General features: G+C 34.9%; 1 long non-coding RNA gene across 8 annotated transcripts; it reads left to right on the top strand.

Moving 5' to 3' along the window:
- The first annotated feature begins 45,609 nt into the window (after positions 1 to 45,609).
- LOC115512247 lies at positions 45,610 to 63,687 on the top strand. 8 transcript variants are annotated; one of them, XR_003968342.1, is made up of 11 exons: positions 45,610 to 45,620; positions 46,355 to 46,501; positions 47,740 to 47,822; positions 50,594 to 50,742; positions 50,932 to 51,152; positions 51,899 to 52,123; positions 52,868 to 52,930; positions 55,805 to 55,857; positions 61,273 to 61,667; positions 61,771 to 61,843; positions 62,781 to 63,687. It is a non-coding gene; the product is annotated as an uncharacterized LOC115512247 (long non-coding RNA). The 8 variants fall into 8 exon arrangements; XR_003968339.1 differs by lacking the exon at positions 61,771 to 61,843; XR_003968340.1 differs by having other exon boundaries at positions 61,771 to 63,409.
- The last annotated feature ends 8,402 nt before the right edge of the window (positions 63,688 to 72,089 follow it).

The raw sequence follows: 72,089 nt of genomic DNA, 5'->3' as shown, positions 1-72,089 counted from the left end.
TGGCCTTTTTGCTAAAGCAGTAGTCTTAGGTGTTTGGCCAGCATTAGCACCAGTGGTAGTAAGAATTAGAAGATAAGCAGACTCTGTCTCCATATCAAGCTCAGAAAAGGGGATTTCAGCCATATTGTCCAAAGACATTTAGGTTAAAATAATTTTGATTATTGTTCTCAGTCACCTCCACAAGGTGTTAGGTAGGGCCTTCCAGGATGGCCAACAAAGGACAGGTCTGAAGTCAATGCAAGGTGATAGATTTAGATTTCAGTAGAGGTTACCATCGGAACATGCTACTTATGGTGAAGTGGCTCAGGATATTAGTGGAGTCTTCTCAGTGGAATGCACACTTGGCAAATAGGTGAATTTGGGCTCAAGGGGTGACTTATCACAGAATCAGATTAGTCTCTTAAGACATGAAACCCTTTCAATAGATTTTGATACAATAACTTGAATGCATCCTCTTCCTATTGGGGCTTGGAATAACTAACTTAATAGGCCTTAGACATAAAGGTCACAAGCTTGTTGGTCAGTTCTTTCAGTTTACAACTTCAGTCACTTCACTTCCCGGAATAAAATTAATCCCCAGCAAGGTGGTTCACATGATTACATATTTCTCTTCCTTTTGATTCAATTCTGAAGCCAAATAGTTCTTTTCAGTTTTTTTACTCTTCCCTAATCTGGGCCTTGATATATGGCCACCCTGTTCCATGCTAAATCATGTCTCTATTGGTGCATTCTGGAACGAAGGTGAGTATATATCTTGACTCCTTCCCTTCCAGGAGAGCCGATGCTAGGATGCCAGTTCAGTCCACATTTCTTGCTACCACTAGTACTACATATCAAAGGGTGAAATACCTTTGACAAACGCTATGCGAAAACAGACAGACAAAACATATACTATATCCTTATTTCAGGAAAACAGAACCTGCCCAGTTTGACAAACTCACAGTGCTTCTTAAAAAAATAAAACAAAACAAAAACAAAACAAACAAACAAAACAACTTTGTAGGACCAAGATCTGTTTTAGCTGATTAAAACACAATACCATGCATGATAAAATGTGACAACTACAAACGATTATAGATCAAATAAAAGAGCCTCAAAATACATGAGTTAGAGTTAAATATAGACAATGTGACAAAAGTAGTAAAAGATCTTAACAGCCCTCTTTCACCACTTAGAGAACAGCACAAGACAGCCTGGTATTGGTATAAGAAAGACAAATGGATCAATGGAACAGGATAGAGAACCTAGAAAAAGACCCATATATATATAGTAAATTGATTTTTGACAAAAGTGTCAAGACAATTGAATGGGTAAATTTGAAAGTCTTTCTAACAAATAGTGTTGGAACAACTAGACACAGTCCTGGGGGAGTAGGGAAGGAAATGTTGTTAATGTTTATCTTATATCATACACAAGAAATTACCTTGAAAGGAATATAGACCTAAATGAAGAGAAAAGCTAAACTATAAAATTTCTAGAATAAAACATAGAAGAAAATCTTTTCCTTGGGATACGCAACGATTTCCTTGATAGGGCACCAAAAACATGAACCATGAAAGAAAACCGATATATTGGAGTTAATCAAAATTCAGATCTTTGGCTCTTTGAATGCCAATATTAAGAAAATTAAAAAGCAAGCTATGTACTTGAATATTTTCCAAACATTTTCCCAAATATATTCCCCAAACATATACTTGACAAAGGATTTGTTTCTAGAATATATAAAGAAATCTTACAACTCAACAATAGGAAATCAAATCTATAGAATGATCCAAAGATGTGAGTAGACGCTTCAAAAAAGAAGATATACAAATAGACAAGCATATGAAAAAAGCTTTAGTCATCAGGAAAATGTAATCAGGAAATCATTAGTCATCAGGAAAATGTAAATGAAATCATAAGAAAAATCACTACACACACATTGGAATGGCCAAAATTAAAAAAAAAAAAAAAAAAAAAACAACTAAAAATCCAAGTGCTGGTATAGATGTAGAGCAACCAGAGCTCTCATACACTGCTGGTGGGAAAACTGTGGAAAACTTTTTTTTTCCCTGCAGAATGTGAAACATATACTCAGGGGACAAGACAGTCATCTGTTTCCTAGGTATTCACCCAAGAGAAATGAATCCATATATCCACACAAAGGCTCACATTCAAATGGTGATGGCAGCTTTACTAGGAATAGCTAAAAGCTGTAAATAACGCAAATGTCCATTGACAGGTAAAACCCAGCATTAAAAGAGATCAAAATACTGATAATTGCAACAAAAGTGATAGGTCTAAATTCACTATGCTGAGTGACAGAGGTCAGATATAAAGATCACATACTATATGATTCCATATCTATGCAATTTCTAAAAATGAGAATGTATTTAGAATGACTAAAAGCTGACGTTGACTTTAGACATGGGCAGAGAAGGACGGATGAACTACAAAAGGACCTGATCTTTTTCTTGAAATATTGAGAATGTTCTGTATCTTGATTTTTCAGATGTTGTCAGAGGTGTATCCATTAAAACTCATCTAATTTTATACTTTCAACAGGTACAGATTATTGTACATAATTATGCCTCATATAGTTGCATATATGGGTAGCAATGTTAATTTGTGGGTGGCAATGTTAAGTGGGTCGATTTATGGGTAGCAATGTTAGGGTTTAAATTTGTAATTTTCTGGATCCAAAGCAATCTTGTTAACTAGCATCTATTTCTCTTTATATGTTTATGTAACTTCATGATTTAAGTTCAGAGTTTTGTTGATGTGACAAAACTACACTGGACACATTCATTCCTGCCATCTCCATCATAGCTAGTCATCGATGTGCTATGAAACTATGAGCTTTTACTTTATGAGAATGTGTCAGGTTGGCATTATTCCAAGCTGCTTAATCTATTTTGGTTTTCATCATTGTGTGTGTACCGATAAGCCGTTCAAAAATCCATGATGGAGTGGGAAAGGAAATAAACTTATTTTATCCTCACCTCTACTCTCTGTTCTCGTCATCCTAAGGCAGTTACATCTAATGCAAATAGGGTCTCCCTATGTCCTGTGTTCCTCGTCTGATAAAGCATTCTTTTACATTATACAGTTCTGCATTACAGTGTGGTTAAATACAATTAGTTTAATATCCTGCCAGAAATAATAGATCTTTGCACTTGCAGAAAATCTTTTATGTGGCTGTAGGTTGTATATATATTTTAAACTTGCCCTTTAAAGTAAAATGTTGTAGTTGGTTTTCTTTCAAATGTCTATTTGTTTTATGATTTAAAAATGCAGACAGTCATAATTTCATTTCGTCATTGGAAATAGTGTTTAATTATAAAGCAATTCTTCCTTGTCTTTCACAGAAAAATAATCAATAGAGTTTTTCATATGGTAAAGGAGAGAGTACAAACAAGGTGGTGACTATTACTGTGGCAACACAACATTTGTATTTACTCATTTATTGAGTTTTTCTACCAGATATTTTCAACAAAGAATATTAAAAAGCTGTGATCTTCTTTCTTGGTTTTATTTATATCACATTTACATATGTTTATTTTTTTTTAATTTTTTCTCAACGTTTATTTATTTTGGGGACAGAGAGAGACAGAGCATGAACGGGGGAGGGGCAGAGAGAGAGGGAGACACAGAATCTGAAACAGGCTCCAGGCTCTGAGCCATCAGCCCAGAGACCGACGCAGGGCTCGAACCCATGGACCGCGAGATCGTGACCTGGCTGAAGTCGGACGCTTAACCGACTGCACCACCCAGGCGCCCCTGCCTTTACATATGTTTAAGTTTAATTCTGTGTTTTTCCACAGAGAACTGAATTGCTCTTTTTACTGCTATTAAAAATTGTTTTGAGGGTTTCAAACCCATTTTTTTTTTGTTGTAATCCTTGCAACTTTTAAGAGCGGTGTATCTGGGAAGAGATATTTTTCTGATCACCTGATTTTGTAAGGGCATATAAACTTAGAATTCTGAAAAAATATTCCCTAATTTTGTGTTATTCTCGTCTTTCCTCATTGCTTGCCTTTATTTTTTAAAGTCCATTTTCATAGCTTTGGTTCTGATTTTCACTTTATTTGTTCTTGCCTTTGTTTTCTCCTTGACCAAGTTTGTGCCCAGCCTGGCTTCTCTAGCTCTGGGCTAGGAGGAGCCTTAGTGTGGTGAAAGGAACAGGTTAGGGTTAGGGTTAGAGTCCCAAAGACGTGAACTTGTAACCTAGTTCGGCTACTGCCTAGTTGTGACCACAGGTGAGCTGTTTAATTAATTATGCTGATGTTTATGTATCACACGAACTAACAGTAGCCAAATTACAGTGTGGTTTTGAGAATAGAATGGGGATTTACAGGTAAAACACCTGGAGAGTAAATACTGGTTCCCAGTGCTTTATGTTTTGTTCTTCCCAGCTACTCTGACTGCCAACCCTTCATCTTCATTTATCCATTTCAGTGATTCCAAAGGACACCATTCCTGATATTTAGCTGATTTCTAGATTTCAAATTACTCTCATTTCTTTCACTGCACTTAACTTGTCTAGCATTTCCCTGTGGTAATTATTTTATTATCTACAATGTGAAGTTGACCTCAGTAGGGGTCACAGTCCTGATCTTATCCTTTAGTTATTATTTTTCCATATGTAGTAATCAAGTATTTCATGTTGAACTTCCAACATTTAATTGATGTGTGAGGGTCATTATTCACTTTCTGTTTTATTTGTTCAAATGACAGAACAGGAGTTAGAAATTGATAGAATAATATTGATAAGATTGAGCAAATTCTTCAAAGGACATTATGTATATTCTATATGCTGCATTAATTCCTAAATTATTAAGGTTTTGAGTTTAATAATTATTATTATTCTATAAAAAATAATAATTTCAAGAAATGTAATAAAAAAGCCTAAAATTGAACACTTAGTTTGGGTTTATGGGGCAGTATTCTCTAAGAGTTAGCATAATTATCTAATGTTATTATTGTTAACTATATTCAAGAATTTTAATTTGTACTCTATTTCCTAGTTTCATTGTAAATATTTAATAGGCAAATGGGACTTTAGACACAAATTAAAACTAAAATTTCTGAAGTACTTATTTAGACATGCATCCCCAGACATAGCACAGTATTCCTTAATTCATTATTGTTGCAGACAATATCTTAAAAAACTTGTGAGAACTGATTTTCATGAAAAGCACTTAAGATAATTCATAGTAATATGTGTGTGTATATATATATATATATATATGTGTGTGTGTGTGTATATATATGTGTATATACATATGTGTATATATGTATGTATATATATGTGTATGTGTATATATATGCATATATATACATATATATATATTTAAATAATGATGAGGAAGCATCACAAATTTTGCCAATCACGGTGTACAGAGATAGACTTACTTGCCAGTTTTGTTTGAGGAGAAAAGAAAACATAAAAAAGGAAAGAAGGCCAGATGAATACTTTTGCTGCAATTAGTGGTGGTGCATGTAGTGAACTGCTAAGTATCCATGACTAATCGAGATAGACAAGGCTGTCCCTTGCTAATCACAAAAGATATTGGCCTGTCCATAGGAGAAAGGAGTGATTATATCAAAAAGAACAGTCAGCTGTTACCAGGGCAAACTCTGTCAGGAGTGTCTGTGAATGATAAGACAAAAGGACAGAGATGAAATTAAAAGCAGTATTAACTACCTTTAAATAAGAAGGCATTTTTATGTGCTCGTGTATTGCATTGAAAGATGCTTTGTTTTGTTTTCTTTTACAAGATGTATTTTTTAAAGAAACATACCACTTTATTATAAATTCATGAAATTCATTGTCATAAAAATTAATCATAGTAATTGTTTCCTACAATATTGTAAAGCACTTCAAACTTTATCATTATTTTATATTTTCTACATAATCTCTAAGTGCTAATTACAGCCAAATAGCAAATCAAGCACAGAACAAAGGATGAAGCCAAATGAAGCAGGTGGATTGAATTTTTGTCATAAGGTAATGAAATTCTGTTTGGTTTTGGTCTACCATTATTTATGTAAACACATGATTAAGTCTTAGTTGATAATTCATAAATGATTATTTTCTGCCAAATATAGGTTTAACTTTTAAGTTTTGCTGTTGTTGCTGAGACTTCTGTTTGGAAATTATCTCTGAATTCAGTGAATACTTTTTTTTTTTAGGAATCAGTAGTTGGAAATTAACTTTTTCGTGGGCTGTCACTGAATCTCTCATTGTAGTCTGCAAATTTCCTCATTTTTCAGTTCATTGTGTAAATCTAGCTAGTCAAGAAATAACACAAGAATTCATAAAATTTCAGTTATTTATAAAGAAATATATTTTCAAATTTCAGAGCTCTAGTAATATGTTTGGTGAAAAAAAATTATGTTGAAGGGAGTAAAAATTAACAGAATTTCAGGGAAATTTTTGTTTTTACTTCTTTCTATAGAATGCACACAGTTACAGAATAACTTCAGTAGACCCAAAAATACAAAGTGCAAATAATATTGTCAAAGCATGTACATACCATACCAGACATTGTTGTAAATAATTAACTGAACCCTCGCATCAACACTGTGGTGGGTTCTGTTTTTCTCTTTAAGTTTCTTTATTTAGAGAGGGTGGGGAGAGTGTGTGTGTGCAAGTGGGGAATGGGCAGAGAGAGAGGGGAGAGAGAGAATCCCAAGCAGGCTCTCCATTATAAGCACAGACCCTGACAGCCCAACGTGGGCTAGAGCCCATGAACCATGGGATCATGACCTGAGCCTAAGTCAGACATTTAACTGAATGAGCCACCCAGGCACACCGGTAGGTTCTGTTTTTATTCTTGTTTTACACAGGTGGGAACTGAGACAGAAGAGACTCAATACTTTCTTGAGTTCACATAGCTATTATGACAGAACAGGAATTTAAATCTATACAGTCTGGCTTCAAAGTCCACAAGTTTCATTACCAAAATACTTTTCCTGAAGCAATTACAAAGTTGTGTGACTAGAACTCAGTAGGGTGGATAAGCTTGATTTAGACTGTTATGAAATAAATAGAATGAATGGGTGTATTCTTTGATTTTTTTTTCTTTCAATGATTCCTGTAAGTCAGCTCCAAAGAAAGGACTCTAGAGACTAGGCATAGATTTTTGGTTGGCTGATACAACTTTAAGTCTTATTAAGACACAAGGGGATTGATATAAAGTGAAAGCCTCAACTAGCTCACACCAAAATTCCTTTGAATGTTTACTTTAACTGACTTACAGCATTTATTCAATTCTAAAACCTTATAAATTTTAGAACAATTTCTGGGTACAAAGGGGTTTAACCAAAATACTAGGAACTCATTGAATTTAAGACACAAGCAAAGTTTGTAGATGGGAAAACACAGTGCTGCTAATCAACCGATAGTGCATCATTATAGTTTGTCAGCAAGTTGCTGATGCTCAGGGGATTGCCCATGACTGTGACCAAAATCATTTTGGAGAGGGTAGGGCAATGATGAATAATATGAACTCTCCTGAGATTGGTTGTTGAAAACTTGATCTTATGAAAGTTTATTTTTCCATTTATTTTTTTCCATTTTCAATGGGTATTTTTCCCTCAACCTGAAGAAACTCCACCCTATACATCAAACTGTCCAGAACATGGGCTTTCTGGTACAGGTACTGGAGGCCTTGTTCTATAGGTGACCAATATCTTCTGGCAGGGTCTTCACTTTGCCTTTCATAAAATCTGAGCCAGGGACCACCCACAGTTTTCCTTAAGATGTTCTCTGATAGGCAACACTGCATTGATACCTGAAAGTCCACATGACCACATCCTTCAAGTGCGGTCTTGGTAACTGGTGTTTCCTCAACTGGTCGCTAATATCACAAGACTATCCAATATAATCTGCCCTCTCTCCCACAGAGTGAATTTGGCAGAACTGCAGTGAAAGGTGCCTTGATAGAGCCCCTATGCTCCTGGCTCCTAGAGTTGTTGCATGTAGTTCTTTTATTCCTTAAATAAACCTGAGACATATTTTAATTTCTCTGAAAAAAAAGCCAATGTCCTGGAATCCCCTACACATTTGTTAAAAGGTGCTATTATCTTTCAAAAATTTAATTCTTCCTATTCTCCCTATTAGAGTTATAGGTGCCCCAGGTGCCCAGTGAGACCCTCTCATTGCTCTTGGAGGCCACCTCTATGCATCAATAAGCATGCTCTACAGAGTCTTCACCAAAATTTGTTCTCTTAATTAGATGCACACTCAGGGTTTTTAGACTCTAGTTACATTTCACTTGACCTTCAGATGGTTTTACTTCTTACTAACCTACTTCTACAAGTTGGATTATCTTTTTTGTCTGAGAACTTTTACTGTGTTAATCCTAGGCTTTTTAGCATCCATGGAAGTAATTCCTATAACTACCAACATTTTACAGATGAGGAAACTGAAATATAGAAGAATTATATAACCTACCCTCAGCCACCAGTAGTAAACCAGGTTTTGCCTTTAGGCTATTTGGGCATATAGTCTGTGGAACCAGGTATCCTACTGTGAGAATGGAAGGTGGATTTATAATTGGGGTCAAGTAGTTGAGGTAGTTAACTACTGATGGTCTCAAGTATCCTCTATGATTCCCTTGCAGTAGAAGGTTCATTAGGATGGAGGGCTGTGAAAGAGATGTGAAGGAAGGGGCAAAGTTTTCATCAGACACTTCCCATTGATGTGATTTTTCCTATCAGAAAACCACAAACTGTATTATAAAATGACAAGCACCTGGGTGGCTCAGTCAGTCAAGCATCTGACTTCAGCTAAGGTCGTGATCTTGTGGTTCATGAGTGGAGCCCTGTGTCAGGCTCTGTGCTGACAGCTCAGAGCCTGGAGCCTGCTTCAGATTCTGTGTCTCCCTTTCTCTCTCTGCCTCTCCCCCACTAGCTCTCTGTGTCTCTCTGCCTCTGAAAAATGAATAAACATTAAAAAAATGGCAGGGATCAAGGGGGGTTGAGGATATTGAGGGAGAGTGGTTCAGGTGAGCATACATCTAGGGTGAGCAAAGAAGAGAAGCATTGAGATGATTATTGGAATGGAAATGAAAATTCTCACTTTGTGAGAATTTTTTCTGCATCTGAGAGATTTTTGTTCATGTTTAATTAGAAGGAGATATGTAAATCTTGGAGAATCCAACACTGTGGATAGTAGACTCTTGAGTTTTCTGATCCAGGATGTCTGAAAATAAAGGAAATGATAAAGGAGGTATAAGGCTGGTTGGAATCTTGAAGGAGGATGGGTTTGTGAGAGGAAAAGTAATTTGTGATATAGGCATCACATGATGTTACCTCCAGGTTTCAGCCACAATATAGGCACAGAACAGTTAGTTAGGCAATGGGGGTTCTTCCGATAAGTTGGTCATGGATCTACCACAGGGATCTCATGTTTTTCTGCCAGAAGGACATGTCAGGCCTTTTGCTTAAAGTGATCTTTAAGCAAATCTTCTCTGGATTTAGTTATAGGCTGTTATACATGTCTGATTAGTCTGTGGTTGTTTATAACTTGAAATAGATGGGGAAAATGTGCAGTGATTCCTATGACAAGATTTTAAACACAGGGAGAATTGTCAGTCAATCTTTTATAGGGCTTCCTTTTTATTGCTTGTAAATTCTTCTGCCAAAATCAAGGACTAAAAGAGTTCTTTTTTTTTTTTTCTTTCTCTGAAGACAGTATGCCTAATCCTGTATTACTTTGACAACGTTCTCACTAATGATTTCTTTATAGCTTAAAAGCTCTCTGAATATATTATAAGGAGTCACTGGGCATAAGCTGTATAAAATAGTTATGCAAAATAATTACCAAGTCCAGGATGTTCTTAGGTTCAGTTCATTTGTTTTACTAACAACAGACTTCTGCTTTGGGACCAGAGTTCTGATCTCCTACTTCTATCTCTCAAATATATCACAAACCCTCTAATTCACCCCGTCTCCATTAATGCCCCTTTGCTCAGGCCACCATCATCCCTTGCCTGGAATCCTGAAATAGCTTCCTAACTGGTCTTCATCTTGTTCTTCCTCTTAATATTTCTCTAAACTACAGCTAATGTCATCTTTTTTTTTTTTAATTTTTTTTTTTCAACGTTCATTCATTTTTTTGGGACAGAGAGAGACAGAGCATGAACGGGGGAGGGGCAGAGAGAGAGGGAGACACAGAATCGGAAACAGGCTCCAGGCTCCGAGCCATCAACCCAGAGCCTGACGTGGGGCTCGAACTCACGGACCGCGAGATCGTGACCTGGCTGAAGTCGGATGCTCAACCGACTGCGCCACCCAGGCGCCCCTAATGTCATCTTTCTAATGAAGAGGGGTAGTATCTCCATTTAAAGTCTTTCAGTTCTTCCCTATTTTGCTTAGTAATAAAGTCCAGGGTCTTTCTAGATCTCCTTCTTTATCTCTGTAGTCTTCTATCTCAATACAAGTGTTTCTTTATTAGAAAATGGTTCTGCCTCTCATCTCTTTCCTGTTTCCTGCCGCCTGGCTGATTCCTGATTCCTCTTTCAAGTTTCAGTTTGGATGTCACTTCCTATAGGAAGACTTTTTATTCTCTTTAGATTAATTTAGGTCTTCCTCCTTTGTGTTTTTAAGCACCATGTACTTATTTTTTTAATTTAAACTGTTTAAAAGATTTTGAAATCCCTTGCTTCTTTCAAAAGAATATGAGATGCTTGAGTCCAAGGTCCACATCTATCTCTGGTATTGAACCCAATGACTGGCACAGAGTAGGTGACCATATGTTTCTATAAATTGAAAGTGATTTGATATTACCCTAGAACAATCTTTCTTAGCTCTCTTGGGTAAAGAAGACATACAACATCAATTTTAAATGGTTTTCTAGACATAAAGGCTGGGTTTATTCTGAAATAACTTGGAGATTGTATGATATATTAAGCAGATTTCTGTGTCCCCCTCAGTCAGAAAACTTCCTGATCCAGGTGTCCAGAAGCATTCTGCCTATCTTAAATGTCTACAGTGGGTTTTTCACTCACTCAGAAATGTTTCTGAACCAATTTTTCAGAAATATTTAGCCTATCTTTAGACCATCTGTCTCTTGCTTTTATCTCCTCTTATCTTTGGTTTTCACCTTCTGACTCTTTATGCTTTGTCTTGCCGACACACCCACATCCATAAAGATTGAAACTTTTTCTCTAAATAGTGCTCTGTGTTTTGGAATCAAAAATTCCACATATAAATCCCCTTAGGTAACATATATATAAACAGAAGTAAATCAAAAGAGTTTATGCAAATACGTATATACTTGAGGAGAGACATGTAATCTCAGGATTGGGAGTTGTAAAGAAATTATGTGTGATTAGGCAGTAGGCATCACAGGCAGAAATAGCCAGAGGTCGGTAGCTGCCATTTCAGGATATCATAAAATTTTACAACTATCCCAAAACATAAATGCATTTTTTACCAATGGTAAGCCAGATTCAAAGCAAATGATTACAAAATTTCAAATTATCTGAATTGTATTTTTTATTTTAAACACTGATTTAACAAATGTTTAAAAAAATGAAATTATGGAGGTTCTGTACACACTGATTCACAGACAAATCTTATGCAAGCGTAGTTGTAAGTGAGACAAATAAGAAGTAAGGTTATGGTTTTATACAGGTAGTTTCTTTTCTTTTCTTTTTTCTTTCCTTTCATCTGTAGTATTTGTATCTTCTTTATTTCTCCCAAGACAGCCCTTGGGCAAGTGACATTTCAAGACGCCACCAGAAGACAGATAACAGCATCTGATTACTTTAGGGTTAATCGTTAGCAACATGGTTGTACTAGTGACATTGTTTATAGTGTTCAATTAAATGCCAATTTAATGACACTCCACATTTAAACAGCACTGCTGAGCTTTTATGTAGTTCCAGCCCAGAGGATTGACCAGCTGTCCACCCTTACTGACCCACACATGCCTTTCTTTGTATCTTTCAAGGATGTAGGTAATTGCTAGTCCTGAAAGAGATGCAAACAAACTATTTTCTGGCTGTATTCACAATGTCTTTCTTAACAGGAAATGAATTGGCACTCTTCGTACTGCCAAATATCCAACAGAAAACTGGGTTTAGGTATTTATGTGGAAGGAATTTTGTTTCATGAAGACTTGGCTGGATATTCCACTCTAGATTTGCAGCTTTTCATCATACCTTGCATTCTGAGAGGAGTGATGGCGGCATTACTCCCAACTAAGCAGCTGCAGGATTATCTCTTCCACCCAACCAATTCACTTGGGCTTTTGGAAATAGGTTTTCAGACCCGAAAAGTATTCCCATTCCAAGGGTGAGAGCAAATAAACTGAACTAGCGCTCATATTCAGCCAGGATGAGACTGTCAGCCCCTGATAATTTGCATCCAAAGAAACCAATTTGAACCGAAGTGCTGCTACTGAAAGGTGTCTTTTACTAATAGAATCCAATAAATGTGTGATTTTTCTCATTCATTCAAATATCCTCAGGTGAAAGAAAATAAAATTAAGGTCATTTTGCCCACAGCCTTACAAGCTGCTTGTTCAGATATATTTTGGAGATGACCTCCACTAGGAATGTATGTTGAAGTTATCTATCCCATCCCCCTCCCTGTCTCTTTAAACAAATATAGAATGCCATGCCTGTGGTGTTTTCCGATGATGTAGATATGCAAGAGATAGTCTCCTCAGAGGACCTCACAGTCTCGTGGGAAAGAAATAAATAAACGGAAGAGTATAATGTAGTGTGAATATGACTACAATGAAGTGGTATTGCACTGGGCGAAATAAGGGAGGGTGATATTCCTGTCAAAACAATATAGGAAAAAAAGAATTAAAGAAAACACATGCAGAAAAAAAAATGGGTTGAATCACAATCTGAGGTAATTTCAGCTGTTGGCTCATATAGCTGTATCATCAACTTCTAGAATATAAATTTGGAATGTACCAAACATACCTATGAGTAAAATCTGCGTGAAAGAATAGTATAAATTTGAGTAATGTGAGAATTAAACATCTCACATGAATTTCTTAATACAGCATACAGCAATATCTGAGAATTTGTAAACATTCCATATAATTAATCAGTAACTAATATTAATGGAAGATGAGCAAATGTTTTTTTATTAAGAATATATATTTTTATTAAGAATGTATATCTATATTTACATATCTATAGCTATAGCTATATATGGAGCAACAGACACAGAAAGAAAGAGATAGTCGTATATTATATATGTGATATTAATACTACAGGACAGTACTTAAGGAATCCTATTTTATGGCAAACCACATTTTGAGAAATATTGTTATAGCTAAATTATAAAAAGAGGCAAACTGTACTTCAACATACTGGTTTACCAAGGGTACGCCTTTGTTTTCTACCACTTCTAGCTATTCAAGTGAGAATTTAATTAAATGTTTCTTACTTGAATAAATAATCTGATAAAATGAGATCAGTGATGGCTAGTGCCTGAAGGGGACTGTCTTTGGTGATTGATAGCTCTGTGAATACAATGCTGAATATTATTTTATGTTGCATTCCGACCCTTAAGTAGTGTTTGATCTCAAGCAAAGCCATTCTGAATGAGAAGATTGAAATCAAAATTTGGGGAATGGAGCATAGTAATCTGGTCATTTTTGCTCTAGGATTTCAAGTCAATTACTAGAATTAATAATATTTCTTAATTTGTGAAACATTGTCATCGTAACTCCATGTAAAATTTCTTCCTTGTTTAATTTTTTTCCAATTCCTATATCCTATTCCTTCTTTGGTAACCGTGTAATGAGGTCGATTTAGATCTTTGAATATGCATGTATCTTTGAAGACCTCTCAGTGTTTTTGATACTACTAATGTGCTTTTGTTAAGTACATCTTATAAGTAATATTGTGTTGTAACAGTATCCTCTTTCTTACTTGTTTCACTCAACACTAGGTTTCAGATGTATTCATATGCAGTTCATTTATTCTAATTGATCCATAGCTCCCATTGTGTGTAGCCAAGAATGTCATTTTTGTAACTTAATTTCACTAAATGTTGTCATACTGTTCTTCATGAGGTCGGGGACTATTTGCACTCCAACCAAAAATGCATTGTGGATTTCATCAACATATTATTTACAAAGGAAGAATTTTTCATACAACACTTGTACAGATTTCTGTAGAAGTAAATCTCTGTAGTGTATGTTGTATATATTTAAGCAAAACAAATTGGTAGGTCTTATGTTGAGGAGATGTTCAATAAATATGTATTTTTTTAATACATAAATTAAGGGCAGTGGACTTCTGGCTCTGTCACTTGTGAGCTGTGTCATCTTGGGCAAATTCCTGAATTTTTAGTTCCCTCATCTGTAAAATAGATATAATAATACACATTATTAGATGGTTAAAAGATTATAAGCAGTAGTGATTGAGAAGATTTAGTAAAATATTCCAAAATAATAAACATTAATTATTTTTGTTATTATTTTTATTCTAATTGTTGTTATTTACTAGTGCCATAGAGATCATTATGTAACTATAAAATTAAGCAAGTTTTGAAAATGAAGGCAAACATACACAGTATATATCATCTCTCTGTTACAGTGTTCCCAGGAGAACACCTTTGGTGTTTAAATACCTAAACTTCATAGAGTGCATGCAATTCTCAATACATTTTTAAGCAGATGTTTACATAGGAAATTTTATATTCATATGTAGAAAAAAATACAACCATTTTGGGAAAACACGGTGAATGAAAGCATTTAGGTTACATTTCAAATACAATTAGGAAAACACAACAATCCCATACAGATATTTTGAAAAGAGGAGCATGCGTCAGTGAAAGACACGTGCATGTATTAGAGATATTTCTGGCTGCAAGAGCCAGCATCATACTCGTCGCAAACCATTCTCTGCCCATGTATTTGTCCTAAAGGTGTTTCCAGTTCAAACCCTTTCAAAGTTAACCCTTATTTTAAACTAGATTCACATGAGTCTCCCCAAAATCAAGAAAGTATCAGAGAAAGTAACTATTAAAAAAATAAATGAAAAAAAAAACACAGTATAGTAGAAAAGATATTACTATACACAAAGGCAACTCTTTGTTCTATCCATATCAATTATTTGGTAATCAGGAAACAATGTTTTAATCATTTTATTCCCAAGCATACTCATACGGGAGTTTTCCGTGTTTTATCTACATTTAGGAAATAAGTGTTTGTTTCATTTTGTTTTGTTTTGTTAACTAAAGCATCTGTAAGTAACACCTGCAGCCTATAATATTTGAGAGGGGTCTTCTTTAACTAAATACACAATTATTCTACATTCATTAATGTTATAAGCATGTATTGCTAAGCTCAGGTGTTCATTCAAACAAGGGACTCTCAAGGTTAAACTTCACTAGCTGTATAATACATCAACCTCTGGAATTTGGAACTACTGTGTAATGCATCATTATCCCTCCCTTTTCACATATCAGAACAACTGATTTTCAGGAATGTATAACTGACCAATATTAAATATAAATTCCTATTCTAAGACAAACTATGAAGAAAAAAACACAATTAAATGAGAAGAAAAAAGTCTAGTAATTGTAGTCTAAACATCCTTTTTAGTTCTTTGTTACTTGATGCAGTAAATCTTTACCAATTCTTTTTTTATTTGGACTCATTTGCTATTACTATGTGTATCAGCCCTTAGATTCTCAATTTAATTGAACTGACTGTACTTGTAAGCAACGATTACAGGCAGTTTTATTTTTATTTCCCATTGACCTTAAAATATACCATATGGAATTACTTGTTTCCCTGCCCCTGATGGAAACTTATGTAGATTCCATAACTTTTCTCATCTTTCTTATGTAATAAAAGTTCTCTAGTTTCTTCAAATCACAATTCAAAAATGAAAATGTCCAGTCCTATGTAAAATAAAAATTTCCAAAATATATAAAGAATTCATACAACTCAATATCAAAAAAAATCTAATTAAAAAATGGGCAGAGGAACTGAATAGACATTTATTCAAAGAAGACCTACAGATCACCACCAGACACATGAAAGGATGCTCAACATCATGAATTATCAGGGAAATACAAATCAAAACAAGATATCTCAAAATTAGATACCACCTCACACCTGTCAGAAAGGCTATTATCTAAAAGACAAGAAGTAACAAGTGTTGGTATGGATTTGGAGAAAAGGGAAACCTCATGCACTCTTGGTGGGAATGCAAAATGGTTCAGCCACTATGGAAGACAATGTGGAGTTTTCTCCAAAAGTATAAGTAAAAAGTAAAACTACCATACAATCCAGCAATTCCACTTTGGGGTATTGAACCAAAGAAAAAACACTAATTTGTAAACAATATATGCACCCTTGTGTTCATTGCAGCATTATTTACAATAGCCAAGATATGGAAGCCTAAAATATCCATTGATAGGAAAATGTATAAAGAATATGTGATGTATATTGGAATATTACTCAGCCATAAAAAGAATAATATGTTGCCATTTGTGACAACATAGATAAACCAACATGGATGGACCTATGTTAAGTAAAATAAGTCAGAGAAGGACAAATACCATATAATTTCATTTATCTATGGAATCTAAAAAACAAAACAAATGACCAAGCAAAACAAAACAGAAACAAACTTGGGGCACCAGGGTTGCTCAGTTGCCTAAGTGTCTGACTCTTGATTTTGGCTCAAGTCATGATCTCATGGTTCATGGGTTCAAGCCCTGTACCAGACTCCATGATGATGGTGTGGAGCTTGCTTGGGATTCTCTCTTTCTCTCTCTCTGTCTCTCTCTGTCGCTCTCTCTCATTGTCATAAAAAATAATAAACAAACAAACAAACAAAAAATAGACTCATAGATACAGAGAATAATTTGGTGGTTGCCAGAGGGGATAGGGATGGAAAGATGTATGAAATAGGGAAAGGGGATTATAGGATGATTAAAGGGTACAAGCTTACAGTTTTAAAATAAATCAGACTCAGAGATGCAATGTACAACATGGGGAATCTAGTTAATAATATTAATAACTTTGTATAGTGACAGATGATTGTTTACTTTATGGTGGTTATCACTTCATAAGGTATATAAATGTTGGATCACTATGTTGTACACCTGAAACTAATATAATATCGCATGTCAGCCATCCTTCAAGAATTTAAAAAAAAATTCAAACATGAGTCCCAGTTTATCTTCTCCTTTTTAACCTAGCCCTTCTACTCCTTTTTCCCATTTCACCATGTATATTTTCTGACCTCTTTCAAAACAGAACAGAAACAGACTTGGGGCGCATGGGACAGAAGAATAGATAGAGGCAGAAGAAAAGTTCTGAACTGACTGGTACTGGTCTGATGATCTGGTAATGACTCTTTTTCCTTCAGTCCCTGACATTTTTCCAGCTGCATTTCTTTGAACAAAGTAAATGAATCCCACTCCCACTTAGTCCTTTTTCATAATGCATCTTTCAGCTTTTTTTTTCTAGGTTTTTTTTTTTTCCTTCAGAGAAGTTGCATCAAACAGGACTTAAGTAATCCAATGCAGGCTCTACAATCTGGTCCATGGGAAGCAATCATATATTCTTCATCCCAGTAGACTCTGCCTCCTCACCGCTGCCCCTTTTGTGTTCTACTTCAAAGCAGGAACTCAGCCCACACTTTGCATTGTATATTTCTCAGGCAAAAGTAAGAAACCAGACTACTTTATCTCCAAACTGTGAGGGTACATTTAAGGTTCTCCTAATGACAAAGAATGAAAAACCCTCCATCCCTCCCACTTAAGGGGTAGTGGGGTGTAGGACTCATGAACAAATCGACCAATAACTACAAATATAGTTCTTTCCCTTGTTTTTACATTATCAATGTAGGTAAATGGTTTTAGAAGTTACCAGTTTTGTTTCCCACCATGTTTTTTTGAAGTATGTTTATCCTGAACTGGCAACTCACTTGAAATCTATTTTGATTATCTTAGTCCTATATAAAAAAAAAATACTTTCTTATGAAGATGAAAACCGCTTTTGCAAACCTAAATATTTTTGGCATAGCATCTTCTATGTATTTGCATGGTAATCAAATAAGATAGAGTATTTGCTGTGGTTCTTACTGTATTTATACCATGGTACTCTTAGTCATCTCTTTAAAAGAGTATTAAGCGTTTTAGGTTGTAATGTCCTTAGTTATTTTTCCTTAACAATGTTAATCACAGTTATATGATCTTATGAGACTAGGGTCTGTAGCATAGTATGATATATGCCATTGGCATTTAGTCCTAATCTGAAACAAAAGGACAAAAATGCCTCAGGGAAAGATCGTGGTCCTTTAACTGGTAAGGGATATACAAGATTTAAACATTTCACCCCGTTTTGTCTGGATTTTTCCCATTAGGAGAATAAAGTTGACCACTTGGACTTACTATAAAAAAACATAAGAATATCTTCATGGTTGCATCAAACATTTTGAATGACATGATTCTGGGATCTTAAGTGTGTGTGTGTGTACTCAAGACCCGTTTCTAGCGATACTACATCAGAAGGGTCAAGAAACTACAAGGAAATAAGTAAACAATCGACAACCCTAAAAAAAAATTAAAAGGACAGGGTAAGAAATGAAGACTGGGTGATAGGTAACACGAGAAGATACATTTTTGCTTCTCAAAATGTATTAGGATCTACTACTTCTATGACAGAAACTGTAAATAAAGTTGATTTGTAAATTATTTACTTATTCTCCTTTTGTAGGTAAACATTGAAATTTTAAATGGTTACATAAGTTTAAATTAGAAATGGTTTACAAAAATAAAAACACAAACACATTATTTCTCAGAAGGAAAAACACCTTTTTATATAGCAGGGATTCTTTTATTCCAGTGTATTCTATCCAATACGGTAAGCATAGAATAGATGTAGTTTCACTTTTTAAATACCAGCTATTTATTTTTATTGTGTTTAGAACAGCTGGCAGTTTTAGTAATAGTAGAATTATGATGGAAATTTCTGCTTTCAAATTAATCTCTTAGCAATAGTTTTTTTTTTTTTTTTTTTTTTTTTTTTAACATTCAGATTCAGGGCCTGGATGGATCAGGTAAAAATGCTGCAAGTTTAGAACTTACTCCCTGATATAAAGGTGATTTTAATTCTGATTCTAATGTAGAGCTTTAATACAGTTAGGGAGTTTATGGTGGCATTAGGTCCATGCTACCTGTACACTGCTAATGAATCCTACTATGCCTAAGTCATGTTTACAATGTGCTAAAATCTTTTTCTTTTAAAGATTTTCCAACTCTAGTTGTGCTGTGTGAGAAATGAAAATCTTTAACAAAATTAAAAAAAACCCAAAGTTTGGTGCCTGCATAAATGACTTTCACATTATGTTGCACTCTCAAACTTAACTCTTCAGTGAGCACACTTCTTGACTTTCATGTTGGTCTTTGGGTGCATATAACAGAATACAGAGATGCAAGTAATATACTGGCTGATTTATTTGAGGATTTACCTCAATTAATGCTGTGTAGAATTATAATAATCCAACTTGATGATGTTTGTACTGGCATTTGTATTAGTATAACTGGTAAATTCCACTCACTTCCTTTCCCAGATCACTACTTAGCATAGTGTTATAACATTCGCTGGTGTCATAACATTTACAGATTCAGGGCTATTTGAAATATAAGGATAAACGTAAAAGACTGAGACTCTAAAGTTCAACTATGAAATTTAGATTTAGAGAGAATATTAATTTGAAAATAGTTTAAGATACTTGCATTTACAGATAAGAAAATTGAGGTGGTGCAGATAGAACCAATAAGTGATTGATGTTAGGATAACTGAGTGAACTTCACCAGAACACAAACATCTCACCTGCCACTAATCCAGGGCTCTGTCAACAACACAGGATCCAAGCATAAAGAGATAAGACAGAAATATGCTTTCCAGCCTTAAATCAGCTGAAATTTACTTAAAACAAGCATAAACTCATAAGCTATACTGCCTTAGGCCTGCTACATTCATTCTTATTCATCAATAACACTTCACACATAGTAAATGCTTGATAAATATTTGTTGAAATGAATTAAATTTATTCAAGGATAAATATAGTGTAACACATCTCTCCAAGGCTTCACCACATTAATATCAATTCATGAATTTTACTAGCTCTGAGGCTCTACCTACTCAGTAGCAGTATCTGCCCTTTACCTAAAAAATCTGTTAATTCTCAATGACCCCAGAGCAAGTGGTCTCTCATGCGCTCAAAAAAATATCACCTTTTGTTGTTTTGCTCTGAGGCAAGGATCCCCATTTATATCTCTGCTGATTGCACCTGCTATTTGAATATTGTTCCATGAGGCAATGACATCCTGCAAGAGCGGTTGTCCTACCAAATGCCAAAGAGGTTCTATGATTAGGGATGGAGATGGGGAGAAAGACTTCTCCCCACATTTCAGTGATTCTTCTCTTTCTGGGGCTGGTGGCAGCACTGCTAGGTCATACAAGCTAGAAAGTGGAGGAGACAGATAATCTTTAAAATTAGTCTGGCTCCAATCTCTGAGCTACTAGCCCAAACAGTGTGGAGTCTGGCAATGACGTTCCATCCTCTACATCTTCCTCCACTCTCTGGGGAGCATGTGCAAAAATGTCTTTCTTCCATATTCAGCCAGACAAAATTGGCACATAAATTTCTTGAATAGGATGTTTGTAGGGAACTAGATTGGGAAAATACTGAGATTCTAGCTTGAGATTCTAGAAGTGTCCCAGCCATGCTCCAACTTCCAACCTGACTCATTGCAATAAAATTGCAAGATTTTTCCTTCCATGATATATATTTTATACTTTTCCTTTGTATTTTTATACTTGCTTATTGATCTTAAAACAAGACATATGGTCTTGGTTTAAAAAGCTACGCAGCACTATTCAAATGTTTTTTATTCTATATGGTACATTTCTTTTGTGACGATGCTGCATTATTAATAATTCTAAAATCTTGGTGATTTAAAATACTACTTCTTGCTTATGGGCTTGTGGGTCAGCTGTAGCACTGCTGGGCTCTGCTGGGCTCTGGTGGGGTGGGCTGGGCTTGGGTTCAGGCTATAAACTGTATTCAGGGATACTCCATGTTTCTTTTCATTCCAGGACTGGTGGCTCTACTGAGCATATTCTTTTTATGACAGATGACAAAAGTACCAGCAGCAAGAAATAACTCTCAAGTATTTTCAATGCTTCTGCCTGCATCAAATTCATTAACATCCCATTAACCAAGGGAAGTCACAAGACTCAGCCCAAAGTTAGCAGGGTAAGGATGGATATCCCTCCTACTCTACTGGGAAGTACTGCAGAGTTACAATAAGAAAGAAAGAAAGAAAGAAAGAAAGAAAGAAAGAAAGAAAGAAAGAAAGAAAGAAAGAAAGAGAAAGAAAGAAAAAGTTTGAATGTAATCCTATTACAGGGAGGGGGTGAAAAGATGGAACAACAATTCATTTTACTACAGCTGGGAATGACAATGACAATGGTGATAGTGATGATGATGATAGGATGAGCAAGTTCTTTTTCCTTAATTTTTAATATTAAGCTATATTCACTCTGAGATTTTATTCTTAATGTTAAAATTCTAATAAGTTAGACTTAAAGGATTGTTTTCCTTTTCTTTCCATGAACAATTAAAGAGCATTTGGGGGCATATTTTTCTTTTAAGTGAAGAGAGAAGTACATAGAGATGCTGTGCCACTGTCAAAGAGGACATGGGACTTTGAGATGAGCTTTGAAAGTGTGTCCTCTAATTAACATCTTGCCTAGCTCCCATGATCTTCTACGTGAGTATCAGAAAGAAAGGTTTGTGAGCTCAAATGTGTAATTTTAGACGAGACTCTAAAAAAACTTTTTTTTTAATATGGGACTGCAGTATTTTGTTGCTTACATAACAAGAACATATCACACTTTGGATGAAGATTTCTTCTCCCAGCTTTGCAGGTACTCCCGAAATCTGGCAGACTGAGAACAAAACAGAAACCTTAGACATGTGAACTAGAAGCATGAGAGGACATTATAAGCACAGGCATTAGCAGGAAATCCCGTTTTGAGGTGTCGTGACTTCATGAGACAGAGGAATAGGAAAATGCGAGTCCTCCCTCGTGTGTGAGAGAACTGGTTCTAGTACAGACACATAGTAGCTGAGAAGAAAATTCAGAGGAGGAATTCTACTGCGATTGCAGGCTCTTTTCATCTAAACCAGTGTTTGGGGAGGAATTGCAGCTTGTGTGGTTGTTGCTATTAAGTACCATTATTTTTCATGTATTAGTGTTTTACCTTCAATGTTGTAACAGAAGAGTAAACGCTGACAATTCTTTTATTCATGAAAGGAATATGGTTATCCGGCTAAATTCCTTTTGCTTAGGCTAAGATAAAACAAAATTGGTTCTATCTTAAGGAAACAAGGATGAATGATAGCTTATTGGATCAATGAAAAATTGTTGCCATTGGATAAGAATATGCCCAGTGGACAAAAATTGGTTTGGCACCTCCAAGTTTTTATGTTTCATGATATGCTACACAAGTGCTAGAATTTATTTATTGCTATCAAGTTAGAAGAAAATAAAAGTTACCCCATCAGTACCATAGAATTGTATTCCAATACTTTTCATCACCTGAGGGACATTCCACAGGCTGTGAAATTCTCAATAAAATTGTAAACCTCATTGAATTGTCTCATACTGAGTTGAATATCAATAAAACTACAATTTCATTGGCAAGCACTGGCCAGCAAAAATGGAATCACATTGATTTACATTATCATAGTTTAATATCTTTTAACAGACATTGTCCCTTAGGTTTACTTCTCAAATAACTTTCCTCTATCTTTAAACTTAACCTTTCTGTGGGACTTTATTTCTTAGGAATCTCATCTATTCCCATCAATGAATGCTGAAATTGTATTTCTAGACTTGCATTTCAGTTTCTTGATGATTTGCCTTGGATTCCTACAAGGAACTGAAATGTGACAGGTTAAAAAATGAATCCATTAACTTCTTCTCAATATTTCCCATAATGTGCTATTCCTATTGACGTTCTCATTTCTGTAAATAAGCCTAGTGTATTAATGCAATGAATGAATGCAAATTCTATGTTTACAATGCATCAATATTTTAAACCCACATTTCCATTTATAGTCCATTTCCTCTACTGCAGAGCCTGCTAATTCCTGAATTCTTTGAAAATTTCTTCCAAATGTAACTCTTGGGTTTATTTCTTTTGCCTTCATAATTCATCTACAATAACCCACTGCTGTTTATCTTTCTTCTGCCACTCCAAATATTTACCTCTGAGGTTCCCTTCAAATGCCATTAGTTCCATTAGGGTTTTTTTCTAGTGTCACAAACATATACAGTCTCTTAAGTGAATTTTCTTATAAATATTGCCCCTCAAATACTGTCAATCATGGTTAATCCTTTTTAAAATGATCAACTCTGTATTTGTTCCCCTACTTTTGCCCCCCACGCAAAAAAACTGAGTGTCTCCTGCTGCTGAGAATGGTGTTACTTACCCTTCTATCCCAGGCTGTAATTTGTACATAAAAGATGAACAATCAACACCACTAAATTTAGTCAGCAACTCAATTCAGGCTCTGTGAATTTACAATTTATTTTCTAGCAAAAACAAATGTCATATTTTTCTTCCAATGGTTATGCAATTGAAGAATTATCTAGAATCACATCAATACCCAAGAACACAAATGCACAGAAATAACTATCGATATACTTTTGCTTTGATTTATTAGAAAGCATTTACCCCCCAAACCTGAAGAAGATATTAATGTCCTCTATTTGGCTAAGGGGCCTGTTAAAAATATTGGAGGTTGTTTTCACTCACTGAAGAACTGGAATATTGGATAGAAGTTCCTGTCATTGACAGATGTGGTGTGAGCACCTTCCACAGAGTAGATGTTACATATCTTTTGAATGAATTAATTTGGATGAGTTTTAATATTGAAAATAGTGTATTTTTGGTAAAATTAAATGAGACATTTTAGTTCGTCTTAAAATTCAGTGAAACCTTGATTTGCAGATAAAATCAGAGAGATATGTAATTTATATACTCAATAATTCTTTAAGTATCCTCCATATTTACTGATATCCATTTCTCTTTATTACCCAGTCTAAACCAACTTGTATTGTTTCTCCCATGATACTTAGATTTGAACATGTGTTGAATCTAGCAAACTTATCTGCTATGAAAATAAAAATAAGTATGTTTTATTTGAGATGACCACTTATATTTTCTTGGCTATTTTTTGGGTTGCATGATTCTAATAGTACATGCCCTTCCTTAACTTCTGTTTCATGAATTGACATTAAATAAACCATGAAACTCTGGTGCTAAAATAGACAATTCAACAATTAAAGAGACAGATAATGAAGATAGTATATTTACTTTAACACTGCCTCCATTATTCTAAACCGCTTAACAATGGTAATAAAATATTTTAGCAAGAGTTTCCAGATGCAATAGGAATTTAATTTTCTTTTCAGAAAGGCGAACTTGTTCATAACTCACCAGAGGAGAGTGGGCTTATAAGTTATTCAGTACTTCTTATTGTGATAAAATTGGGACACAGAACAATTTATTTTTTTCAATGTGGTGGACACACATAAAGCTAAATACTTGACGTAAAAATTAATATGTGTGAGTTACAAATTGTTACTTTGGGAAATATAAAGTCTTGGTGGTTTCAATATTATAGATCTGAATATTTCTCTCTGCACCTTCATCATATAAAAGGTTTTGCTGATGGTTATATGTGAGTCGGTAGTGTGTAGACCATTATGCTGGCTAAGAGGCAGCAACTTTTATCCATGCTATAGTCACACCCAACCCCACTCACACGCAGGATGGGAATAGCTTTACATCTTTGCTTACTGACTGTGGAAGCCATTTAGGGTTTCTATTGCAAGGAATTTGGAAGGTATGGATCTCATTGTCCTTTAAGACCCGTTTTTGCCTAATGTTGTCCAATTTCAGTCACAGAACTGCAGCAGATATTTGAGAAACATGTTCATGTAGCCATTTCCATTGGCTGGTTTAGTGTGAGTGGTGTTGCTGTACATGTAGTTTAATTGTGTTTTTTAAAAAGTATTCTTTTTCTTTTTATTACAGTAATTAATGAATTTAAAACCCTCAGAAGGTTTTACAAATACATAGAAGAAAACATTCCTTATTTTATTGATAACATTGAAGTGTGTTCACACTTCATAGTTCCTCATACTGTGTATATGCATACATTTCTTACATAAAACACTTAGTGCTCATCCCAGCAAGTGCCCTCCTCAATGCCCCTCACACATTTTCTCTTCCCCCTGGCACCCCCTCTCCCATCAACCCTCAGTTTGTTCTTTGTATTAAGAATCTCTTATGGTTTGGCTCCCTGTCAGTTTGTAACTATTTTTTTTTCCTTCCCTTTCCCCATGATTTTCTGTTAAGTTTCTCAAATTCCACATATGAGTGAGAACATATGATATCTGTCTTTCTCCGACTCACTTATTTCACTTAGCATAATACCCTCCAGTTCCATCCATGTTGTTGCAAATGGCAAGATTTCATTCTTTTTCATTATTGCTGAGTAGTATTCCTTATTCCATATATCCATATATATATATATATATATATATATATATTCTTTATTCATTCATCAGTTGATGGAAATTTGGGCTCTTTTAATAATTTGGCTATTGTTCATAATGCTGTTATAAACATTGGGGGGTACATGTGTCCCTATGAATCAGCACTCCTGTATCCTTTGGATAAATTCTTAGTAGTGCTATTGCTGGGTCGTAGGGTAGTTCTATTTTTAATTTTTTGAGGAATCTCCCCACTGTTTTCCAGGGTGGCTGCACCAGTTGGTTTCCCACCAGCAGTGCAAGAGGGTTTCCATTTCTTCACATCCTCACCAACACCTGTCACTTCTTGAGTTTAACTTTAGCCACTCTTACTGGTGAGGTGATATCTCAGTGTGGTTTTGATTTGTATTTCCCTGATGATGAGTGATGTTGAGCATCTTTTCATGTGTCTGTTGGCCATCTGGATGTCTTCTTTGGAGAAGTGTCTATCAATGTCCTCTACCCATTTCTTCAATGGATTATTTGCTTTTCAGGTGTTAAGTTTGGTAAGTTCTTTATAGATTTAGGATACTAACCTTTTATTCAATATGTCATTTTCAAATATCTTCTCCCATTCCATTAGTTGCCTTTTTTACTTTTGTTGTTTCCTTTGATGTGCAGAAGTTTTTATCTTGATAAGGTCCCAAAACTTCATTTTTTCCTTTATTTCTCTGCCTTTGGAGAAGTGTTGAGTAAGAAGTTACTGCAGCTGAGGGGTGCCTGAGTGGCTCAGTCAGTTAAGGGTCCAACTTCGGCTCCGGTCATGATCTCACAGTTCATGAGTTTGAGCCCTGCGTTGGGCTCTGTGTTGACAGCTCAGAACCTGGAGTCTGCTTCAGATTTTGTGTCTCCCTCTCTCTCTCTGCCCCTCCCATGCTCACGCTGTCTCTCTCTCTCTCTTTCAAAAATAAATAAAAGCATTAAAAAATTAAAAAAAAAAGGAGTTACTGCATCTGAGATCAAAAAGGTTGTTGTCTGTTATCTTCTCTAGGATTTTGATGGTTTCCTGTTTCACATTTAGGTCTTTCATCCATTTTTAGTTTATTTTTGTGTGTGGTTTAAGAAAGTGGTTCAGTTTCATTCTTCTGCATTTTGCTATCCAATTCTCCCATTACTATTTGCTAAAGAGACTGTCCTTTTTCCATTTGATACTCCTTCTTGCTATGTCAGAGATAATTGGCCATACATTTGTGAGTCAATTTCTGGGTTCTGTATTCTGTTCCATTGTTCTATGTGTCTCTTTTTGTGCCAATACCATACTGTGTTGATGATTACGGCTTTGTAGTACAGGCTAAAGTCCAGAATTGTGATGCCTTCACCTTTGTTTTTCTTTTTCAACATTACTTTGGCTATTTGGGGTCTTTTGTGGTTCCATACAAGTTTTAGGATTGTTTATTCTAACTCTGAGAAGAATGCTGGTACTATTGATTGGGATTGTATTGAATATGTAGACTGCTTTGGGTAGTACTGACATTTTAACTATTTTTGTTTTTCTAATCCATGAGCATAGAATGTTTTTCCATTTCCTTGTGTTTTCTTCAATTTCCTTTATAAGTTTTCTATAGTTTTCAGCACACAGATCTTTTACCTCTTTGGTTAGGTTTATTCCTAGATATTTTATGGTTCTTGGTGCAATTGTAAATGGGATTGATGTCTTGATATCTCTTTCTGTTGCTTCATTATTGGTGTATAGAAATGCAACTATTTTCTGTACATTGTTTTAATATCTTGCAACTTTGCTGATTTCACATATCAGTTTTAACAGTTTTTTAGGGGAGTCTTTTGGGTTTTCCATGTAGAGTATCATGTCATCTGTGAAAAGTGAAAGTTTGACTTCATCTTTGCCAATTTGGATGCCTTTTATTTTATTTTGTTGTCTGACTTCCAACACTATGTTAAACAACAGCGGTGAGAGTGAATATCCCTCATGTTCCTGATTTCAGGGGGAAAGCTCTCAGTTTTCCCCATTGAGGATGATACATGGGCTTTCATATATGGCATTTATGATGTTAAGGTATGATCCTTCTATCCAGACTTTCTTGAGGGTTTTATTAAGAAAGGATGCTGAATTTTGTCAAATGCTTTTTCTGCATCTCTTGACAGAATCACATTCTTCTTTCTTCTATTCATGTAGTTTATCACATTGATTGATTTGTAGCTATTGAACCAGCCCTGAAATCCAGGAATAAATCCTATTTGATCATGGTGAGTAATTCTTTTAATATACTGTTGAATTTGACTAGCTAGTATCTTGTTGAGAATTTTTGCATCCATGTTCATCAGGGATATTGACCTGTAATTCTCCTTTTTAGTGGGGTCTTTGTCTGGTTTGGGAATCCAGGTAATGCTGGCTTCATAGAATGAGTCTGGAAGCTTTCCTTCTATTTCTATTTTTTTGGAACAGCTTGAAATGAATAGGTATTAACTCTGCTTTAAATATCTGATAGAATTCCCCTGTGTAACCTTCTGTCCCAGGACTCTTATTGTTGGGAGATTTTTGATAACTGATTCAATTTCTCCACTGTTTATGGATCTGTTCAAATTTTCTATTTCTTCCTGTTTGAGTTTTGGTAGTGTGTAGGTGTCTAGAAATTTGCCCATTTCTTCCAGGTTGTCTAGTTTGTTGGCATATAATTTTTCATAGTATTCTCTAATAACTTTTATTTCTGTTGTGTTGAGTGTGATCTCTCCTCTTTCATTTGTGATTTTATCTATTTGGGTTCTCTCTCTTTTCTTTTTGAGAAGTCTGGCTAGGGATCTATCAATTTTGTTTATTCTTTCAAAAAACCAACCCTTAGATTCATTGATTTGTTCTACTATTTTTTTTATTCTATATTGTTTATTTCTGCTCTAATGTTTATTATTTCTTTTCTGCTGGCTTTGGGGTTTTTTGTTTCTCTGCTTCTAGTTCCTTTAGGTGTGAGGTTAGGTTCCGTATTTGGGATTTTTCTTGCTTCTTGAGATAGTCCTGGATTACAATGTATTTTCCTCCTAGGACTGTCTTTGTTGCATTCCAAAGGGTTTGGACTGTCATGTTTTCATTTTCATTTCCTTCTATATATTTTCAAATTTCTTCTTTAATTGCCTGGTTGACCCATTCATTCTTTAGTAGGGTGTTCTTTAACCTCCATGCATTTGTAAACTTTCCAAATGTTTTTCTTGTGGTTAATTTCAAGTTTCATAGCATTGTGATGTGAAAATATGCATGGTATGATATCAATCCTTTTATATTTGTTGAGGGCTGTTTTATGATGTAGTATGTGATCTATTTTGGAGAATGTTCATATGCACTCAAGAAGAATGTGTATTCTGTTGCTTTTGGATGAAAAGTTCTGAATATATATGTCAAGTCCATCTGGTCCAGTGTATCATTCAAAGCCATTGCTTGTTTTTTGATTTTTGCCTAGTTGATCTGTCTATTGTTGTAAGTGGAGCATTAAAGTCACCTACAATTACCATATTATTATCAATATGTTTGCTTATGTTTGTGATTAATTGATTTATATATTTTGGTGTTTCAAGTTGGGGCATAAACATTTATAATTATTAACTCCTCTTGATGAATAGACCCCTTAATTAATTTCTTATCCATTCTGATACCCTGTGTCTTTTGTTTGGGGCATTTAGTCCATTTACATTCAGAGTGATTATTCAAAGATATGGATTTAATGTCATTATGGTATCTGTAGGTTTCATGTTTGTGGTAGTGTCTCTGGTCCTTTGCAGTCTTTGTTGCTTTCCACTCACAGAGTCCCCCTTAAAATCTCTTTCAAGGCTTGTTTAGTGGTCACTAATTGCTTTAGTTTTTATTTGTCTGGGAAAACCTTTATTTCTCCTTCTATTCTTAGTGACAGGCTTGCTGGATAAAGGATTCTTAGCTGAATATTTTTCCTATTCAGCACATTGAATATATCCTTCCACTTCCTTCTGGCCTGCCAAGTTTCAGTGGACAATTCTGCTACTACTCTTATGTATCTACCCTTGAAGGTTTAGACCTGTTTGTCCCTAGATGCTTTCAGAATTCTCTTTTGTTTTGCCAGTTTCACTAGGATATGTCCTGATGTTGACGTGCTCTTGTTGATTCTGAAGGGGGTTCTTTGTGACTCCAGGACTTGGATGTCTGCTTCCTTCCCCAGTTTAGGGAAATTCTCAATTCAAATAAACCTTCTACCACTTTTGCTGTCTCTTCGTCTTCTTCTGGAACTCCTATGCTATGGATATTATTACATTTCATTGAATCACTTAGGCCTCTAATTCTCCCCTCATGGTCTAGTATTTTCTTATCTCTCTTTTTCTCAACTTCATCATTCCCCATAATTTTATCTTCTATTTCACTTATTCTCCCCTCTGCTTCCTCCTTCTTTGCTGTCACAACATCTAGTTTATTTTGCATCTCATTTACAACATTTCTTAATTTGTCATGACTATTTCTGAGGTCCTTGATCTTTGCAAGAAAAGATTCTCTGCTGTCTTCTATGGTTTTTTCAAGCCAAGCTATTAGTCTTATGACTATTATTCTAAATTCTTGTTCTGATATATTGTTTATATCTTTTTTGAGCAATTCTCTGGCTGTCATTTCTTTCTGGAATTTCTTTTGAGGAGAATTCTTCTATTTTGTCATATTGGCTAATTTTATGTCTTTTTATGCTTTTTACCAGTTTGTTATTTGTCCTGCACCTGTGAGTACTACTATATTAAAAAAGAGGCCATACACTGGTCAGGGTCTGGCATGTCAGGCAGTGTTTTTGGAGTGTGTTGCATGCTCTCTGTTGATGTGTCTCTTGTTGCTCATAGTGGTGGTTTAGACCTTCCATCAGGTGTGCTTTGATTTGTTTGTTGAAGTAACCCTGGAAAAAATTAAAAAGGGGGGTGCTGGAAGAAAGCTTATAATGTGCAAAGAGAGAAAAAATAGTGGTAGAGGGGAAAAAAAAACAGGCAGAGAATCAAAGAAACTATAAGGTTTAATCCAGAGAGAGAGAGAGAGAGAGAGACAGAGACAGGAAAATAAGGAAGAAGGAGATACATACAGAAGAGGTGTAAAAACAGTAGAGTGGAAATGCCTGATTGAATAAACCAACAACCAGAAAAGAGAAAGAAAGAAGAAGAAAAGATAAAAGGTAACATATATATATGTGTATATATACATATATATATATATATATATATATATATATATATATATATATATATATATATATATATATATATATAATAAGAATTGACCAAAAATCAAATCAGAAAATGTAAAACCACCAGACAGTTATCTGTTGGTGCATTGGAATTAGTGGCTTTGTTGGTCTGGAGGAGGGGCCATCTTGTTCGTTGTCAATCTCACTCTGGTAGATAAGCATTTAACAGGCATAAAGGGACAGGGTTTCATGTAAGCAGTTCCACCTCCACCATTCCAATGTCCTTTCCCTGGAGCCCCACTGTGCTGGTGCTGGGGAGAAAAATGGTGACACCCCACTCTTTCCTCCTTGGACCAGGTGTCCCAAACCACAATGTTCAGGCAGTCCTCACAGCACTGTGTGGACAGGTACAGGCCAGTATGCCCCACTCCACAGTCTTCGACACCTTCCAGGGGCTTGGCTAGGATTAAAATCCCAATGTCTTAAAGGATCCCACTCCCCAAGGCCCTGGGTTCTGGGGTAGTTCCACTCTGCCCAGATGACAAAGGGCCTCTGGCTGGCCCCTGCAGGGTCTTTTGTCTTTGGAGTGGCAATATGCCCTCTTTCCACAGCACTATGGAGAGGGGACTTCTTTCTACCAATGCACCTCTGAGCTTGCTAAGGAGGCTCCCCCTCCCCTCCAGACATGTGCATCAGCAGCAGCAGCACAGGCACGTGCATAGGAAAGCTGCCCCAGTCCAGAGAAAGTCCCACAACCCTGGATCATCACTCCCAAGGCTGTTTGCAAAGTAGAAACTGGCTCTCTCCGTTTTTTCCATTCCCAGATCTGTGGTCCAGAGAGATTTTTCTCTTGTCCAAATACAATCCCACACTTCCACAGCCTCTCTTTCTTTTCCTTTTGTCTCTCCACAGAAGTGGATCCCTCCCCTCTGTGCCTATGCCACCGTTTTATCTCTCCCAATTCACAATCATGCATCTATGGACTGCCAAGCTGTCTCTGTGGGCCTCTGGAGATGTTTTTGTCACTCTATAGCCCAGATTCCTAGAATTCCAAGTGCTCTGACCTCAATACTGCTGGGTTTGAGGGACAAGGGAAATTGTCTAGGTTAACTTTCTAATGTTGGACCGATTTTTGTTTCCCTATCTTCACACTGAGCAATTTCCAAGATGTGGAGCTCAGTCTTCTTTCCAGCCTTTCTTCACTTGAGGAAGTCTTCATTCTAAAGATTTCAATACTCAGTTCCATGTAAATTGAGCCTATTTTTGTTTATACAGATCTTACCTCTTACTAATGGGAAAGACCCTTGAATCATAGACTGTACGATTTTCCCTTATTCTATATATCTAATACAATTTTATTAGCACTGCTACCATTATCAATAGCAATGCTTACTGACTACTGCATATGCCAAGTGTTGTGCAAAGTACTTTTTTATATTCATCTAAATTAACCTTCACAAAAATTCTCTGAGATGCCTATTATTATTTTCATTTCACAGGTAAATATGTGAGTTCCAGGATGCTAAGTACTTTTCCAAAGTCTATATGACCCTAAAGAACAGATATAACCTATTACTATTACCTATTACTATTACTATTCAGTCTCATTATAAGTCATACACTACACAGAGTATTACTGTATTTACAAATAGTTCCTGTGTAAGTAAATTGTTTTTTTTTCTTTTTTAAAATTGTTTTGAGGTTTATTTTACCTATTTTTGTGAGAGAGAGAGAGTGAGAGAGAGAGCAAGTGAGCACATGGGTGGGATAAAGAAAGAGAGAGAATCCTAAGCAGGCTCCACACTGACAGCATGGAGGCTGATGTGGGGCTTGAACCCATTAACTGTGATATCATGACCTGAGTGTAAATCAAAAGTCAGATGCTTGACTGACTGAGCCACCCAGGCACCCCAATTCTTTTTTTCTTAATAACTAATTCAAGATTCAATATGTAAGTTAACTGTGGAGATCAATGATCCTGAGAGAAAGCAATTCAGAATTTGAAACTGAAATGTGAGATGATAGATCATTCCCTTGTTAAACCTGTACAGTTTCTTAACCCATTATCTGAGTGCATCCCTTTCCAACTTGTGAAGCATGTTTCCATTACCCCATTCTGTTCTTTCTTGTTCTCCTCAGCTAATGGAGGCTGGATAATGGATGTGGGGTTGGGCATAAAGGATTTTGTTGATGAGTGAACAACACAGCCACAGATCTGCAGACCATGTAGAACAGTGGGCTCAGTATTGTTGTTAATGTGAATCCATTCCAGGGAAAAATTTCTGTCTTTGGCTATGCAGCTCTCCATTAACCTCCTTTCTTTACTTCTTATGGCTTCAGGATGCCTTTCTCTTTCTTTTTCCACCTCTGTTGCTACTTCTTACTAAGATGTCTCTCCTGAATAATGTGGTCTCAGTTATTTGTGGCTCTGTTGAAGCTTTTCTTTTAGACAGGTTTCCTTTCCTGTTAGCAACAAAGAACAACATAAGTTTATTTGAAAAAAAAAAAAAAAAGAAAGAATGAAAAGAAAAGATACGGCTAAATTTCTCCTGTAGGAGTGAAGTAGTCCTGAGTCCCTGGCCACTGTGGTCTAGTTGTTGAGAGCATGAACTCTGAGTAAAGACCTGGATTTTAGTCCCAGTTCTTTTTTGTTACTTGGTCAGCTGGTTTAACCTTTCAGAGGCTCAAATCCCTCATGTCTAAAATGAGAAAGCTGTAAAATTCAGCTGTATTTCATAGCATGGTCTACAATTAATGTCTTCTTTGTTTTGTAGCAGTGAGCAAAAAGGGAAAGGGGAAAAGGAAGCCCTGACATTAAGTGAACGGCTGTTGATGATGACTCAGCCAGCTGGGGGGCGCTATCAGGAACCTGTACAGGGTGGGTAAGTACTTCCCCTTGCTGTCGATAAATATATGCAGTTTGACTGATTTCAAGTTTATTAGCCACAGATAATTATTGCATTTTAAAGCATAAAGTATATTAAAACTGTCATTAACCTTGTCAAATTGCTAAATTTGAAAAATGTTAGTACAATTTTCACTTCAAAAATCAAGTTATTTCCTTGATCCTTCCCCACATTCTTTCTCTTCATTGCTGGTTGCTGAACTGCATATTACCTTTTTAATTCTGTACCTTTGTTTCCTAGCATACCCTCATTTGCATTTCTAAAATCAGATGTTCCTTTCATATAAAACAGTATCCTAATTAAAATATTAAAAGATGCTTTTTGAATGAAGAGAATTTACATTGCCATAAAAAAATTCTGAGTGATGCAGGATGTTTCCTTTTTATATTTCAATGACACTTTCTTTCTGAATTATTTTGAGTTATGGAGTTAACCCTATCAGCCTTAAGGAGGGATTAAAAGTGTGAAAGAGGAATAGGCTGCAAAAAGAACTATGGTAAAAAAGGAAAATGTTGAATTTATAGTCGACTTTAGGGGAAAAAATTTGATGTACTTATTTTCTAATTGACTCCAGCCAAGGGATCTTATTTTCTTGACTGGTTGATTGACCGATTCATTTGGTCTTCACATGCAGAGTCGAGCTAATCACATTTTTTTTTATTAGTTCATGGCTTATTGTTCTCCTCAGTCTGAGGAAATCATACTTTTGTTTCATTTTGCTTTTCCTTCTTTCCCTGATGTCCATTCTCATCCTACTCAAAAACTTGCTTATATGTATGAAGCAAACCCTTAAAAGTTTCCTTTAAATATCTATCTACATGTTTATATGTATTTTAAATTAAATGATGCATTATTCTGTTTACCACTCTCCTAACTCAACAGTATGATTTTGAGGCCTGAATATTATTGCTGAATGCACCTTTAGCAACTTTCTGCTCATTGTTATCATCACTACTTTATGGGTAGACATCCGAGTTATCCTCAACTTCCTTTGCCCACCTCCAACCCATGATCAATATCTAGCAGAACCCTGTGTGAACATCAGAGTTCAAGCACTCTGAATTCCAGTGTCTACACATGTTTAAGGTTCCTAAAACCTTCACTATAGCTTCACAAAATGGCTGGACCTGTTTGGTTGCTCTAGAATTCTTATGTTCCCCTCTTCTGCAGAAGCGTGTACTGTCATTCTCTTCTTTAATTTTTGTATTCTGATGGGAGTAAGTGATAATATCAATTTATTTCCCTGTTCCAAGCACAGTTCCAGAGGAGACTGCACAGTTGGCATCTGGACTCTACCACCACAAACTGCATGACTTCAAGCAAGTTTCTTAATCTCTTTGTCCTTCAGATCTTCATTGGTGAAAGAGAAACATGGCACAGAACTCTTATTGGTGCTGTGAAAATTATATTCACACAGATAAATAAAAGCACTCAAAACCATGACTGGCTCATTATAAACCCTATTTAAATGTCACTATCATTATCAGTTTATTTATCAAAATGTAAACTCCACGAGGGTACATTTCTCTTTATTTACCATTTTAAGCCCAGTGCCTAGAATAGTGTTTTTTAATGGTGAAGTACATTGGTGATGCTGAATCTTTATTACATTCCTGAAAAACACTGAACATAACTATAGTATACCATTTTTAATATATTAAAAAATTCAGTTTTCTTTCTTTTTTTTTTTCTGTATTACAGTCGCGTAAATCTAGAAAATAATCCACTAAAGGCTATATGGCAAAAAAATGAAAAACATAAATTAAATCCTCCATCCCATGCTCTCTTCTCAGGGAGGGAAATCTGCCCCTCCCTGCCTGAGGGCACTTGGTCACAACCCTCCCCCAACAACTTTCACAGCCTTTATTCTAGTTTTTTCAGAGCTCATTTTCTAATTCTATAGCATTCTTGTGCTGAACTGTGGGAGGGTCTCAGAGGCCTCAGTCAGTTTTCCCCTTTCTTTATTAACTGAATCAACTTTGCAGATGATCAAATGCTGAGAGGAATTACCAATTCATTCTATGAAACAATTACAATTCAAAAAACATGTTGACTCAGATGAAATGGTCAAAATTCAATTTAGCATAAACTCAAATGTAAAGTATTACATTGGCAATCGACATTTCTATTGTCAAGCAATGGAATATGCAAGGATTAAAGGTACTTTGTATTAAATTATTGGGAGTAGTTGATCAACGTGTCTAGTATGAGATAATGCAATGTGGTTTCTGAAAAAATCTTTGGGGGATATCTGCTTCTGGTAGACTAGATATTTTGATAGGACCTCCTACATCAGAAAACTACTTTCAAAATAAATGTCTTTTGATGATGACATGAAAGTATAAGAGAGGTCTCCATGGACCTTGCAAATTCAAATTCTTCTTTCTTCTTCTCCTTCTTATAATTACCATCTGAGATCTTGTGTCTGAGTTGAAACAGAGTAGTGAGACATCAAGAAAAGGAGTTGTCCTGGGAACAGATTCCAAAAGCAGTTCTGCATTCGAGCACTGATCCTCAGGCCAGAACAAGGGTTTTGAGCTGAGGTTGAAACATCTATTATTGATCTGGACCTTTAAATGGGATTGGAGACTTCCACATCACAGGCCACTTTTGTCTTCTAGACAGTATAAGTCTTGTCTAGAAGAAAGTATTGCCAGTTAGGTTCATAAGACTCTTAAAATTGAGATTAATAAAGAGCTTATAGAGATGACCAAGCATATAAGAAGGGAAGTCACCACAAGTACATCTCATCAGAGACAACTAACATGGTTCTATATCCCCCCATTCACATCCCAGGCTGTAGATATTGGGACTTTCAGATACAGGCTATAGAAGAGTTGTGAATAAAATGTTTTTTTTAAATAGATGAAGTAAAACATATGAATATGTCACAAGTGACTATTAAGGATGACTAGCATATTGAAAAAGAAACAAATAGAAGTTCCAGAAATAAAAATATGATTACTAGAAGCAAAAACTTGATACACAGATTTACAGGGAACCTATATACCTGAATAGATAATAGCTTATATAGATATATATCTATATCTACCTATATCTATATGTAAAGATCTATCTCTATCTATATATCTATATATGTTTATATATCAATATATTTATCTATAGATATATCTATCTTAAGGAAATATACAAACAGAATAGCTTATGAAAACTATCAGAGAGAAATTAGAAAAAGATCACAATAATAATATCTAATCAATCTTTCAGAAAGAAAGAATAGGGAGAGAGTAGAAGAGAGGCAATGTTTTTAGAAATAATGACTAGGAATTTTCAGAACCGATAAAACACATAATGCACAGACTTAAAAAAGGTTGGGAAAGAAATTTGTTCACAAGATTGTGGTATGAGTAAAGTAAGTTCTGGGAACTTTGCAGTGTGAAATAGACAAAGAAAATGACAAAGACTACTCAAGAAAGAAATGATAATTTTATTCAATAATAAAGAAAATTTACTGGCAATTGGCACTATCTGTACATTTCAACGTTTATTTATTTTTTTGGGGGGGGGACAGAGAGAGACAGAGCATGAACAGGGGAGGGGCAGAGAGAGAGGGAGACACAGAATTGGAAACAGGCTCCAGGCTCTGAGCCATCAGCCCAGAGCCTGATGCGGGGCTCGAACTAACGGACTGCGAGATCTTGACCTGGCTGAAGTCGGACGCTTAACCAACTGCGCCACCCAGGCGCCCCTACACTATCTGTACATTTAAGAAAGTAACTCTCCATCCGAAACTTTTTGAGGAGACTGCCTATGACATTTTTTGGTGAAAAGTATGATCAGTAGGTTTCTGGAACTCTGGCACTGTAAGATTGTATAATTGAAGAAAGTTATAGGATGTGAGCAAGATGGCAGAGTAGGAGGCTCTGGACTCTTCCTCGTTCTACGTATGTACCAAATAAACAGCTTCGTATAGATCAGTTGCCTCTGAGGGAAGTCAAGAAATTGTTCAAGGCACTTCTAAACACCAGGTGACGGAGAAAATACATCAAATTGAGTAGGAAAAGCTGAGACACATTCACATCATAAACCCCACTCCTGGCACAACACTTTACAATCATCCCCAACTCTCAGGGTCTCCCTGGGAAGAGAAGGGTTTGCATCACATATCTAGTGTTGCAGATTTTATAACTGCCACCTGAGGGACTGAGTCCCAAATCACCAAGATATGAGCCAATGGGGCTTAACATTTGAAATACTCCCAGGATAACAGAAAACATAGAGGCAGTTTTAAAGGGATGAGGAAGCACTTCCCATAGCTATCCCCCTTGGCTTAGCACACAGGGAATAGACAAAAATGATAAGCTCCCAGTTTCTCCATGGAAGAGGCACTTTTCCAGCTGTAGCTTGAGGTTTAACTTCCAATTTCCTTGCATCTGAGAGCTGATGGGATTCTGGGAGACCAAATCAGTTTGTAGGCACTTACCATGCCTAGCACCCTAACTTTTATGGCTGCCACCAACCCAAGGGGCTGACTTCCCAATCATCCAGTTCGTAAAGTCAATAGAATGACTGACTTGTGAGTATCCCAAGACCACTGAAAACAAAAAGACTGTTTTGATTACTTTGCTATCCCTCTGAGCTCAGTACAGAGGGAACAGGCAAAAATGCTCTGCCCCAAGATTCTCTTTAGAAGGGGTTTGACTCTATACTTTCCCAGCTGCTACCAAAGGAATTTGGGTTTTAATTAGCCTATATCTGGAAACTGATGGAGCAGGTAAAGGACTTCTTTAAAAAATATATAAAGAGCTCTTAAAAATGAACTATAAGAAAAAAAAACCTGCTTAAAAAATTAGCAAAAACCCTGAATAGACATCTCACCAAAGAAGGTATACTGATGGCAAATAAGTATGTAAAGTGGTGCTCAATACCATATGTCGTCAAGGAAATTTAAACAATAATGACATATCACTACATATCTATTAGAATGACAAAGATCCAAACAATTGGCAATACCAAATGCGGATGAGAAGGTGGAGCAACAAGAACTCTCCTTCATTGCTGGTGGAATTGCAAAAATGTTACAGCCATTTTGGTAGAGTGTGGTAATTTCTTACAAAGATAAACATAGTCTTACTATATGATGCAACAATCTCATTCCTAGATATTTTTCCAGTGACTTTGAAAACTTCTATCCACACATGGACATGCAAATGAATGCTTAGAGCAATTTTATATGTAATTGCCAAAAATTAGAAGCAAACAAGATATCCTATATCAGGTTGAGAGGAAAAGCAAATTGTATATATCCACACAGTGGGATATCATTCAGCAATAAAAGAAGAGATGAGCTATCAAGCCACAACAAGGCATGAAAGAATGTTAAAAGCATATTAATAACTTAATAAAAACAGTCTGAAAAGACCACATACTGTATGATTATAGTTATGTGGCATTCTGGTAAGATAAAACTTAGAGTAAAAAGATCGGTTGCTGGTAGGGTTGTGGGGAGAGAGAGTTTACGATTAAGAGGTGAAACACAGGGGATTTTTAGGGTACTGAAACTATTTTGTATGACATTCTAATGGTGGATACATGACATGTGTTTATCAAACACAAGGAACTGTACAACATCAAGAGTAAACCTTAATGTAAACTATGAACTGTAGTTAATAATAATGTGTCAATATCAGTTCATTATTTGTAACAAATATACCACACCAATGCAGGATGTTAATAATAGGGAAACTGTGGTTGGTGGAAGGGGTATATGGGAGCTCTCTGTGTTATCTACTCAATTTTCTTTTTATAAATCTAAAACTGTACTAAAAATTCTGTTAACTAAAAAATGCATTATGTCATATAAAAATAATAAATTTCACCTAATTTTGACCTATGAAAACAGCATTTTCATATGGTTCACATTTATATTATCCACACAAAATACTCGTGTTAGGTACTAGTTTAATATTTGAATTTAGAGGTAAAGCTCTAAAGTATTGTTGAATTTGATTTGCTCAAATCAATACTCAAAAATTAGAAATAATTTTATGATCTGTGTTATCTAATTACATACATATGTATCACACGGCTTCCAGATATTCATTAAAATGAATGTGGCATATACACAACCTTAAGGAAGCATTAGGATTAGACACAAGATCTTCTAAAATTAATAAAATATAGATATTTATCTTGTTAATTGTTTTGGTAATGTAAAAATCCAATTAATTTTTACTATAATGATGACTCTTATTTTACTGGATGCGTTTGACTTCTCTATGATGATGAGGTAACAACCCAAAAGAGTGCTGAGTAAATGTGGTTCCCTCTTTTCTCAGTTCTTCCCATCATTTGTTTTTGGAGTATTTTCTTCTTAACTCTAGTTTTCTAATACTGTTCTGACTTCAGGATTCACTTTAGCCATTCATTTCCTGCTTCCGTTTCCTAACAAGGATGGTACAATGTAGAGAGCATCTTTCAGGTATCCATACAGGGTCACATAAAAAAGTGAATTCAAGTCAATTGTATGCACCACAACGAGTTCATTCATTTACCAGTCCCTGAGATGACTTCCCTGCTTTATAGGCAGATAAAGCAACATTCCTGAAGAGATAAAATAACTCATTCATTTTTTTTACCATGATTCCATACTTTTAAAACACATAAAATTGTACCGTAGTGAAGTTTTCACCTCAATATCTTTCATTGGTTTAGTAATGCCAAAGGGCACACAACTAGATTAAACATCTTTTACATAATTATATACAATGAACTAAGATATACTCAACATCACTGTGGATGATTTTGCCAAATAAACTTAACATTAGATTTATTATTATTTTGAAGTTAAAGGGTAAGTTTTTATCTGGCAAAAGTTTTAATGTATGTAAAAATGATACGTAAGCTTTTATGTATGTATATATGTATGTATTCCACAGTCATTAAAAACTAACTTACTCAATGTCTACTATGTAGTAGGCAAAAATTGCAGTGGGAAATAGGGATGTAGAACATTTTGTAATTATACAATTCTCATTTAGAAAGTTATTGTTTCTGTTTTTCAATTTGAATTAGAAGTTGATCTTTAAAACACTTAAGTACATCTAGCATTTGAGGAAAGTTTCAATTTTCTAAAAAGTTAATCAAGCACATTTCCTATACTAAATATCACAAATAAAAATGAGAATAAGAGCTATTAAAGAAATTGCATTAGAAATACATACACAAAACTGGCCCATAACAATATTCTTCAGAGGAAAATGAAAAGGAGTGATGTGAATATAAGATGTTAAAAGTGTGGAAGGACAGCAGATAGACTGACAGAAGGAAACCAGCTGTGAAGAGGGACACTGGACTTCTTGACTTTGGCATCTAGGAGTTATTTTAATGTTCTCTTTTGGCTAAATCCCTTGTTGCACCCTGTCCTGCTACGTAAAATCAACATACATGTATACACACTTTACCCAGTACCTAACTTAGCTCTACTGGAAATTCTTCCTGTGTAAATTCCTATCTTTTATTCAGTTAATAAATACCTTAAGTATTTGTCTTTGTACCTAAATTAACTTTATCCCCTTATTGTTGTTTTGTTATTTCAATCTTCAATTTATTTTTCCCATTATAAAAGTTATATTCACTAAGTACAATTTCAAACATACAATTTTAAAAAAGAAAACAATGCTCTCTACTTGTATGTCTTATTCCCCAACCCAATCACAATTAGGTTGCTTGACATCCCACCTATTTTTAAAATTTAATCCAAATGCATTTGAGTTTTTCCTCCTAGGAGCCTTCTTTGGGTTTTTGAATTTAGACCCATTTCTAGTCTTGAGGCACCATGTAATTCCCCCTTCTAAGACTTAAAACATTTTGCATTGAATATCTGTTTAATTGTCTGCATTAATTTACTTTCCCACCCTTGCCTCCCCACCCCACAACAAGGTTGTAGACTCTAAAAAAGAAGACTCTGCCTTACCTGTCACTAGCAGCTAATAAAGTACTGTGCACATAGTAGGGTTGATAAATACTCATTCCATGTATGAGTAATGATCATAAAAGTGTGTATCCTCCTTTTGCAATTAACATAATAGCATAACTATTTCTCTGTATTACAGTATTTACTTTTAAGTATTTTTATGTGGTTCACCATCTGTTCACTGCATAAAAATCAATTTCAAGATTGTTGGACTCTTTGACTTATGTTTATCACCACTATAAACCAAGGTTCTTAGCAGTGCAATCTCCCTCATCAATTCTCACTGTATCCCATTTCCTCTTCACTTCTATAAATTGCAACTAAATCTTTGTTTAAAAAAAGACTGGAGCAAAGTCCTAATTCAAAGACTAATGAGCATAGCAAAGCTAATGAGAAAAACCCCAGAAGTTCTTCTGTGGTTTTGTATGCCTGTTGGCTTATTTTGTAATTTAATGACATCACAGTAAGTACAAAAGAACCATCTTCTTTCTTAAAAAAAAATGTCCTCTGTTATTCTAGTTAAACTTAAAATTCCTTTTCTGGACTCTAATCACCCCATTTTACATAAAAGCAGTGAACAGGGTATGAAGAGATTTTCTAGTTTTAAATTTGTTAAATTTACTATCTTTTTTAAAAAAAATTTTAAATGTTTATTTATTTTTTGAGAGAGAGAGAGAGAGAGAGAGAGAGAGAGAGGAAGGGCCAGAGAAAGAGGAAGATACAGAATCTGAAGCAGACTCCAGGCTCTGAGCTGTCAGCACAGAGCCTGATGTGGGGCTCAAACTCACGGACTGTGAGATCATGACCTGAGGCAAAGTCAGATGCTTAACCAACTGAGCCACCCAGGCGCCCCTACTATTTTAATATCTTGATTATATATTCATTCACTAATATAATTAATATATATTAGTTTCATTGCAGTGCAGTACAACAATCACTATGGTATCTTGCAAAGTACTGAGGCCCAGTTTAGTGGTATGAGCAGCCACACAAGCTAAAATTTATTACATACTTCAAAATCAGGATTAACAAAGATATGTAAAGTATGTAAAGATAAAAGATCTTTATTTTCTTTGTGTGGGCTTTCATTTGAGGGAATGATATCTGGGAAGCTGCTGTAACAAGTAGCTGTGGTCTATGACTTAGATAAAAATTTGCTTTATGGGTAAAGGAAGATTTGTCATATTTTTTAAAATTTATTTTTATTTTTTTTAATTTAAATCCAAGTTAGTTAACATATAGTATAATAATGATTTCAGGAATAGAATTTAGTGATTCATCACTTACATATAACACCCAGTGCTCAATCCAACAAGTGTCCTCCTTAATGCCCATCACCCATTTAGTCAATCCCCCCACCCAACACACCTCCAGCAATGCTGTTTGTTCTCTGTATTTAAGAGTCTTTTATGGTTTGTCTCCTTTTCTGTTTTTATCTCATTTTTCCTTCTTTTCTCCTATGTTCATCTGTTTTGTTTCTTAAATTCCATATATGAGTGAAATCATAAGATATTTGTCTTTCTCTGACTTATTTTGCTTACCATAATACACTCTAGTTCTATCCACATGGTTGTAAATAGCAAGATTTCATTCTTTTTGATGACCAAGTAATATTCCATTGTATGTATATATGTGGTATATACATACATACACCACATCTAAATTGCATTCATCAGTCAATGGACATTTGGGCTCTTTCTATAATTTAACTATTGTTGATAGCACTGTTACAAACATTGGGGTGCATATGCCCCTTTGAATAAGCATTTTTGTATCCTTTGGATAAATACCTAGTAGTGCAATTGCTGAGTCATAGGGTAATTCTATTTTAATTTTTTGAGGACACTCCATACCATTTTCCAGAGTCACTGAACCAGTTTGCATTCCCACGAACAACCCAAAAGGATTCCCCTTTCTCCACACACTCACCAACATCTGTTGTCCCCTGAGTTATTAATTTTAGCCACTCTGACTGGTGTGAGGTGGCATCTCATTATAGTTTTGATTTGTATTTGCTTGGTGATGAATTGTTGAGCATCTTTCCATGTATCTGTTGGCCATCTGGATGTCTTCTTTGGAAAAGTGTCTATTCATGTTTTTTGCCCATTTCTTCACTGGATTATTTGTTTTTGGGTATTGAGTTTGATCATCATATTTTTAAAATAATTTTTATAGTTAAAGTATCTGGCAAGAACACTATCTAAGCTTTTCTGAAAGCAATGCAAAATAGTTAGGCAAGCTCATTTTGTATAGTTTTTAGACGGGATAATCTGAATTGACAATTATAAATCTATATTCTTAATATATAAAAAGTTATCAATGTGAAAAACTAACAAGTGTGCAAATCTATGTAAGTATTGCCTCTTGACTCATTTTTAAAAACCTCCTTGGAAGCTTAATAAATTGCCAAACAACATTCAGTTAATTACATATTGGAAAGGGACTTCTATACCTCTTGGAGAAGACTAAAGTTTGGGTTATCATCATTGTCTGTGAAAACATGAATCAGTGTAAAATATGTTTTATTTATTTTTTGTTTTGTTTTGTTTTCTTTTGTACTGGAATGATATCTTTCAGCTGGGAGTTCTGAGTCTTTTATGCAAATATTGTTACCTGAGTATATCTGAAATTTCCTTTTAGAATCATCTTCAAAGTAAGGACAGATCAAAGTGCAGGGTCCCTAGATCAAAACAAGCAATGCCTTTGTAAAAACTCCTATTTTTGCTTTAGTTCAAAGCAAGTTAATAAATGCACTCTCCTCAACTCTCTGTTAATGATAGTAACATCATTACAGGGAAGGAAAATTTAACATTGGCTTTTTCGTAAGCTTAGCTTGGAGAGCAAGAGGGCCTTATAAAAAATAGAAAAGTGGGAGACTGTATTGTTTCATACACTGAAGAAAATTGCAAATGCTAGTGTTATAGAAAGTAATTAAAGGGACACAATGGAAACACTTGTAAAATCTTTCTGCATACTTCTGTTTTAGTACTTATCACACTGGGCTGTGATGAGATGCTTATATTTTGTTTACTGTATTATAAACCTCTAAAGGAAAAAACAATGTCTTATTTATCCTCGTTTCATCAGCACCTGGAACAAATATCCACTTCACAATAGCTCCTTAATAAGAGTTTAAAGAACTGAAAAAAATTTTTAAAAACACCCTTTGATAATGGAGTGTTTTTGAATGACTATGTCATGGACAAGATCGAACTTTGCCTTGTGATTAATTTTGTCATATGTAAAACCTAAAAGGACCTGTAAATGGACTAATCAAATTAACATTTACTCTGGGGTATTTTTCCATCCATTCAAACAAGCGCATTTATTTTACCTGAGAGTATAAAAGCAAGTCAAAATGACACTATCACATTAAAGATATAAAGCTTGGTTTAAGTTTTAGTTTTTTAAAAAGATGCACTCATGTGTCACTAAGTGAGAAAATTCATAAATTGAAGTTAGTCATTTATAACAGTTTAAATGAATTACACGAAGCTGTAAATAAAACAGATTACCTGATATTAACATGCATTCTATTTTTACATTATTTGTAAAGAATTTAAATAAAATACAGTAAAAACCTTGGATTGTGAGTAACTTGTTCTGCAAGTGTTCCGCAAGATGAGCAGATATTTCTAATAAATTTTAACTTGATAAATGAGTGCTGTCTTGCAATATGAGTAGTATGTGATGCCCAGTGTCACATTATCACGAATGACCCAATGGTTTTTGCAATTCGCTTTGATATACTAGTGCTTTGGATTACAAGCATGTTCCTGGAATGAATTCTGCTCGCAAACCAAGATTTTACACCTATCTGGATTACTGATACTTCATATGTACTAAAATGAGCCCTTAGATTTGCTATATGAAAATCTTCTAGGGGCACCTGGGTGGCTCAGTCAGTTAAGAGGCCGACTTCAACTCAGGTTATGATCTCACAGTTTATGGGTTTGAGCCCCGCCTTGGGCTCTGTGCTGACAGCTCAGAGCCTGAAGTCTGCTTCAGATTCTGTGTCTCTTTCTTCCCCTCCCCCACTTGTGCTCTGTCTCTCTCTGTCTCTCAAAAATAAAAAATGTAAAAAAAATGTTTTTTAAATCTTCTATATATTCATGACAATGTCAACATTTAATAAGAAAGATTGTAGCAGCAAATAAGCTAAACATTTTATACACAGATATGATTTGAAAAATATTCTCTAGACTTGTAATACAGTTTTAGAAAATTGATATTTCACAGAACATTGTCTCATGAGGTGTCCCTTGGAAATAAAAAGCTAAGTGAAACAAAACAGCAAACTAACAATGATTAAATAAGTGTGGGGTATACTGAGAAAACAAAGTTTAAAAGGTTTAGCACAGTACTGCACAAATCCTAGAACATGCTAAGGTCAGTGTTAATGTCTATATGGATGCTATAGTGAGTTGCATTTTGTGGAGGTGTTTGGGGGTAGTTACTACCTACCATGCAGGTAGTTGGCCTTTTTGAGAGGAACACACTGGCCTTTCCCAGAACAAATGTGCTGTGGCACCCGTTTTGGAAAATTCTGTGCTATCAATTGGCATCCACAAGATAGCAGTATTCTGTGTTTGAAACAATGACATATAATTGAATTATTGTTTGGTAAGCTTGACTTTGGTATATGAACTCGTAGTTTTCTTGCTCATGAAAGTAACGAACATGGAAAAAACATATTTCAAAAGGCTTAGTTGCCAAAGGAAATGAAGACATAGTTTGTTACAAGAAGAAGGAAGTTGAAATGGGAAGGAGGTTGTTGTGAGTGCGTTATGGAGTCTGTATGAAGAAGACTTTCTGAGCATAAATTCCTGAGAAGTTGGGGAGGATGGGCTTCTGAATACAGATGGGTGAAGTGGATTGGGTAAGAAGAGAGACACCAGGTCTAATGTTGCCTAAAAGAGGGAGGAGAGGTAAGGACAGATATAAATCTGTTTGCCACGGATGGCTTCTGATTTCTCTGTAAAATGGGGTCAGTTATAAATCAGTTTCATTGGTACAACTTTGGAGAAAGGAAGGGGTGTATGTCCGTGTGTGTGTTAAAGTAGTTCAGAGGACAAGTGCAATTTAGCGGAAAGAACCTGGGTTTGGCTTCATGAGAATAGATTGTATTTTGATCCTTCACTGTGTTGTTAAATGGCATTACTTGCACAACTGATCTACTCTCTCTGACCTTTGGTGTCTTCAGCTTAGAAATAAGGAGATCCACCCAGATAAATTCTTCTTAAGATTTTTTTTTTTTAATTTTTTTTTTCAACGTTTTTATTTATTTTTGGGACAGAGAGAGACAGATCATGAATGGGGGAGGGGCAGAGACAGAGGGAGACACAGAATCGGAAACAGGCTCCAGGCTCCGAGCCATCAGCCCAGAGCCTGACGCGGGGCTCGAACTCCCGGACCGCGAGATCGTGACCTGGCTGAAGTCGGACGCTTAACCGACTGCGCCACCCAGGCGCCCCCTTCTTAAGATTTAATAAGCATATGAATCATCTGGGAGATCTTATTAAAGTGCTCTTCCTGATTCAGTCAATTTGGGACAGGGCCTGCAATTCTGTACTTCTAACCAGCTCCTGGGTAATGTAATGCTGTTGGTCCATGGAACATACTTTGAATTGCAAAAGCCTAAATAATCTGATCACCAAAATTTTTCTACATTTCTATGTAACTGTTATATACTGAGAGCAGGCATATCAACTTTTCAGACTACCATGTGTTAGGGGTCTTTTGTTGTTGTTTGGAGACTTTACCAATATATTTCACACCATGATGTAATAATAAATACCCACATATTCATGTTAGAGTTCAAATCTGTGTGAACTTCAAGTAATTCTTAGATGAATACTATACTACAGCCAATATAATAACATGTGAAAACACATATGAACTATTATAAAAATATTTATAATAAATAAATATTTCTTCTCCTAGTCCATTCTTCTGTTTCTCTCTCTATCCTGTCTTCTTTTCTCCACCCCCCCCTTTTTTTTAGATGCCTAAGACCAGAACTCAGAGGTAAGAGGATTAAACCACAAATGGTCATAACTTATTTATAACATGTGTAATCTGTGGATAATCAAGAGGTGATGTAATAAGATCACAGTGGTGTAGAAGATTCTGCATTGAAATTGATACCTTGCTTGCTTCCTTGTAGGAACTGAATATAAAATAGTCCTGGAAACAGATTGTTTGGTCTGAGTATATCATTGAAGACCATTTCAAATCAGATATTTCCAGGTAAGTATTAAAAATATCAATTCACCATAATTAAATGCTGCTTATATTTAGTTCACACGTGTCAAAAACAAGAAAAATATTTTATTTTTCAATGAGAAAGAAGCAATTGTAGTCCCCATATTATGAGCAAGTCCATGCAAATGTAGAAGTAGAGATCAGATTTCAGCTTACTACCAGATGTATACTTAATGTCATCAGTCGACATCTTTTATATACTTTGTCTACATATTGACATCTACATTAATATTACAGCTGTGTCTGTACCCCAAATGAGTCCCCATGTTAGCAGCAATAAACAAAATGTACCTGGCCCCTGAATCTACCCACACAATATAGGAACTCAGCCTTCTGCAAAAATACCTAAATTATTTCTGCAGTTTTTCATGATTTCTCAACAGCATTTATAGTCTCTTCATGTTCTGCTCAGGCTCTTTCCTCACTGGTTGTTCTCTGAATAGCTGGTTGACAGCAATATCTTTCCAATACTCTATCAGCACTCTGCAGAGAAGGTCAATGTCTAATCAAGAGAGCACGTTCTTTGTGCCCCCAAAGCTGCAGTGACTCAACTAAGAAAGAGAAAAATGATGTTACCTAAGAAAATAACCAAAGTAAGACTGATACCAAAACTAAGTTGTCAAAGTATATGAAATACTTACATTTTATTGCATATACTCACTAATTAGAATGGTGTCCGAGTTTGCAGTACTGAGAATCAGTTTCAAATTCAGAAATTCAAGAGAGATGAGGTAAAATGCCATGGGTAAAAGGTCATAAAATCATAAAAATACTAGCTTAGAAAATGTTGGCAAAATAAAATCCATGCATTGTACTTTCCAAAATGAAAATATCTTTAAGAGAGTTGGGCCTTTGTGAAGCTCTTAGAGAAAATGAAAATGTGTTTGTAAGATTTGTTGTTTGAGGTTACTGGGGACTCTGAGGAGCAGGAGAGAATGTGGACATATGGGATCGAGCAAAAGACCTTAGATGGTAAACAAGAACTTATTAAGTACCTGCTGTGATGCATTAGTTGGAAAATTAGCTCTATTGGTTATGGCATGATGCTAATGAGCCCAAGGTTGAGTGTTCCCCATTGACTTCGGGGTCAGTTAGGTGTGCTCTTCAGTGGCCTCTGATTACAAGAAAGACTTGGCAAGCTAGTTACATGTGCTGCTCAGGCTCAGGGTACAGAGCAAACATGGCAACTCTATATACCCGTAATTTCTACTGGATGCACACTCTCAAACCATATGCATTTCAGGGCCCATTCCAGCAACATCGGGATATATATAGTCATGAATAAAAACAAAACTACTTCTCTTAATAGTTGTTTTATTCATATTTTTCTTTGATGTTAGTGTTGGAGAATGCTGCAGTGAGGTTTCAAGAAAGCATTTTGTTATGTATAAGAAGTCGCACAAACGATCATATACTTTAACTTAAGAATCTCTCCTGAAAATTTAGCATGGAAAATAATTTGATAACTAAAAAAAGTTACATGTATAAATTTATTATGGAATTGTTTATGTCAGGCAAAAATTGAATGCGAGCTAAATGAAATGTCAAATCATAGAAGAATGGCCTTTTCAGTCTTAGAACGTTACTGTATAGAATGTTATGCATGAATAAAATAAAATATAATTATGGCAATTGAAGGAGAATATAGGAAAAGCTTATGAGAGAAGGCTAGAAGAAAAAAGCAGCACAAAATGTTAAGTACATTATGAATACTACTTTTGAATATTTTAATATGAATACAATTATTTGAGTACACATACAGAGAAACTAAAAAAATATAAGAACCTCGTTGAGAAAGAAAACAGTTGGGTTCAAGTGGTGGCAGGCAGTAGAATTCTACAGATTAGGGCTCAAATATGTAGGAACTGCAGTCATACAGGCATGGTTTTGAATTTTAGCTCCTCTGTTTACTAGTTATGTGACTGTGGGTCCATTATTTCAACATTCTGTACCTCACTTTGCTCATCTGTAATTCTGGGATGATAAGGATAATTAATTATAAGTAACTATTACTATTATTCTAATAAGGATTATTAATTATTACCCTAATGAGGTTATTCTAGCCTTATATGAATGTTTGACTATAGGATGAGATCATTTATGGAAGAGCCCTGGTCATATACTGGTACTTAATGTATATTTACTGTTATTAAAGCAATGATAGCAGTAATTATTATTTTTGTCATTAATAATTTTGTGTTTTTCCAGTTTTCACTTTTTAATTTTAATCATGTTAGCAGTAAATATTTATTTATTTATTTATTTATTTATTTAAGTTTATTTATTTATTTTGAAAGGGAGAGTGAAAGCATGCAAGGTGGGTAAGAGGGAAGGGAGAGGAGAGAGAGAGAGAGAGAGAGAGAGAGAGAGAAGGAGAGAGAGAATCCCAAGCAGGCTCCATGCTATCAGCACAGAGCCTGACTGGGGGCTTGATCTCACAAATTTTGAGAGCAAGACCTGAGCTGAAACCAAGAGTCAGATGCTGAACCCACTGAGCCACACAGACACCCTTAGCAGTGATTATTTAAATGTTTATCCTTTGTCAGGTGGGGGCCAAAAGCATGCACTTTGGAATCAGGTATACCTGGGTTTGAAACCAGCCATATAATTTACTAGTTACTCTGTATTTAGGTTCAGGAACTCTGATATTTCTGAGATATCTTGATATCTTGATATTGAATGGCTTAAATGCTCAGTTGTCCCCTCCTTTGTCTGGGACTAGTGGATTGCTCACACAGCTTGTCACTTTCCTGCAGGGCAACTCCTCACTCCGTGCTCCCAGTTATAAGTCTCCAGAGGGTCTGGGAGTTAGAGGGAAAGGGCTGTTTTAAGACATTCCACAAGTAATCCTGCTATGGCCAAGAGGAGAGACAATTTCACACCTGCCTCTTCAAGTTGACTTTGGGTAAGAAAAAGATAAAATAAATAGCAGCCCTTTGTAACATAGCATAAAAAGACACTTGACATTTAAATCAAAATGTTATTAATATCTTAGCTTGTTTCAATAAATGTTAAACAGAAGTATATATATTCAGATATTTTCTCATCTCATATATTTTGAATCCACAGTCAAATGTTTTCCTTTTATATTCAGACTCCCATACCTTTTTCCATTTGGAATCGCGTCAATCAGTTTTACAGCTGAAGGCAGTGACGTGCTGACAGAAGGTGAATGCTACGCGATCTGCTTTATGATTACATTTGCTGTTTACTGCTCTAAAGTTTGGAGAAATTATTTTCTTTTCAAACTGGGAATGAAAGATTCATAAATATTAATCTCAGTTAATAATATTGTGGGAACCCTGGATGCCAGAGGTAAGTAGCACTCAGTTCATGACATCTTAGCTTGACAAGGGATCAGTTTTCTTATTTGGGGATGTGAGTCTGTCCTTGATGTTTATAAACTGGTTCTTGGAACTTCCTTTCTTCTCATGACACCATGAACCAAAATGTAGTGATTTGCCTTTTTCCATTTCATCCATGAGAGGTGTTGTCTTTTTTTTTTTTTCCTTTTTTTGGCCTTTTCTTTTCTTCCAATAATTTTCCTTCTGTTTCTTAATTATTTGGTTCCCACCTCTGTTTATAGATTATATTCCACCCACTTTAGAGTCCATACTATAAAAATACCCGAAGTTTCATTCTTGTGTCTGAAGGACACAGTGTTAAATCTCCAAATACAAATATATATTACCTGAGTAGCTATTGTTACCTGACACCATTGTCAGAACAGAATTCATTTATGTCTGTCCAAATCAGCTTTCTTAATGTTTTTATATCATCACAGTTCTAAACATAGATGCAAAATCTCTGTATCTTCTAGGTTTAAAATTTCCTATTTTTCTTCATCTAATTCAATCAATTATTGGTTCTTATTTTTTGCTTATAATGCTCTTAAAATTTCTTTTTCCTAGAATGGTTGAAGAATTATATTTAAAAACTGGGAATATTAACATCTTAAACTTATGCTTAAATGGTATAATGGCCAGCCTCCAAGATGGGTCCCAATGCTATCCACATCTTATGTTAATGTCCTTATGTGATTTGTTTCCACGTTTCATTAGGCTAAGTTTGAGTGGTAAATAGAACTCAGCAGAATTGATTGTGTGTCACTTCTGAGATTCTGTCATAAAAGACGCTACAGTTTCCATCCTGGCCATGCCTTTTCTCATGCCTTTTCCTCTTGATTCATTTCCACCATGAGATAAAAAACTCTACAGAGAAGTCCATGTGGCAACTGGTCTGAGACTACTGTCCAAAGCCAGTGGAGACCTACTGCCGGCAGTCAAGTGAGTGAGTTTGGAAGTAAATCCCTCATCCTCACATAAGTCTTTTGGTAACTATAGCCCTAGTAGACAGCTTGTTCACAGCCTTATTTGAGACTCACCTCAGAGACACGTAGCTAAGCTTCTTCCAAATTCCTGACCTGTAGAAACTGTGTGAGACAATAAATGTTGGCTTAAGCTAAGTTTTGGGGTTAAATGTATCAATAGATAACTAATAAATGACTTTCTAATATAAAAATATTTATATGATTCATTGTCTTGAAACAATCAAAGAAGGTAGAGGGGTCCAGCAGAACTCTGCTGAAGTCATACAGTCTTGAGGAGAAGAGTCTGCCCCCTGAATGGGGAGAGGGGTCAGTGGCCCTGGCATGGACAATCTCTACTCTTGAGACGCTATCAGAAAACATAAAGGATTAGAGTCAGAAGAGATGTTAAGAGTTATCTAAGTTTACCCAAAGCAACCATCTCCCCTGTAGCCTTTTGGAAAGTGACTGAAAGGATCTGTAAGGAAGAGATTTACCTAGGATTTTTGAAAGTTATGTGGTAGCTGTGGGAGGATTCAAGTAGCAGCTCAAGCTCTGATGAGAAAGACGAAGAAGTTGCTTCTTTACCTTTTAATCACAATTATAAAACATTAACTGACAACCTATACATATCCAGATGATAGATCTGGCAAAGCTACTAGCACACTGTGTAGAATAGCTGGTGTACAGAATGTTTTTCTTCTAAAACAAAGTATTCTTGCAGTGTTTCATGTTCAAGAATATATTCATCAAACTCCAAGAGTTTTGGCCAGACTTCAGATAACAGGTAAGCATCCATCAAAGAAAGAAAGACTTCCTCGGAAATAGGCCTAGTTGCTAAGTTAGCAGCATATGCTCAATATCATGCCACCTTGCAGAATCCAGTGAAAACTAAAGCAACATCAGTCTCCATGGTACTTCTGATTATGTAAGAGCTTTAGCAGTAGCCTTATGAAATTGTTACTGGCGTTAAACACACACCAATAGAATTTGCCAATGGAATAGCTCAGAAAGCATGAGAAAAGCCGTGTAGAGTTTTCCTTACATACCACAATGTTTTGGACTTTTGTAAGTAAGAAATTTGTTAATTTTATTGATCTATTAAGATATTAGTCATTGGAAATGAACTGAACTTGGATGTCTGATACAATATATGTAGTTATGACTTTCTTCATGTTGGTTTATGTGTTGGGAGTGCAGGAACATCTTGTCCACCCTAGAACAATTTAATAAAAGTACACAAATTAGAAAACTTTTCTAGTGGAATGACTTAATGATGCCAAATGCTTCTGCCTGACTTTTCAAAAAAGAGTTTCAGAAAGTGTGCAAGACTTTCAGTCTTTGAATGAGAGTTCAAATGGTTGACAAGGCACTTTAAGTCAAACATGAGTAATAAAGGTGAAAGTGTAATTGAAGAAAGATGTACACCCATGCCAAATAAAGTGAAGATAAAACTGAAACCATATATATGGCCAATTAATTTGTCATTTTGGCTGATCTTGAGATATAGACCATTGATTCAACATATATGATATTATTAAGAAATAGGATGGACATTTTGAAACATTTATTTCTTAAGATGGAATAAGTAGAACATAGTAAAAATGGTTTAAAGAATAAATAATATAGAAAAATATGGACTCAGTAAATCTTTTTGCGGTATGTTTTGTAAACCATTAGAAATGTACAGGCTGATGGATTCTTGTGATTGGGATCAATAGTCTAATTGGTTTTGTCATATGCACCTTAACTTTCTATTTTTTTCTCTTGGCTCCTGTGATATTAACATAATTGAGTTTATTCTACTCAGAAGTTATACAAAAACTCTTTTTGAATGTTTTAAACACTAAAGAAACTGGGTCCATCACAGAACCATCAACACTGTTTTCAAACAGAAGTTTCAAATCATAGCTATCACATGGGAATAACATTAAAAGGGATAGATTTTTATGAGACCACAATTAGTATGTGTAGTCACAGTAACTTGAATTATGCATTTTCTCTTGAGGATACATGTTGATGGATGGAAAGACAATTATGATCAGTGGGTAGAAGGTGAGGCCCTGACCTCTAGTTTGTAAGATAGTATCAATTAAAAAGACACCAACTACTCCTTGAGAAAGGCACAAACGGATTCGTCAAAACAGAAAAGTCTCAATCACAGTAATTCAAAGTATATGAAAAAGTTATATTGCATCTGACAAGAGGATCGTGATTTTGATTCAAGGCATATCTGATCAGTACATTTCACAAGACCCATCAGCTGGCTCAGAAACCTTGGAAGGGGAATTTAACATATAATAAATTCACTCAAAAGTACCACTACATTTTTCTACTGGGAAACTGTGTTAAGCATAGAAGACACATAAATTCCAGATTTGTCAAGTGTGTGGAGAAACTGTTTTAGTCAACATGGCAGAAGGGTCATTGTGTAAAGGTAGACAATTTTTCTATATTTGAGATTTTTGGAAGAATTTTGTAGTATTTTGTGGATGAGGATTTAAATCCATTGTTAACAAGAACTGAAATTTTAACTCTTTGATAAAATTAAAGTTATCAATAGCCAGACTAAAGGAAATGATGGAAGAGTAGAGTTGTAAATATATAGGAAATACAGATACAAATGAGGCTTTTTGGTATGGGTTTAATATTTGGAGGTTTTAGAATTAATTTCTGCTAGCCATATCTTCAGTGTTCCTTCCTGTAGAAATATGTAACAATAATATCATCATGCTTAGTTTATTACCTGGTTATGGAAGCCATATTTAATTCTGAGTTTGTTTACATTTACTGGGGCACATTGTAAAATTTTACAAAACTATTTTTATTCTCATTTTTTTTAATTTGGAATTCTATGTAAAACTAGAAAACACCATGTATCCTATGGTATGTTTCATATATTTATATGTTATATTTTTTAAAAATCAAAATAATCAAAACTATAATATTTAACTGGAATGATTGACAAGATTTTATTCATGGGATCTCATTCTCCATGTTGAAGCACTGGGGAAATACAATATTGTCCTAAGTTGATTTTATTTTTCTTAGTAAAAAATACTCCCCTTCCCCCCAAAATGGAATTCAATTGTTTTCTGGCATTTCCCTCAGTCTCTGCAGTAATACTTGGTATAACCACATCCCTAAATTGTTGTAAATTGCCTAAGAGAATCAAACTGAAAGTTGCTTGAAAGTAAATCAATTTCAGATTTCAAAACCATTCCAGCTCTACTTTCAGTATCCCAGATTTGTTAAAATTTAATCTGCAAGTGAAATTCTTGATTTTTTCAAAAATTTGGTACATATGGTTGAGATTATCTTTCACTGTATTCAGTAATAATTTTCACAGTAATTACAAACTTGAGTGATTTTAAACACTATTTTCAAAAAAGTAAAAAATAAGATACAATGGTAAAGTATTAAATATTTGCTTCCTCTAATAAAAAAACTTTCTAATGAGTTGTGATGGAATAAGAGAGTTTTACCATTTTTCAGTGAGGTCTATAAACTGAACCATCAGAAATTAACTGCAAGTGTTCTAGAAGTGTTGCTGGATCTTAGCCTGCCCTCTTCAAATGGTAGCATTGATCATTTCCTCTGGAATACAGGTAGATCTAATTAGAAATTAATCAAAATGATTAACCTCTGCATTTTTTTTCAGCCAATGAGTCACTTTAAAAGATGTCAATGGAAAGTCCCAGGAGACCATCTTAGGTAAGATTTTCATTTGAAGTTAAAAGTACACAGAAAATTAAAAACTAGCAATTTACTAATCTAAAATATTGCCTTATTTTGGAGTATAATAGCACTGATAATATTCACAGGTTTACTTCATTTTCTGCAAGAAGCACATACGTACCATAACATATACTTGCTAGTAGAAGTAAAATTTGTTATTCTATAATATAAGAGTATGTGGACCTATATGTCTCTTTGGAGATGGAAATATGGATCAAATCAGCCCAAATTATTTTTCTTGTGTCTGTAATTTGAGCTGATAAATTAAAGGATACATACCCTAAACCAGTGATTCTCAAAGTTTGTTCTGTGTATCAAGTGTATAAGCAGCCCTTGAAACTTGTTACAAATGCAAATTTATGGGCCCACCCCAGATCTCCTGAATTAGAAATTCACAGGATCTGAGCCAGCAATCTAGGTTTCAGCCAGCTTTCCAAATGATTCTGATCCATACTCAAGAAAGAGAAACATTGTCCTAAGCCAACACTGGGACCCTTCCCACTAATAAAGGTGGCAATTCTCACACTTTTCAAATCTTGAATGTTGAAGAATCTTCCCACAAAACTCAAATTCTTTAAAATCCCCAAAGCAAAGATTATAACAGCTTTTGTTTTTAAGCTCAGTGAATTAAATTCAAATCTTGAATTTTAAAACTCAGGTACAAAGCCAGTGGTAGTGGGATTCTCTAGGGAATTGGAAAAACCAGGGTGGGGGTTCACATGATTTGATCTCAATAAATTCTGGAGATTAGTTCTTTGAATTTATCATATGTGGACCTGTTTTTATTAGTTTTCAATTCTAAAGCAAAATGAGGATTGGCTATTTTAGAATTTTCCACCCAACTATGACATATGTGTCAGTAACACCACTGCAAAGACTTTTCCTTACTTGAATCCTGTAAACAATAGTTAGAAGGTAAGGGATTCCTAATGTCTAAATACAGTTTGAAGTTCTGTTCATTTTGGGGTTCTTTAACTCTGACTGATAATGAACAGAAGATAATAATGCATTGCACTTTTATATCTTAGCCATGACTCCAATTGTGTAATTTAATGGCCAGCATCACCTTTATGGTTCAAAATGGATTACTCACCTTGTATCTGTCTTTGTTTTTTCTTGTTGCTATGTTGTGTGTGTGTGTGTGTGTGTGTGTGTGTGTGTGTGTGTTTTGGGGTGGGCAGGGAAAGAGAATTTAAACTCTTTCCATTTTTTTGCATATATAAGGAAAACTAAACCTGTTAGTAATTTAAATCCTATGAATATTTATATTTGTATTATGAAACTATATGTTTTATAAAAATTTGTTAATATGGAAGGTTATTTTTTAAAACTTTTAAAATATAGATTTTTCAACTGAGTTTCTCTTTAATTTCTTTTTGATAGATGTCAAAGTACATTTCATTATTTGTATATTTTTGAATATACAGATCATTATTTTTACCTAATATTGTTTGCCTAATCTTGGATGCATTCATCTTGTGGCTTTTTATTTCTTTATGCCTTGTTAACCCATCGGTGCAAGCTCAGGGAATTCCTAAGCTTATTCCCCACAGTAAATAAAAATATTTAACTCGTGACCTCACCTAAACTCACATACTACTCAACAAGTGATTAATTAGCTTACTTCAAGACAGGGGCTGGTGGTAAGCAACTCCAATTGCTCATGAAGGTAATGAACTATAACCACGAATGTCCTTCAGTATCACCTGAGGAATTTAAATATGCACATGCACTTGCAGAGCTCCCCCAAAAGAGTTTTCAAGTTCCAAAGCCCAGGACATTTTGATTTAATTCATGGTAAGAAATTTTCATTTAAAACAAATAAATGGGCAATATATGATCCATTTGAAATTGGAGAAAATTAAAGAATCTAGTATGTGCTGCCATTTTCAATCTTTTGCTTTTCTGGGCTTGACTGGGAGGACTCTCACAACTAGTATTTTGGTTTCCTCAGATCGTTCTCCAGTTATTCAATCCATTCTGCTTTTTGATTTCCAGGTATCCCCAGAACATCAGGTGGTTGTCTTTTTCCGACCTTCAGAACGTTGGAGGTTTCACTTCCTCTTGTGTTGTTTCCCTTTCCCAAATTATCTATAATATGAGTGGCTCTTTGTGAATAGAAGCAGAAACATATGTTTAGTCCACCGTATTTAATCAAAATTAGAATTAGCGTGACTCATCCACATTTTCTTTTCTTTGGGTGGAAAAAGCTTTTCTTCTTAATTATAATTTTGCTTTTGTTCTAATTGACCAATAATTCTTGTAGTTTAGACTTATTTTCCAGTTTAGACTGGAATTATTTCCAGTTTAGACTTATTTTGTTCATCCTCTATACATAGTTTACTTTTGATTGGTTTTAATCTTTTTTTGTGTGTGTTCAAAGAAGGATTTTTCAATTGTTCTCAGGTTTTCCTCCACCCTCTCTTCAGATTGCCCACAGTGTCAGTCCCATATCTTGCTGTCTACAATGTAAATGTTACTTCTACTATTTTTGGTCTCCTGCATTCTGCCTCATCTCTCACCCACCACTCAATCCTCCCCAGACTATTTTTAAGATGCTCCGCCCATAAGTATTAGAAATTGAATGGTCTTTTAACATCTAAATGGGTGGTTCAAGTCTAATATTCCTCAGGTTCTATCCAGAGTTATGCCCATCTGGAGGGTAATACATCTCACCTTTTTCCTTTTCCTCAGGCACATGTATTTGTTTCTCTCTATCCATTACTAGTAAAAAGAGATCACCTTACCAGCCATTTACCAGCATATAAGACAACTAACCTTGATGATACTCATAATAATCTTTCACATATATCTATTTCTCTTCCCAAATACTTCTTAGTCCAGTATACATGGTCTAATAGCCAAACAACCAGTGTAGCTTTTTTTGTTTGTTTGAGATGCAGTGGAAAACAAGAAAAGAACACAAAGAATAATAATAACAAACAAAAACCATAGCCTAGTTTTCTGGCAGTTTGAACTTTTGGTTAATATGAAAAACTATCACAGTCCCTTTTATCTTTTCCTCTACCTATAGTACTTTCATTGTTGAGATAATGTCTCCTAAGATACAATGTAAGCCCTGTGCGTGTGTGTGTGTGTGTGTGTGTGTGTGTGGTCTCATGAGAATCATTGAGTTCAAACTGATAAGAGGATATGAATGGATGTTTTGCATAGCACATTAGCCATAGAGCTGGGAAGACTAATGCACAGGCTTTTGATTGGTAGAGTCTCTGGTTCTTTGAACCAGAGGGCAGGTGAGTGTGTGGTACTGTCTATTTTGGTGGGGTTGGAAGAATAAAGAGTTAGGAAAGAAGACATGTTTCATACCTTTTGTAGGAGTATATTTCTAGTAGCAAAATATGTTAACTCTGAACTGTCATTCAGTTTTAATCTATTGTTCTCTTTGTTAAATAATCTATTTACTTTTATTTTGGAGATGGATTAATTGTTGCTTTAACTGCCATTTTGTTAAGTTTTGTCTTTAATTAGGAGGAATTTGGAATTGGTTACATGAGGAAAATAGACATCATTTTTATAGGGCTATATGTTAATATATGTAATCAAAGCATACAGAACAATACTATGAGTTAATCACTGCTCAAAAATCCAACATTTATATTTATGGAGTAATTCGTTGTTGTGGGTGAGCGTGGCATTTGAGATTGCGCTTTCCCAAACATTGGAGTGGCCAAATGTCTTAAATAGGATTGGCATTATAATCATTTTAATGAAAAATGGGACCTGAATATTGAACTGCTTGTTAAGATAGTTGCATTATTATAGGACAAAATAGAAATAATTTTTTTAAAGACAAGTAATTCTAAATTGGATATATACTTTAATGTCTGAATCTTTCCTTTGACTCGTCCTTTTAGAGGAGAATATTGTACTTCAAAAATTGAGGGAGGATATTGGGCCCTGAATGACTTTCTGGCTTTTTAAGTGTTCCTCAGACAAACCACATGTGTTCCTACTAGGGTATTTGGGTTTACTGTTTCTTCTGAGTAGTATACTATTTTTCTAGGATCAATTCCATCATTATCCTACTTTCTGCAAATTTATGTCAAAATATCAATTCCTCTGAGAGGCTTTCCTGGATCATTATGCATAAAACTGTATTTTCCCGTACCTACTCACTTTCAGTGTGTTTTTCTTTGTAGTACTTATCCTTTCTTAAATTATATATATGTTGCCATTATTAATCTTTCCACTACATATACCTTTCATAGGATGATATTCTTAGTTCTAGAATAATGACATCATGTAATTTATGATAGTAGGCACATAGTATATACTCAGGCAATATTCATAGCATTAATGAACTAATGAGTGAATCAATATCATAACTGAATGACTTTCATTTATGGTCCTTAAGTGGCCTTAGAAATTACTGTACTGTCCTCCCAGAGGACAGGAAACACAGCCAGGATACAACACCATGTAGTCAGTAAGGTAGAAAACATTAGTGGACAGAGCTATATATTTACAGTCCAACTTACAAATAGGCTGCATTGCAAAATATTAATTTTGCTTCCAGCATATTTTTTGATTCTGAAACAGTGCAACAATAAAGATTTGTTCCCCAACTGACTCTTAAAAAATTAACCTATATTGTAGCTGAATTATAATATTAATTTCCCATTTTTTTCTTACTGTCGCTATGGAGATTGTTTCATTTAGGATCTCAGACCCTCTATAAACATATGTCCACTTCCGTGGACAGTGGCCAGGATAGTTCTAATATGTATTAGACCATCCAGAACTGTGAAGATCAAGGCCTTCCAAATGCTCATATTTATATGCATGGGTGAAAATTGCTGCAACTGAATTATGTCATTTGAAGAAATACTTTGGCATAATTGCGATTTTAGACCAGCATATACCAAACACTTAGAGTTTTATGAAAGAAAGCCATGAAGTTTTCAGTCTCTCCTTTGTGCCAATAGCCCAAGAGATCTTGCTTCACTCCAGATAGTCTTGTTCATTGGTTCCAGGTCTCCACTGCTCAGAACTCCTATCTCAGCTTCCTACTTTCATTCTTGCAAGTGTTTTGTACTTCTTGACTGGTATTGTGTCCTCAGCTTGAGGCTTATACTCTAAGAAATTTAGAGTCAAATTGACCCCTTAATTTTTCTGCTTCTGGTTGCCTAAGATACTTCCATACTCTGATTCCTCAGAACCTAAGGCTTAACAATTGTTAACATTGTGGGTATTATGTTTCATCCCATGTGGCTGAAATTGGAGCACCCAGAAGTATAGTCAAATGCATTGAAACTATCCAAAGTAGTCTACATGTTTTTATCTTTATAAATAACAACCATGCCAGTATTCATTTATTTCAACTCTTCTTTGATTCTAGGGTGGTTATTTTCTGTGTATTTTGTCTTTCAGCTCCAAAAGAAAATATCCCCACTCGATGCTATTTTGCTGGTTGAAGGGAGAAGATTTGTCCTTCTCTTAAGCCAACTACTAAGGGAATTCCTTAATCCCCTTCTCTAAGCAGCTCACTCCATCTGTGCTGACAGCAGAATCATACTGCTGTGGATATAGCAAGAAAGGATTTTGATTATGATGATTTAAGAAAATTCTATCCATATAAAGTTTCCATAGCTTGGGAAATTATTGAATTTCTAAAGTGATATCATATTATTTTTATTTCTCATTAGTTATTCACTGTTTCAGTTACCTGCTGTCACCATAAGAAGCTCCATTAGAAGCAAGTACAGAATCTCAATAGAGCATATACAGCAACAAGCATGCATTGCTCATATTCCTGAATTGATCAGGTTAGAAGACTACTTATCTTGGCTGGGCTCTTTCATAGGTGGTATCAATAGGCTGCTGGACAATCTAGGATGACCTTGGCTAGATTTGCTCATACACTTGTAGGTCAGCTGGCTGACTCATGAGTCTGTGGATTGGTTCTGATCAATATGATTCATCTTCCTCCGAGGAACAGTAGGTTAGGGCAGACTTATGTTTTAGTTTGTTTGTTTGCTTGCTTGTTTGTTTGTTTATGGGAATGGCAGATAACAAAAGAAAATATCTCTAAAGTCCAAGCTCATTTCATGCCTCTGCTTATATTGCATATGCTAAAATATTTTTGTTCAAAGCAAACAACATGGCAATTCAAGAGCTGAGTGGGAGGACACTACAAAGTTACATGACAAAATCCTTAGAGTCAGGGACATTAATGCATTAAATTACCACATTTATTGTACACATAGAAGGAAGATATTTAAGGAGATGGACATTGCAAGTCCAAATAGTATAAAACATTCAGAAAAAAAATTTGTAGTATTACCTCTTGGAAGTCTTCTAAGCGAAGTCAAAACTGCTGGTACAGTTGGTGAAGAGACATATCTGAGGGAAAATTGCTACTCCCATGAATTGCTTTCTGTTAGGAAATCAAGATTACCTAAGTTTTTGTATTAGTTCTGTTTTCAGAACAAAGTATAGATCTTCTGCAAATTATTTTAAGATTATTTCCAGTAATTCATCATAAATTGAAAATGACCCAATTTTATAATGTATTTACTGTACCTAACCGATCAAACACCATAGCTTAGCATGGCTTACCTTAAATGTACCCAGAATATTACAGCAACCTCGCTGGTCTCAGGGGTTAACTTGCTTCATGTTAACACAGTCCTTGCTTGTTGCATTAATGTCCTTGATCTGTAACAGACTGAATTTACTTTCTTTGAGATTTGCAAACTACTGGCCTTGGGGAATAAAGGACCAGAATGTTGCCAGGCCACAGAGGCCAGCAAGTCTGTTTCGTATTGAAACAGATTAACTCAATAATCTTTTAGCAAAATGTTTTTCTTTTTTAAGATCGCACAAATGACTTTACTGGCTTCCCTTTGTACATCTGTAGACCTTGCCCTCTTTTGTAGAAAGAACAGAGTACTCTTGTACAACTTCTGGGTACCAAGGAACCAGACTTTCTTGCACAACCTCTGAGCACCGAGATGATGCTGTAGCTGGTGTTAAGTCTGCAGGAAGTGAAGAAATGTCACAGATCACTACACTCCCTTAACCGATTGAACACCTTTAAAAATCTCTGGGCCAGGCAGAAACCTGAGAGTTGGCCTTTGGACAAGAGCCCAACTTCTCCCCAGATAAAGTCTCAGCTTCCTGAATAAAACTCATATTCTTTCCCAATCAAAACTCATCTCTTGAGTATTGGCCTTTCCAGCGAGAGGCAGCCGAACTTGGGTTTTGGTAACAAGAACACTTAGGTTAACCTACAATTGGACAAAATCATCTAACACAAAGCTTATTTTATAATAAACTGTTGAATATCTTATGTAACCTTTTGAATACTGTACTGAAAGTAAGTAAGAAATGGAATGGTTGTATGGGTATGGAAAGGTTGTAAGTGTATTGGTTGCTTTACCCTCATGATCAAGTGGCTAACAGAGTGCAGCTTGCCCGCTGCTGCCCAGCATCTGGAAGAGTATTTCACTGCCTTATCACCAGCCCAGGAAAAGATCAAAATTAAAATTTTAAGTACTATTTCTAATTGAATGCCTATTGCTTTCACACCATCATAAAGTCAAAAAGTCAAAAGTTGAACCATTGTTAAGTCGGGAACCATCTGTATGTGTAGTTTGTTTTTGGTTTAAAAAAATATTACAGGAGTGCTTGGGTGGCTTAGTTGATTGAGCATCTGACTCTTGATTTTGGCTCAGGTCATGATCTCAGGGTCTTGGAAATGAGCCCCGGATCAAGCTCTGTACGGAGTCTGCTTAATATTCTCTCTCTCTCTCAAAAATAAAAACAAAAATTGAAATTCAAATTCAAAAAAAATTAGAACCCTAGACTGCTAATTGGGGATGATGAAACATTCCAGAATTAGATAATAGTAATATCTACACTATTCTGCGAATATACTAAAAATCACTAAATTATATACATTATGAGGATGAATTTTCAGGTAGGAGAATTAATCTTTATATAAAGCTTTTATTTAAAATTTTAAGAATTTTTAATGTTATTGTGAGAAATATATTGTAAGGAATTATATATATATACACACACACACATATATATATTTAATTTCCAATTTTTAATGTCTGGATATATGAACAATAAAGAAAAATGTTTTTGTAATTATTTGTTTTATGTACAATTTTGAAATGCTTTCCTAAAACTGATTTTGACATAGTTTTCAAGTAAATGCAGTATAAAACCTTAAAATAAAACTAAGCAAAATAATGTGACTTAAAGTCATAGAGAAACATAAAACACTACAAAAAAAAGCATATTATTATATTAAGCAAATGGGTGAAGTTTATGACTTGCAAAGTATTAAATATACTGTTAACATATTTATCTATTATCTAGGCTCCCCACTGCCTGCCCCAACTTCCATTTATGGTGAATCACTAACAGCATAATAACATTTTTATACAAAACATAATACAAGAGCTCTGTGAAGTGCATAATAAATACAAAGTACAGGTAGTGGGAGAAGGATAGGAATATACTGCTGATTAGGACAAGGTCTCTGCCTTCAAAATTGAAGAATATTTTAATACTTAGGTTTTAATTAAAAAGTTGTTTTCTGGATTTATTTTTGTTATTTTCCTGGGTTCTTTACATAATGAGCCATTTAATTAGAAAAGATGTTATTTATGGATTTTCTGACATTATACTATAAAGTAAATATCTGCATTCTTAAATTGTGATGCTAATGCTCTTCCTTAAATTTCTCAAAAAAAATTGATGTGATATTCTCATAACAACCTTATCATCTACACAGGTAAAAGTACTTGAGCAAGCTTTTGTTACTTACAGTTATGAGACTGCGGTATGAGTCTTCCATCAGAGAGAAGTTCATAAACTAAATATGCCAAATTAAACTAGGTTTTGTGTACATAAATATCATTATTTTTAAAAGTGTTATGAGTATAAATTAGGCTGATAATTTGACTTAGATACTCTGAGTATCTTTCTTTTCAGATGATTCGGCAAAAATAAAGGCCCAAATGTGCCCGTTTGAACACAGTGTGATTGTCATTTTGTAAGCCCAAATGGTCAAATACTGACAACTTTGTGTGGCTTAAACAAATGACAGCGCTACTGATAGAGGATATATTGAAATACACAAAGACATGTTTGCCATTTCTTCATGAAACTGGATTTTCTTTTCTATATTAAGAAGATATTAAGTAAAGTCCTGAATTGGTTGGCAAGAAATTACATCATGGTATAATCCCTCAAAATGACGATTCCTGGATACAGAATCAGCATTTCTATTCATCTATATCTTTGTGATTTTATTACTAACAATAATGTAGATTTTTTTTGAAGACAACTTATTTACTGCAATCAAAACCTGTGCCACTCTAAGTGGATTTGCTGGGTTACTATCTAATCCAGATTCCCTCTCAAAATTAATCTAAACCTGAAAAGAGGAGGGAGAAGCAAATACAGGGCAAAATGTTGTATTTAATATGAAGATTTATCTTGAAAAGAGTATTATAGGGAGAATCATTAAAAATTACTGAAAACATCATTGAAGTTTATCAAGCTTTGGAATAGATCATCACCACATAAGCTGGTTCGAAGCATGACTTTTCCAGTTAGTATAAATATCTTAATTACTTTCTGCATGAGTTTTTAATCTATATAATATTAGTCATAATATAATTCCTCAGCTTCAGTATATATATAATGAAGATTAAATATGCAATATTTAATTAAATGTGTAATATATGTAATATTCAAAAACACTTGCAAAATAAAAATAATGTAATAAATTTTAACAACTACTATTTTTTATTAATTTAAAGTTGCAACAGTGCAATCCCCTAAAAACTCTGACAAAAGCAGTTTATGTAACTTTATTTCAAAGTGGTAGACACTACAAAAGACGAAAGAAAGTGGCTCTATTTTTAAAACATTAGCATAATGTACTACATTTTACATTTATAATAATTCTACCATCTAGAAGTTCTTTCTCCCAGATTTTATATGTAGGATTGTGTTTTCAAATCTCCCTGAAAGAAAGCTCATTCAACTGTACATTTTCAAATTTATGTATAATCAGAAATATTATCATAGCCTGAAATATCTCTTTTCTTCAATTAACTAAATTACTTTTATTGTACCACAACATATGAATAATCTTTTGCCATTCACATTGAAAATAAGCATACTCATACAGTAAGTTGTCTATCAATAACTATAATCTGCATGTTAAGTATAAACCAACTTATTGTATTAGGGGAGATGCTTGTAATTGAATACACACCTCAAATTGCTAAAAGAACATTCATTATCTAATATACCTATATTGTGCCATTGGTCCAGGATGGTTTGACATATTGGTCCGATGATGTACTTGAAGACATGAGGTTCTTTTCACCTTTCTTCTCTACCATGTTCTGTTTGATTTTATGTTCATAGTTGCAAGAAGACTGTAGTAGATTCGGATGAAATATTAAGATACAAAAATACCCAGTGAAATAAGGATTATCTCTTTCCATATTCTCTATGGAGACTTGAAACTCCTTATAGGACTTTTGTTCACAATTCATTTGCCAGGATAGGGTTGTATGCAAATCACTGCCCATGGGAATAAGATTGCCATATTGGCTATGATAAATCATTTAGGGTGAAAAGATGTTGGAAAGTCAATCACAAAAATCACCTTAATTGTGCACTGTTTCATTATTCTCATGTAAATTGCCATCATATGCATAAATCTTAACATAAAAATACAAGCTTCTGAAGTTCTTATACTTACGTGGAGAGGCAAGAGGAAATCTTGCACTCTGGATTAGCACCTAAGTAGCTTCCAATTGATAAACAAAAGAATCAAAACAAAATAAAAATTTTGTTTTATCTTACCCCATGTAGTTGTTAATTATGCATGCCTCTGTTTTCTCTACTAGGGTAATCTCTTCATGTCAGAAAATACATTGAGTTATCCACTTCCCACAAAGATTTGAAAAGGCAAGATGTTGACCGGTACATCAAAATAAGTTCATTTCATTTAATTTCAGAATTTGCACGTAAAAGTAGTTGAAAACCTCAGTTTACATCCTAAAAATTTTAGTATTTCACTATCACATATAAGGAGTTGAAAAAGAATTATCAGACATTTGAAGAAAGCCTCTAACATAAAAAAAGTCTTAACAAAGAAAGGGGAAAGGGAGAATTTGGGGGAAGTAGAGAATATTTCATAAACAGAAATCTCAGAGAGAAAATTTTTAAGTGTTGCTGTATGAAACAACATAGGATTCTATAATAAAGGACATATTTAAAAACAATTAACTCTGGACATTTATTGCTAGATACAAAGATATAGTTAATGAATATTTCCAGAAAGTTTAAAAAACAAAAGGTAAGGAAAGCTATAAGAAAAATTTGTCAGTTTAAAGGATTCATAAGTACCAATATCTAATAACAGGAATTTCAGAAAAATATAAGAGAAAAAAATTGAAATTTGTATTTAACAGTCATGCAAATTTCCCACAATTGAATAATAGTCTCCAGAAGCATTCAAAGAGTATCCACAGCACTGACTGGAAAAAAAAATATCTATACCAAAACCAGTCATCTTAAAATTTCAAAAAAGTGGATATAAATATCCTAAATTCTTAAAGGGGGTTAAAAAAGAAAACAGGTCACCTATAAGGACTCATGATACAGAATGCCCCTATACTTCTCACTGGAAGCTAGGAGCATGTGGGATAATGTCTTCAAAATTCTGAGACAAGATAGTGTATACATCCTGCCAGACTACCAATCATGTGTGAAGTTTGTAAAAAAGATTTTTTAGATATTTAAGGTCTTGATGCACATACATATCCTCAGGAAGCTACTGGAGTTTGTGCCCTGAATAGTTAGTTGAGTGAGAAAAACAAGAAAGGGAAAGAGTGGGAACACTGGAAAGAGGGCTTTCCCACAGAAGAGAAGTGAAAGGAATTTGCAAGATGATGGGCAAAGGAAGGAAGTCCCAGGATGACCAGTAGGCAATGAGTCTAGAGACCAAATGGTTCAGATTCATGCTGGAGGACAGAGGACTTCAGGAGGAATGCCTCCAAGAAAAAGTTAAACTGAATGTGAATGTGTTTAGGTCCTTTGAGAACATATTTAAAGATTGTTTGAAGATGAACTAATGATAGCCACACTGAAAGGTGACCAAATGAAAAATTAAACTCTAGAGCTACAAAGAATTGAGTAAAATATGAAATGTAATTTTAATAAACTACGTGGAATAGTCTAAATGGCTTAGCTGTGGATAATATTTACATAGTCACAATAACGCAAATTCTATTGACTTAACCACTAAACAGTAACAACCTGACTTGTATCATTCTATTGGATGAAAGTGTGTGTGTCTGTGTGTGTGTGTGTGTGTGTGTGTATAAATATATGTATGTTATTGCATGCGTTTCTGTAATATGTGCTTTGGTAGAAAGAGAGAAGGGTAAAGCCTAGGGTTTCTCTTCTATTGTCCATTTTGGGAAGCCCATAGATACTGTTTATGATTGAGTAATCAAGAGACAGTTGAATACACATGAAATTTAGAAAACAGAGGTAAATAACAAAAGAAACAGCTAAATGTTGAACGTGATAACTCTGGGGACTGATAACCGAGATATGGAAGAGTAGAACAAGAAAGAGACTGTTGTTTGGTACAAGATTCATTAAATTATTGAACTCTTTCAACAATAGCTGGTATAATTTTGATAAAATGAAAACTAAAGAAACAAATCAATAGATAACTTATTCCTGAAAACAAAAGACAAGCTTGCATTTATTAGTCTTCAAGTAAAGAAAGAGAATGTCTGTGGAAGCAGTGTTGCTTTTAATTTGTCAATTATTTTGTACCTATAAAAAAGCATGTCCCGTGCATGTATAATCTCTTCAAAAATCAGTAATGTGATACAAAAAGGAAAAAAAAAGAAACCCAAGTACTCCTGTGATATGTAATAACGCCCCCCAAACATACATCACTTTAATGAAATAATGACTGAAATATAGGCACAAGAGACTGGGCAAAAAATAGATAACAAGTATGTATGGAATACTTTGAAGAAAATGGTATATAATAAAGTTCTCTCTTTCCAACAACTAAATGTTATTTCATTATGAATATAACATTTAGCAATAGGGAATAAATATCAAAATTAATCTTCAAAAACTGTTACTGGACAGTTGCTTATCTTCATGGCTTTCTGTTAAATAGAAACAAGTGATGCTCCATCTTCATGATTTCATAACTCAATTTTTTAAAAAATTAACATTTTCAAGACATTCATTTTTTTTATATTATTTGTATTCCACCAAGGGAGTTTGTAAATAGAACGTGTATCTATCCCAGGATAGCAACTACCTAGTAAATAAGTCCAGATGTTTCGGATAACAACTTTCCACCTGCATGTCTTTAGGATTCCTTTGCCTTCTTCCTCTCTACCTCCCGCCAAGTTCCCTTCTGTCATATCTTATTTAATGTAGCAGATGTGGATTAACTAGAGATGTACAACAGCTTTTTAAAATCGAACAATTACAGATTTTATCAGCATGGTAATAAAAGTTATCATGTCTTTGAAACTCAAAAAACCATTGGGTGCTAGAAAAGATTTAAATAAGTTTATAATTCTCACATTAAGATTCAGTGGTTTTTCAAAAAATAGTTCATATGACAGCTGCAAGAACTTCGGAAGGGGGATGGATTTATCTTCTAAAATACATGGTCCAACCTAAACTTAATTGCTGCATTTGAAACCAAGTAGGGTTAGAGAGATAGGGAGGTTTGGTTTCCTGAGTGACATAGAGACAGCATTCAAAGGCCAAAGAGGTGTCCTATGTAAAATAAGGAGCATGCCTTTCTTTAAACAATTTTTAAATGTTTATTTTTGAGAGAAAAAGAGCATGAGCAGGGGAGCGGCGGAGAGAGAGGTAGACACAGAATCAGAAGCATGCTCCAGGCTCTGAGCTGTTGTTAGTTCAGAGCTTGACACGGGGTTCGAACCCACAAACTGCAAGATCATGACTGGAGCTGAAGTGGGACGCTTAACTGACTGAGACACCCAGCCACCCCAGGAGCATGTCTTTAGGAAATCCTGTCCTGTTCAGATAAAGGGAACTCTAGTAATATCTTGAATGTACCCAATGACTGATCTATCCTTATGCAGATGCAATAACCATGGTTCTGTATCACAAGCTCCCTTCCGTGTGTGATGCTCTCTCCTGTGCCAAACTACTGAAGGAGAGAAAAATGATTATGCTATATATCCAATTGATTCTGCCTCTCTTGTGGAGTGTGTCAAATAAATTGCATTTTTCCTGAGCCCATTTAGATGGAGTATTATCCTGCTGTGTTCTTTTGGATCCTGTACAGATTTCTGATTGCTGAATTGTAACACTAATCATAATAATTATCTATGTAATAAGTTCACAATATGAATTGTTACAGATGGTCACATTTTCTATCACAGAGCAATCAAGCTTATTTGTACAATCTACTTGCTCCTAGATAAAACAAAAGGCAACATGTAAGTTTCTGTATGTTCATCACACATTATAAGTGGCAATTTAGGTCTAGTACATCAGAGAAAATGAGAGATGATAAGAGAGAGTGCTAAAGAACTTTTCAATAAAAGCATATTTGGATTTTGCTATTAGTTTTACAGATATTATCATTATATGTCCAATTAAATACTAAAGATATGTTGTGTTTTTTCACAGCAAGCAATTTCTTTTCTCCTATCTAGAATCTGAAATTCATTTTGATGAAAGAAGACATGCAAATGAATTATAATCCAAATATAATAACAATATAAATTATTGAAATAGATGTACAGCATATTTATGACCTTCAAAAAAATGGTCTTCTAGGATTGATTGCAACTGGAAACTATTTGCCCTCTGTCACTTTAACAGTGACATGTGGTGCTTTAGCTGATGAGCCAAATCTGGTCTCCGTTCACAGGTAATATAAGAACTGAAGAGACACTTTGCTGATACTAAACCTTTGTTTTTGTTTTCTTGTTGCTGTTTCCAAAACATGACCCATTATGCTTTCTACTCCTATGCCTAAAAAAAAATTAATTGCAACAAAGGTAAAATTACTTTCTGACATTCATTTAAAATGTCATCAAAATCAAAGGAGACTTTTACTTTATGAGGGTAAATTCATAGAACATACTTGAAAAGACTATCCACCTCAATTACTTGTCCTATGCTATCTTATATCTATTCATAACCAAAGAGAAACGTATATACACACATATATGTTTATTCACACATATATATTCATATATGCGTATATACACACATATATATTCATCTGTAAAGTCAGTTTTACCCCATTTGTATGCCTTTTGAGTTCCTTCTTGGTTTTATTAATGATTTAATTTTTAGCCACTAAAATATACTAATCGATCCTGGAATAAAAATCAAACATGATTTTTGCTTAGGAATTTCATATAATAGTCACCATTATATACTGTACTATTTACACTGTATCCTCAGTATTAAAGTAATTTTTAGAAATGGGGTGCCTGGATGGCTCAGATGGTTGAGTATTCGACTTCCGATCAGGTCATGATCTCGCAGTTTGTGAGTTCAAGCCCCACGATGGGCTCTGTGCTGACAGCTCAGAGCCTGGAGCCTACTTCGGATTCTGTGGCTCCCTCTCTCTCTGCCCCTTCCCCCCTCATGATCTGTCTTTCTCTCTCTCTCTCTCTATCAGAAATAAACATTAAAAAATTAAAAAAAAAGTATTGACAGTATACTTATTCAGCAACACTTTAATTACACATATGACTTAATAGTTTTTAAGCTGAATATCATAGACTCATATGAATAGACAAGCAATACTTGTGTTACTTGAGAAGTGAAGAGTTCAGATATTCTTCAGAAAATAAAACATGCAAACTGGACATTCTCCTTCAGGCTTATCTGATGGTTTATCTAATTCATATTAATAGATTATAATTGATAGATATTAATAGATAGCTAGCTTATTAATATTAATAACATAGCTTATTAATGGATTAATAAATAGCTAATGCAATCTTTAACTTTCTCTTTTTTTTGAGGTACAATTCTGATTTATTTCCTAAAAATATGATTTCCTCCTTATTATAAAGAATGAATCTTTACATTTCTTAACCCTCTAATTTACAAGCCAAAAAATGAAGTAAAATAATTAAAATAAAATAAAATAAAGTAATGAAATA

The sequence above is a fragment of the Lynx canadensis genome, chromosome B1 (assembly GCF_007474595.2).
Source record: "Lynx canadensis isolate LIC74 chromosome B1, mLynCan4.pri.v2, whole genome shotgun sequence".
NCBI classification, from domain to species: Eukaryota; Metazoa; Chordata; class Mammalia; order Carnivora; family Felidae; genus Lynx; species Lynx canadensis.
This window is presented reverse-complemented; position numbering and strand designations above follow the sequence as displayed.